This window comes from Hesperophylax consimilis, chromosome 1 (assembly GCF_061612785.1).
Source record: "Hesperophylax consimilis isolate HC1 chromosome 1, BYU_Hcon_1.0, whole genome shotgun sequence".
In the NCBI taxonomy this organism is placed as follows: domain Eukaryota; kingdom Metazoa; phylum Arthropoda; class Insecta; order Trichoptera; family Limnephilidae; genus Hesperophylax; species Hesperophylax consimilis.
Window position 1 is genome coordinate 47341631 of NC_142836.1, and position 72089 is coordinate 47413719.

Sequence of the window (72089 nt, forward strand, 5' to 3'; positions counted from 1 at the left end):
ATTTAATATTATATATTTTTTTGTTTGGAGATTTTTTGTTATTGTTATGTATTTATTACTGCTGTCATTTATTGTTTATTTTTTTAGAAAAGTTGTTATGTATTTATTACTGCTGTCATTTATTGCTTAATTTTTTCGAAAAGTTGTTTTGGTTTTTTTATAACAAATAATTTTTGAAAGAACACCAGTTGCTGTGATTGGACCACCACACTAGCTGCATTATTGGACCGGTATGGACCGGGCAATGGAGGTGGCAATGATTGTTCCGGTTTTAGATGTTCATTGTGTTTCTTATAAATTGTTTTTTTCTTCTGATTGCGCAAAATAACTAAACATGTAAGTATGTTTTGATAACCAATGATTAAGAGGTATTTAAAAAAAATCTGTGTTATTGGGTACTATTTTTGTTTTCTAATATTAATCGATGTTAAAAATTTATTATTATTGTTTATAAAAATCTTAATTGTGTTACAATGAAAGTTTTTAAAAAACGCACAATGATTGGATCCTGCTTCTAAAATGCTTTGGTCTAATCAGAGCAACCCAATTGCAGTGATCCAAAAAAGATGACTGGTTCAAATTAGGCAACCCAATTTTTGCGTATATTTCACTTTGGTCATTTTTCTTTTTAATTTTTTTAAAAGAAAGACAAAAATTACGAATAACCTGACAATATTTAAAAATATCCTACTACTAAGCAAAAAGTGTTGCTTGTGTTGTGATGGAGGACTTGAATTAAACAGCCGAGGAATTGAACACACCAAGCTTGTGTGGAATCGGTCATTTAAATGATCAGTTATAAAATTTAATGACTTATCCTATCTTAGATGAATAAAAGTTGGCTTAAAATAATCAATTAATTTTATTCTACGTACCAAGAATAAGGAGTTATACCTCTACAAAAGTTAGGTAGTCCAATAATCGCAACCTTCCCCTATAGCCCCTATAACAACAAGAAAATTGTATGGCGGAAAAAATATGAAACAACTTCTTGCATGAATTTATTTGTCTTGTGAACAACAAAAAAGACATTCGTAATAGATCGCGGTAACTAAAAAGTAATCACAATCAAAAGATCTTGTAATGCACAGGAAAAATTACCAAGGCCGGCCCTATACGCCTTTAACACTATATTATGTATTTTTAATGAGATCTGTGCATACCGGATGCCAGGTTTGGTGCCCACTGCCCAGGATAAAAATACCGTTTAAAAAGAATTGTCGTTTGTCGTTTGGCTAGAATAATTAATCAAGTCTTAGTGTCCTACATAGTTTTTATAAGCAACGCATTATAGTGGAAAGAAGGCTTAAAAAAATGAATCCTGGTGTAAATAAAAGCGATGCCCCAGCATATATTTTTAAAACAATAAACAGATTTTAATGAAATAACTGACTTAGCACACAACAATAATTTCTTTTTCAAAGACAAGGCACTTGTGTATTTGCAACCCCATTGCAAAACCAGGTTAGCCCAAAGGCATATCGATTTTACTGCCCCTAAAATTTACAACACACTAATTATAACTTTTGATGAATCATTGTTACGTCAAAAAATTCACTGTATTTTTATTTTTTAACTATTCCAATGCTGGAACAAAAAATAAATTATTTTTTGCATAAATTTGTTACTTGTACGTATTTAAAGGAGCCCAAAAATGTTCCGTGCTTGCTGAAACGAACAACAGATGGCATTGCTGTGTCCCTTTGGACAGCGACATGTAAATAATGCATAAACCTTTTTTGACTTTTTCTATTTTTAGGATATAGTTTTCTTCAGAAACTGCCCAAATAATGGAGCTATATTCTAGGATACTGCCAACAACAATATAATAAAAAATATTATAATACCCACCCACAGGCTTCGTCGTTGTGTTTTTTTTTCGTAATATCTTATATTTTATGTTATTATGTACATACCTGTATGAATGAAAAAACAAAATACCAAGTAAAAAAGAAAAGATTATTTAATGGTAAATTATTTACGTCAGGGCCTATGTTATCTTTGGGAAGGGTCTTGAAGAGACTCAAGATATTCAAGACCCGATCTCATGTCGCAAAAAATGCCAACCATGTACAAATGTTGAACGCTGGTTTGATGATGGTCTGAAAAAAAACGCATTCCGATACAGCTCGCATATATTGACAATAACGAAATGGTCAAGAATTAATCTGCCTACATACTTCGGCCTTAGTTTCAACATCACGACCGTATACACTGACAGACAGAGACGTGGTTAATTGGACAACTAGTATTTAGTTTTTTTTTTCATCGAATCAGGGACGGCTCCCGAACGTTTGAAACATAACATTGGAATTTTTCGCTAAGTGGTTTTGCTAGTGGCTAAATTTAATATAATGTTTTTTTGATACACCACACAATAAGCACAAGTCGAATATTTCATTTACAATCCAGTTAAATAGATAATGCGTGGAATGAAGGATGTGTTTTGAATAAAAGGACTGCACGCAAGTAAAAGTTTACATGTAATTTAACTGGATTGTAAATGAAATATTCGACTTGTTTCATTTACAATCCAGTTAAATAGATAATGCGTGGAATGAAGGATGTGTGTTGAATAAAAGGACTGCACGCAAGTGACGGTTTACATGTAATTTAACTGGATTATAAATGAAATATTCGACTTGTTTCATTTACAATCCAGTTAAATAGATATTGCGTAGAATGAAGTATGTGTTTTGAATAAAAGGACTATACGCAAAATAAAGTTTACATGTTATTTGTGAGATATTGATCTAATATTAAATGAAATTTAAAAAATAATATTCCAACAAAATAGTGTACAGGTTGGCATATTGCCAGTAGGTAGTTTTGTATAACGAACCCAAATACCGTAAATAAAATGCTATTACCCCATTATGAGAAGGTATTTAAATAATGTAATCGCAGTGCGATCAAAATAATTATTGTGTCCATTATTGGGAAATTAAAAAGAAAATTAAAGGATTGAAGGTTGTGGAAATTAACGCTATGCAGGTAGGAACAGGCTCGTTGCAGAGAAGTTTTTATCAGAACTATCAAGACATTCTGTGCCTGGTTTATGTCTGTTGATCTTCCTGTACACCCTTTGGCTAAATATTAATTGTTGCAGACCTTTTTCACTTGACAAAACTTATGTTGAAACGGGAGTAAATCGGTTACCTGTTGTGATATTTGGCCTCGACCCATCTGACTGCTAGTCAGTCCTCCGACCCAATAGGCAATCGACGACCTCATATGTAATCATGAAAATTTCAATCTTCGTTTTTCTTTTCAGAAATTAGATTTTCACTTGAACTTTAAGAAATGTTTTCACAATAAAAACAATTTTATTTATAATTTACGTTAACCATATGTTTAAATTATCACTTAATGGTAAACTTATATCCTTTGCTGACGACACTGCAATAATTATCGAAAAAAAGACATGGAACGAAATTACCAATGCAGCCAATCAAGATATGAAGGTTATAAAAAATTGGTTCGATGGCAATTTATTATCACTCAAAACAGAAAAAACATATTGTATTCCTTTCACTCTACAAGAAGATGTGCCTAATAACCTAATTAACATAACAATTCATTCTAAAAATTGTGTAAATGACGGTACATGTAATACAGACTGCGCGAAACTAAATCATAAATCTAATATAAAATATCTTGGTATCTTAATAGATAAAAATGTTAAATGGAAAGACCATATTAATTTCACTGTTGAAAGAATAAGAAAACTTATATATATTTTCTATAATATACGAAATATTTTAAATAAGAAAACTATCAAAATTGTCTACTATGCATTAATTCAGTCCATATTGCAGTACGGGATTATTGGGTGGGGAGGGGCTTTTAAGGCTTCTTTACAGCCCATAATTACAATTCAAAGAATAATCATAAAAATCATCCTTAGGAAACCATATGACTCCCCTACTTTAGAGATATTTCGGGAATTTAATGTACCATCTATCACAGAATTGTATAAGAGAATCGCCTTATATCAAATTTATAAAGAATATTTTATTTATAACATTCACCCCTCAGATAGCATAAGCAATAGATTCAAAACTAATGGCTTAATAGCCATTCCTATGCTTAGAACGACCACGGCTCAGCACCACTATTCGTATTTAGGTGTAAGATGGTACAATACATTATTGTCCAAAAATAAAATTAGGGTAACCGAAACTGTGAATTATGAACAATTCAAAAAGTTAATTAAGTCCCTAAAATTGGATACTGATATATTGTACCCCTAATTTTCTTACACTTACTCAATTTGTAAAAAAATATTTATATATTAATTTGATTGTCTTTAAAAAACTATTTTTCTAATTTGTTTACCTGATATATTGTACCCTTAATTTCCTCACGCTTACTTAATCTGTAAGAAGATATATTATTTTAATTATCTTTAAAAACACACTTTTCTAATTTGTGTACCTATGTTAATATTATGTTTGTATTTATATCAAAAGTTTTTGATTATTATTTAAAAAATCATTAGAACTAATTGTAAATACTCCTCCCATAAACACGAGCTCCTGGAGCTCAACTTATGGAGTAGTAGAATAAAAAAAAAACGAAAAAATTATATATGCATATTGTTATCATTTATAATGTTAAATATTTTACAAGTAATAAATAAAAAATAAAAAAAAATAAAAAAAAATTATTTCATCTCGAAATACAGACATAATATTATTTGATATCCAGATTGAAAAAAAAATACTTAAAAAGAATAAATCTCATACAGGAAGAAGAAAAGCTTAAATCGTTAATAAGTTAATACAAATGAGGCTATAATACCTGAGATAATAGTTTTGTCGGTGATAAATATATCGGAGAGGTTGTACTCGTAAGTTGTAGCACGGTAATTAACCATGTGACGGCTGTTATCATGTGGTGAGGAATGTTGCAGCCAAATATTGTGAAACTTTGCGTTAATTGATCCACATTATTCAGGACCTATTTTTTGTTTTTAATTTATATCATTAATCAATTATTTAACGGTCAATTAATTTTGTTTAGGACCGAAAATAAATAATATTAATGTATTTCGATTAAGTCTAAGTATGTACCTATACGGTATACCATATACCTTTCTTATATGATTTTAACAAATACACATCTTAAAATTTAATTATCGGCTTAAGTGTTTAAGAGGATCATACCATTTAAATATTATTATATTCTCATATTTTTATTTTGGAAATGAAAACTACAATCCCTTCATTAATTCAAATTTTGATGAATTTATTGTATTCAACTACTTAAAAGAATTAAAATTACTTACCAAATTACAATAAACGACATAATGTACTAGTAGCTCTATGTACAGTAGACCTGGCATGCAAAAAAAGATTTTTCTAGTTTTCTATTATTTAATAAATAAAAATCATTTTTCTCTGCAATCATAGGATTTGCTGGTAGGAACTTATCTACTTAATTATAAACCGTATAATCTTCGGATAGGTAGGTACTATGTGTAAGGGGGTCGTGTTTGCCTATACAAGAAAAGAAATGTAAATAATAAGCACCGGCACACATCAGTTCTCAACCTGGGTAATGATTTAAGTAAAACACCGTGAGGTGTTCTGTCCAAACCATCATAAAAGAAAGACGATTCAAATCAAAATTGACATTTTAATTATAAGTATTGTGCTGGTATAGAGAACGTACAAAGGGGGGTAGCTTATAGGTACTTCCTATTTCTTACAGCCAACCTAATTCACAAGAAATAATTATATGTATTTCAATACAACTGGGTTTTAATACACAGATAGAAACTGAGACAATCGGAATTCTTTCAACGATAATTTCAGATTGAAGCATACTGTGCATCATCACGCCATACGATACAGCAAATTGCGTATGCAACTGTTGCAGCAGTGGCCAGTTCAATTGGTAGCCAGCAGAAATTGGCCAGCCTTTAGATGATCAGCATCAGTGGCTAATTCAGTCGGTAGCCAACAGGAATTGGCCAGCCTCTATGTTGTCAGCATCCGTGGTTAATTCAGTCGGTAGCCAGAAAGAATTGGCCAGCCTCTAGGTCAGCGATTCTTAACCTCGGGTCGCGACCCAAATTTGGGTCGCGAGAGGTTTTGGGTTGGGTCGCGGAAATCGCGTATTGATATCCCGATCGATGTCACTAAACTAGTATAGTCACAATTATTACTACTCTCAGAACAAGGACATCTATTGTTCACAATCGCGACATGTTAGTTCTGTTTTAATGGGCGGAAGGGCGCGGGGCGCAAAGCGAGGAGTGCGCGCCATCGCCACCGCTCGGCTCACGCAGTCGGCATCGCTCGGTTCGGCTCGGTCACCACCCGCGCCGCCCGCCGCACCGCGCTGGTCGGTCGGTCTCGTCTCATCTCGGTCAGTTTGCTAGCGAGTTTGTTTACGATTGCACGCTCGTTCTCATACTGTTTTACGTGAATAACGTTTATACTTGACTACAATACACTCTTTGTTGACAACTACAAAGTGCTACAAAATTGTGATAATCAATTGTGGAAGATTAAAAGTGCAACTCGCGATTGCTGTTATCGAAAGAAGGTAAAATATTTTTTTCCAATAAATGACATTGTTAGCCTACAATTCGCCGATGAACGAATAGAATAGTATATTTCTATAATTTGTCGTTTTGTTTCAGTAAGTCTTTCGAATTGTGGACAGTCATGGCGAAACGGATGTTAACATACAAGCAAGAATTTTTAGCCTTAGGATTTATTGAAATAAAAGATCGCTCTGGTGTGCCACGTCCACAATGCGTGGTTTGTACGCAACTTCTTTCAAATGAATCGCTAAAAATAAACAAATTGAAGAGACATCTCGAAAAAGTCCATCCAACGTACGCAAATAAACCGCTTGCTTTTTGGAAAGAAAAAGAAACACAAACAAAGCGCATGAGACTTGATGCACCATCAAGTTCAGCAACAGTTTCGTTAGAAAAAACTACCTACGCTTCTTTCGAAGTAGCTTTAAAAGTAGCTCAATGTAAAAAACCCCATAGTATTGCTGAGCAGTTGATTAAACCAGCTGCAATAGCCATGGCAAGAACTGTCTGTGGAGATGAAATTGCGAAGAAGCTGGAAATGGTGCCAATTTCAAACGATACTGTGAAAAAGAGAATAGATTTAATGTCATCAGATATTTTAGAACAATTAATAACGGATCTCAAAAAAGCCATCAAATTTTCAATTCAAATCGACGAATCAGTTGATATTGAAGATTTCCCACAGCTGTTGGTGTACGTAAGATACAGAACTCCACAAAATTTCAATGAAGAGTTCCTGCTTTGTGAAAAGCTCTCTGAAACTACAACTGGGGCTGATATATTTCTTTTAATAGACAAGTTCTTTGTGGAACACCAATTACTGTGGGACAATTGTCTCGCAGTCTGTACAGATGGAGCACCGGCAATGATAGGGAGTCGCATCGGGTTTTGTGCCAAAGTCAAGGAACGAAATCCAGAGGTTGTTTTAATACACTGCTTTTTACATCGAGAAAACTTGGCTACACGTGATATGCAGCCAGATCTACATCAGGTGTTACAGGACGTAATACAAATTATAAATTTCATAAAGGCACGCGCTATGAACTCTCGGATATTTTGACTGATGTGCGAAGAAATGGGTTCAGAACACCAGAATTTATTATACCATTCGGATATTCGCTGGCTATCCCGCGGAAACATTCTAGCTAGAGTTCTTTCTCTTAAAACAGAAATAGAAATATTTTTGACAGATAAAAGACACGAATGTGCTGATCGCTTCAGTGACAACAAATGGATGGCTAAATTGGCATATTTGGGTGATATTTTCCACCACTTGAATCAGTTGAACACAGAAATGCAAGGTCAAAATCGCACTGTAGTAGACATTTATGAAAAAATTACTGTTTTTAAAAACAAAACAAAACTTTGGCAAAATAAAATTGCTCAATGTCAATTGGCAGCGTTTCCAACATTAAACTTGTTTTTGGAAGATCTTAATCTTAATGGCAACCGTATTTTCGTGGAGACCATGCCTATTTTTTTAGAACATTTGAGAAGACTTGAAAATGAAATGGAAAGATATATTCCACAAAATGTCCATATCGTGAAATACAGTTGGGTAAGAAATCCATTTTAAGTAGATGTAATGGGCGTTGAAAACGATTCAGCTGAATTACAAGAAGAATTGCTCGAAATGCAAGGTGATGCACTTTTAAAAGAGAGATTTGCCAGAACGAGTCTCACAAAATTTTGGGCACAATTATCTGGGAAGCCTGTTCTGAGCAATGAAGCTGAAAAAGCCCTGCTACCTTTCCCAACTACTTATTTATGTGAAGCAGGATTTTCATGCCTTGCTGTTATGAAGAATAAGTACAGGAATAGGTTGGATCCTCAGCATGACATGCGGTGTGCACTTTCTATAAACATAACTCCACGTATACATGATCTTTGTTCAAAAATACAACACCAGGGTAGTCACTGATTATTTTGCTGTAAATTTTTTAACTGTTTTAATGCTGGTCTGATTTTAATACAGAACATTTAAATAAATTTGTTTATTTCTAATTTTACCAATACATCGTATAAATTTTATAGTATAAAATTACATAACCTGTCAATGGAAAAAAAATAAAAAATTAGATTAGGGTCGCGTACTTCAAATATATTCGTACCTTGGGTCGCCAGCCAAAAAGGTTAAGAACCACTGCTCTAGGTTATCAGCATTAATGGCTTATTCAATCGGTAGCCAGGAATAATTGGCCAGCCTCTAGGTTGTGAGCATCAGTGCCTAATTCAGTTGGTAGCCAGGAAGAATTGGCCGGCCTCTAGGTTGTCAGCATCAATGGCTAATTCAGTCGGTAGCCAGGAAGAATTGGCCAGCCTCTAGGTTATAAGCAGCACTGGCTAATTCAGTCTGTCGCCAGCGGGTAGCCAGGATGAATTCATCAGCCTCCAGGTTGTCAGCATCAATGCAGCAGGGATTGGCTAGCCTCTAGGTGATCAGCGGCACTGGCTAATTCAGTCGGTAGCCAGCAAGTATTCGTCAAATTTTAGGTTGTCAGCATCTGTGGCTGGTTCAGTCGTAGGAATTCAGCGCGGCATGGTCATTTGATTATAAGGGCTGGCACACGGAGACGCCCCATTATTGTAATGATGACAGATGCGTCTGGCTCAGCTGATAGAGTACCGGCAGTAAAAAACTCTTTGCACATAGTTGTTATATTTAAAATGATTGTGCCGTGATGGAGAAACAGAAGAAAATACAGATTTTAGTTGACACTCAGAAATTGCAAGAAAAAATCGCGTTGTTACCGGCGTTGTCGCTACTCCTAGTTTTAAAACTTGAATCCGCTAATATTTTGTTTTAATAGGCTATTTATAATATCTTCTACAAGCGTTTGTGTGACGTCAGCTTACAAAAACATGTTTACGTTTTCAAAAGGCAGGTATTGTGGTGCGAATAATATTTCGCCCAGCAACTGGCTTTGTCAATATTTTAATTTCGTTTTAGAAAATAGAGTTATCAAACTGTTTAATTTTCGATCCAGTCTTTTTTCCGCCTGGTAACAGATTGATGCATTTTTCAACAGGTAAATATTATGATTTGGAAAAAGAGGTCATCAAACTTGCAAGTTTGCAACTTTAGCCGCAATCGATATTAAATGCAATAAAATAATTTTTCATGCTCGATACACTACGATTATTTGAAAGCTCACCACGGTCATGACAGCTCTGGTGGGATAAAAAGGTAGTATCCAACACGGCCACCAACGTGAACCATAAATGGAGAACACACATAAATTTAAAGACAGATGAAATCACATAATATAGGAAACTACCAAGACCCTACAATAAAATGGCCTAATAATAATAATAATATTAATATTATTTTTCTTTTGGAATACCAATTTAGTTATCAATTTAAAAGGTAAGAAAATAGTAGTACCGGGCATTTCAATTAAAAGAGAGATTTTTCAAGGAGACTCATTGAGTCCTCTTTGGTGTTGTTTAGCATTGAATCCTCTATCCAAAATGTTAATTGAAAGCAAGTTTGGAATAAAAGTTAAGGGTACAAGGGAGAGTAGTACAATTTCGCATTTATTATTTATGGATGATATAAAATTATTTTAGAATTCTGAACAAAATTTAGAGAAAATGATCGAGGTAGTTAAAAAATTTTCAGATGATATCAAAATGACTTTCGGTTTAGATAAATGTAGAACGATCCATATAGAAAAAGGCAAAATTGTAGATGGGGACGAGAGTATATTTAGAAATTTCCAAATTACTAGTATGAAAAGGGATGAGGTTTATAAGTATTTAGGATACCCACAATCAAATAGATTAGACCATACTAGTATTAAAAATGATATTAGGATTTAATTTCAAACTAGGATCAGGAAAATTTTAAAATGCAATCTATCTGCTAAAAATTTAGTAAAAGCAACAAATACTTGGGAAATACCTCTATTAACGTACTCATTTGGCATAATTAAATGGTCTAATACAGATTAAGACAACTTAGAAAGATTAATTAGAACTACTCTAACAAAGTTTAATTACCATCATCCAAATTCAGCTATAGAACGAATTAATTTACCTAGAAATTTAGGAGGTAGAGGTATAGTCAAAATAACTTCTTTGAAACATAATCAGGTAGAAATACTAAGAACTTTTTTTCCATAGGAAAGCTCATAGCTAAGAAATGCACAAAATAATTTGCAAGGCTGATAGAAATATTACACCTTTAAATTTATACGATGAGAATGACAGCATTTTTATAAATCCCAACCAGGAATTATTAGATTCCTGGTCAAATAAAATTTTACACGCAAAACACTTCAATTATCTCAACCAAACGTATGTTGACAAATTTTCGTCAAACGAATGGTTGAGTATTGGAGAGTTGAGAAATAGAAGGATTTATGTTTGCCATTCAGGATGGAGTCATTAATACTAAAAATTATAGGAAGCATATAATAAAAGATACAAATCAAATTATATCGTACATATTATATCGGGATGTTCTATATTAGCACCGTCCGAGTATACATTTAGGCATAATCAAGATTTAAAAATAATTCACCAAAGTTTGGTAATTAAACATAACTTGATTGACTGCCGTAATATAATACCATATTATGAATACGAACCAAATTCATTTTCAGAAAACAAATTTTATAAAATATATTATGATGAAACTATAGTAAAAAACCGAACGATTACTCATAATAGACCCGATATAGTTTTACATGACAAAATAAAATAAAAACTTATATCATTGATTTCGCTATTCCAAATTGCGGTAATATTAATGAAAAAATAAGAAAATACACAGATTTAGGAAATGAAATAAAAAGAATTTGGCATTCTCAGACTATAAAAATATTACCATTCGTTATTTCGGCTACTGGCATTATACCCAACTCTCTCATTAACAATTTAGGCGTATTAGATCTATCAAAAAATTTATATATAAATATGCAAAAGTCGGTCATTTTGAATACATGTAGGATAACGAAAGATTTTTTATAGGCCCTGTTAAGAGTTCTACCGAGCCGAACCCTCTGATATGAAAATATCTGGAGTCGGTGAATTATTTTCCCATTTTATCTTTGGTGAATTGACGTGTTGTTCTTGTATTGTTTTGTATTTATTTTGCTTATATAATAAATAATATTTGGCTAATTTATATAGCGCCGTTTTAGTGAGAAATCACCTCAAGGGCGCTGAAATGGGCAGTGAAATGCACTTGCATAATATTGATAATTTGTGGAAAAGTGTGTGAAAGGGTTTAGTTTTTCCTATAGGAAAGATTTAACCCGGACATAAAATCGGAAGTGAAAAAATAAGAAAATACACAGATGTCAGAAATGAGATTAAAAGAATTTGGCATTCTCAGACTATAAAAATATTGCCATTTGTTATTTCGGCTACTGGATTATACATAGCTCTCTCATTCAAAATTGAGGCGTATTAGATTTTTCAAGGAATTTATATATAAAAAATGCAAAAATCACTCATTTTAAATACACGTAGGATTACGAAAGATTTTTTAAATATTTATATCGAGGGATCAGTAGGATTTATAGGTCTAGTTGGGAGTTTGAATTTGAGTTGAAACCCTCTGATATAAAAATATCTGGATTCCGTAAATTATTTTCCCATTTGATCTCTGGTGAGTTGACGTGTTGTTCTTGTATTGTTTTGTATTTATTATGCTTATATAGTGTACTTGCATAATGAGGTTTGACTAGAGGATCATTTGTGGAAAAATGTGTGGAAGGGTTTAGTTTTTCGTGTGAAGAAGATTTAACCCGCACTTAAAAAAAATGTTTTGAACATTTCTATAGCTCCGTTTTTGTGATAAATCACCTCACGCGCGCTTACTATGCATCTTGAAATCATTTAACTGTAATGTGGTAAAAACGTTACCATGATCAGTTAGCTGAAAGGAAAGATAGATGGGGGTAGAATTAGTCTGATGATTTGATGAACTTTGGTCCATTGTCAGACACATGTGGACCGGACCACATATCCTTGACTTTTGCAGATACCCCTCACCGTAGAAGAGAAGATTGCGTCCCAGAGAGCCGGACCGTCCACGCTACCCAAAATGAAAAAAAGCAGAAAAAGAAAATAAATAATTAAGACATTTGAAAATTTTTAGTAAAAACGTTATGTGTTAGTAAGTTATATGTGGGGGTGTTATGTGTGAATGTAAGAGTTTGTGTACAAGCGAGATAGGATGCTTACCAGTTGATATAAATAGTGTAAATTCGTCTATCATTTGGATATACCAACACCGCTCCCACATACACATAATTTGTATATTATGCTTTATGAAACACATTCCTGAATTTAAAAAAAGACTTTAGTTTTCAAAATCTGATTTCCGTTAACCAAACAATGTTTTTGGTTCCTTTCAGTATATACACTGTATTTTAACAGATTATTTCAAATACATGTAGTTACCAGTAGCTGTTCAATGAGTTAGAGTATCAAGATTGAAAAATAAGACATTAATGATGTTGTTGAAGTTGAAAATATGTATTTCTTTCTAAATTTCAATTTATTGTATGAAGATTTGTCGGTTTGGTGAAATTTTCCAAACGAGGAATCCTAAAAATCTTAAAACATCAAAATATTAATATTGAAAAAAAAATCAAGTCGAGGACCATTACTGACAAATATCTTTATTAAAATCAGTTGGAATCCCGGCGTGTATATTTAAAATTTATTTGAGTTATTTCAATATTAAAAATAATAATATGTAGGTATTACTATATATATTTGATAGAACTTTTGTGCGGTAGTCACATAAAAAAATGTGATTGGTCTAAAACGTAAAACGACATCTATGTGTTACAGGTCAAACGTTTCTAATTTTGTTTGATGTACGCGAATTACGTTGACTTTCACTTCGTACATGAAATAAACCTATTCAATTAAAAAAGTTTGCAAACACGACCGATAGAAGCCACTTTAATTATGAGATGAAAAAAAGAAATTAAAAGATACATATTTTTCTTTTAACAATGTAGTTAGGACTTGGAAATCGCAATTCTTTTCGAAGTGTTTTTTATATCTACACATTGTAGGTATACATTGAATAAATTTCTATACACTTTTCCAAATACAAAAGAATATTTCGGGGCCTTTCACGGCTTGAAACGACTATGTTCATAACCCCGAGCAACGCCGGGTAAACGTCATCTTTTACTTAAATATTTCAAGTTTTTTCTGACTATTTATTTGTATCTTAGAATTGGGTTCTTCAGTAAGCTCGGAGCCCGGTGGAATGATAACATTTCCAACAATAGTAAATGATGAGTAGGAAGTTAAAGGCTTATTAGTTACAACTCTCACAAAGATACGGAAAAGCGCCGCAGATGAAATTTTTTCCATTCTATCTCCATCGGGTAGGTATATGGTGTGGGCGAACGGAGTAGAATATGATGCATTATATTCACAAATGTATTTTTGATGTCATTCTCAAGTGGGGTAAGCACGTGGTGTGAGTGATGGGAGTGGAATATGATTTATTATATTCACAATGACACACACACAAATATTTTAGTATTGCTTAAAACGGAAAAGAATACTCCACAAATCGATGGTTAAAACATATAAGCTTCCGGCTAGTATCCGAGCGGACAAATGCGTCGGATTCCACCCAGGTGTCGCGACTTGCTAGCTAAGTCCTTCGTCATTGCATAAGCAATATTTTCCACTCACACAAAAATGTAAGATATATATTTTCGAGTCCTGTGTTCTTAGTGTGTGGAACTGTTTTATTTTGAAACCTATCTGGGGCCCCCTTCGATGTTGGGGCCCTATTGAAAATTATGTTATATTATTTTTCGAGTTCTGTGTCCTCAATGTGTACCATTTTCATGATGTAGCATCCCTAAAGATGACACATTATTCCTTAAGGAACTTATTATCTATCGCATCTCGGGGCTTCCTGTATAGAGTTAAAATAAAAAATAAAAAAATAAAAATCGGTTTCTGGCCGGGGCACCGTATCCCGAGGTTGGGACTCGAAGCCGGGAATTCTCGCGCTTTATTAGTAGTTCGGCTCTATATCTCTATATCTAGCACTAAACTCATTTATATCATTTTTTTAAATAACTGATTTGGAGCACTTTGTTTCAGGGGTGGCAGCTGCTCTCTGCCCCATCCCCCGTGGTCCTTCCTGATAACTGCCACCCCCAAGACAAAGTGCATCAAATCAGTTATTCAAAAACAAATATATATTTATGACGAGTTTAGCCCCCTGCCGACGCCCATGGTTGTCGTGTTATACTGAGTTTAGGGAATATTATTTGTCCCTTGGTTTTCGGTCTGGTGATCAGAGATTCTATTATAAGCTCATCTTTGTGGATTTAAATTAATGCATTTTTTTATAGATTCCTTTTGATTGTAAAACTTTAAAATCGTTAAATCAGTCACGAGTTAAATAATCTGAGATATTTTTAAGAATTACGTACAGACGTATGATTTTGTCAATAAAATTCAAATAATGATGGCTTTTTTTAATTCAAAAATAATCACCTACTCGAATATAATGCTTTTAATTTATTCAAATATTGTTTACACAATAAAATGAGATGTTTACAGAGAACACTTGTTAAGTAATTGGGTATGATGTGAACAGGATGGAAAAAGGGTAAAAAAATCCCACAAAAAACAAAAATTGGTACCTATTATTAATTTAGTGATTTTATTACAGACTTGAAAAATTAAAAAAAAATATATGTAATACTGGAATCATTACTGTATCAACAATGTTCCTTGCCATAAGTAAATTTGATTTTATATAGTATTTTTGTATTGGAAGTTTCTCCTCTTAAGATAGCTACATAATATGATTAAGAGGCGACTATGACCATAAATCTAAAAGAAGAATTCAATTAGGGGCAATTAATTTAACATCTTAAAATTCCTATGGGGAAAAGAATTTTATCAAGAAAATATAAAAATCTAGATCAGGTTTCACTCTTAACCAATCGTTTATTCCTAATACAATTAACCATACGCATTACACTTGATTAACTTACGCGAGAAAGTGTACGAAAATCTGCATGGAAAAACGAGCAACTTGATAGAAAAGATTGATTTATTTTGTATGTTTCCATTGTATGAAATAGCTCCATTTACAAAGTGCATGCAGCTGTAGAAGCTGTAACAATGTGTCAATGGTTTCCCTTGCGTTTATATATCGTAACTAAGAATTCTTCTTGCATAAGATTAGCGAACAAGGGAAAAATATTTGTCATATTGAAGCAAATATTGCTGGACTTTCTCAATCACCTCGCATTCTTTTATTTGTTTCTGGGAATCACGTATATGAATGATAACTGATAGGCGATTACTTCATTAGTCGTTAAATTGATCATTTCAGTGGAAAGATACTATGTTTACAAAAGAAATCCTACATATATTATGAAACCGCACAATAGTGCCAACTTTTCGGGCTGGTGGATCTATGGCATCCCTAATTTGAGTATTTTGTGAGACTGACGAAGATGGTGAAGGGAAGGAGATGGGTACGATTGAGGTGTAACCTGACTCTTCTGATCTGGTCACCAAAGACGGATATCTCGGTCGGTGGCCAAGTTGGGTCCAGTTGGGTCCGAGTTGGGTCCCACCCAGGCGTAGTGTGTTCAATTCCTCAGCTGGCTAAGTCCTCCGTCACAACACAAGTAACATTTTCAGCTTACTGTGGTTGTAGTAGGAGATTTTCAAATATTGTCAGGTTATTCGTAACCCGGGAATGTTTGTCTTTCTTTTAAAATAAATAAAAAAATTAATAGAATTGACTATTCTCTCAGTATCTCTCATGTGATTGATAACGAAGATAACCATTTGTAATCAATGGTGTCTTGTTCTTACAAAAAAGGGTGAATGAGCGCTAAAAATATCGTGAGTCTCTCTCCTATGCCAGGTAGAGAATATTTCCAATTTTGATGCCAACTTGCTGGAATTATCCGTATGCAAACTGTGGACTAAAGTGGGACCATCTCGATGCGACAAAAATGTGTCTTCGGGTATTTCTGCCTCACCGAAGAGTTCCGAGAAATTGATGAGCGCCGCTCATGTTTCGGAGATATCTCAGTACAATGGTCAATATTCACGCTCTGTCCGTGTAGATAAATTGATGTTCCCAGGAAAAATTTCATAATGAGCGTTATGGATTCCGCTCAAACCACGTGATTTTTTTTTGAGCTCAAAATTTGAGCCGGTTAAATTTAATTAAATATTTTTAAAGAATAACTTTTATTACTGTTATTTACTTTTATTGTTGGTTTTTGCTGGTATTATTATCGGAAACTTAATGTTTAAACATGAGACACGTGTTTAAATTATTAGATAATAGTATATAGAAATTGAGATATATTGTATTTCCAATAATTAGTAAAGGTAAAAATAATATTGCTATAATTTCTACAGCGAGCGCGTTTCTGATGTTATCTGATAATAAATGAGGCGACCTCGGTATTCTTCTTCAGAACTACAATATGTCCTATGTAGGTACTTACGAAGTTTATGGCACGAGACACAAACTTGATGCAGTTGTTAACTAGCTACCACGCTAGATAAATATCTTACGTATAGTCTGATTCAGTCAGGTTTATCAATTAATAAAAGTTATTTTTATATAACTAGCTGACGTTGCTCGGGGTTATGAATGGTTTATAGTAGAATTATGAGGTTGTGAATTCTAGTGTATCTGAAAACTGGGTGCATTTTTTAATGTGGAAATAATATTATTATGAAGAAACGAAGGAGTTTACCTTTTAAAGTGTTGAATTTTACTATTCCACGATCGTACCATGTGCTCATTTTCTTCCATTCACTTCCAAGCCACACGTTATCCTTATAAGTTTTCCTCGTTCATCTTATACGCCACATTTAACCATACATAAGTTTTTGGTCAATTTGTTTTCAAGTCATATATCCTCGGGCGTCTCCGATTTCTTCAAGCAATTCATATAATAATGTTGGTACCTTCTTTATTGTTTGTCTAATAGATAAGTAATTCCAATAATTAGTACCAGTTTTGAACTTGATAAGTTGTGCATTAACAAAGCTTGATAACTTGGCAGAATTATTTTTCTAAATCTAGAATCTTTGATAACATTCTTTTTTGTTTTTAGAGAACAGCCTCATTAAATGTGTCTCAAAAACTTTTTTCTTTTATGACCTGCCATCTAGAGCCAACAGAGGTTTTAATGCAATTTAGATAAAAACCCACCCACTGAGATATCAATATTGTAAATAAATAAATATTGTAAAATTCAGCGAAATATTATTATTATCATTACTCTTTGATAGTCAAGAGATAGTCGATTTATGTGTTCTTTGTGAGGATAAAAAGACCATAATAATAGATTTTTTTTAAAGAAAGACATACATTATCAGGTTACAAATAACCTCACAATATTTGAAAATCTCCTACTACCACCACAGTAAGCGGAAAATGTTACTTGTGTTGTGATGGAGGACTTATCTAGCCAAGAAATTGAACAGACTACGTCTGGGTGGGACCCAGAAGCGATGTCAACTCAGCCACTGACCGATTATGTAATTAGTTCATCTATTTAAACATTACGCTTGACATCTGTGTCGCCATATTTATGTATAAATAGTAAAATAGCAGCTGTATATATATATTTTGAGTGATACTTTGATATTAAAAGTACCTTCAAATATTTTTTTTAATAATTCTAGTTCCAGCAGTAGAGCCATACATGTGGCAAACGTGTAGTTCAAATTTCGTATTGATCGGTTTAGTATTTCCGTAGAAAAATTAATAAAGCAAGAAAAAAGTTTTTTTTACTAAAAAATCTATTAGCTAATCAGCGATGCCAGCACCACACAGGATGACTTCCGCTTGTAAACAGTTTATTTTCTTCAAGTCTGGCATCTCTTCGGTTCGCTTTGGCTGTTTGGCTGTATAAAGCCAAAAGTCTTCAGGGTATTGCAGCTAGAATAACGTATAAAAGCGAACCGGAAAGCGCTCTCAAATAAACTCTAAAAAATAATACTTATCTTTAGAAATATATAGTTAGTCTTTATAAGTAATCTCTTTTATAAACCCATCAAAGTTTAAAAAAAAGTTTATGTGGGATGAACTCTTAAATTGTTAGAAATTATTGATAATTATTAGTACACGTACATGTAAAGTATCTTCACTTACTATATTGTTTAAATCTGACTAAAGGTCGTTAAAGTGAGATGTTTCCGATTTCACAATTTGATTGATTCACTGGGTTTTTTCCCTTACTTATTTTATTTCCTTTGTCTATAATTGAACTCGGCTTAAACATATCTAGGAGATAAATATAATTTTGTGTTCATTTGGCAAACTAGTTTTGGGATTATTAGTATTTTTACTTTTATTAATTATTTTTTATTAATTGCTCTGAAAGATTTAGTTTTCGGCTTTTATTTTGTTATGTAACTGAGTTGGTTTATTATTATCATTCAGTATATGATTTTTATTTAGGAGATATTTGGAAAAAATTGTGACTATATATTTGTTTCTAAACAATCACATGTGTTGTTTGAATCTCGGTTTATTTAACATACCTACACTTCGTTGCAATCGTCACACTAGAGTTTATAAATGCCGCAATTTTTTAGTAAGGGTATTTTTCTTTTCCTGAGAGTTATGTCTTTTTTATAAATGGTATAATAATATTATTGTATAAGTAAGAGAAAAATTTAAATTTAAAATATAATTCCACAAATTAGACTTGATAACAATAAATAAAGTTAGATGTTGTTATAATTTTTACTGAACGGACTATAGTAAACACATAATCTGTTGTCAACATTAAGGCATCTGAACGAAGGGTTAACATCTTGTGTGTTTGTTTACAAAGCTGAGATATTCTCATCAGTCAATTAAGCATTGATTAGAGTATATAAGTTCTTCTCGCTCAGGGCATGTCACAGACAGTTTCCATTCATCGTCTCTCAGATAACCCAGTGTCGCGAGAGTAACAGTTCTTCGAGGTTTACACAAAGTTTAATTTTTAAAAGTTATATATAGACGACGATGCTTCAAAAAGTGAGTGAACTTAAGTTTATTTTAATATTACTTCACATAACTTTATTATAATTTAAAATTTCCATCGGGTTTCGGGTATAACCATGACCATATTAGGGCAGTTTTTATACCTATATCAAACGAAAATATCTACGGCTGGTTTGAATAATGAGGTTTACATAAAAAATGATTTTATTGAAAAAAATAAACTTCTATCAGGGTAAAATATCTTACGTAAAGTGTGGTCAATCGATCGATCGAGTTTTTACTGACAATGTTGACACACGACTGCAGATTGCTAATGTACAAACAAGTAGTATAAATGAATAAATTAATAACACTTTATGCTCGGAACGATGATAAGTTACCGACTACATCGATAAATCCTTTATCGATCGATTGTGCTAGATAGGTCCTTTCAATCACCTTTATTTGAAGAAATATCACGTTTCATTAGTTTGTTTCAAATATTTTTTTGAAAATGATTTTAAATGAATTACATGTGTTTTTAAAAATAGAATATAAAAAACTGTTTACAGTAGTTTAACATTTATTGCAGGCCTTCGTCCTTTGCTGTTTGTTGGTTGCAACCAAAGCACGTCCCCAATTTGGTGATAATTGGAGTGAATTTGGAAACTTTAGAAGGGGGTTTGGAGGAGGAGGGCTTGGGGGCAGACTGAGAGGGACTTTAGGAGGAGGATTTAATAGGGAATTCAATAGAGGTTTCAGTGGTGGAATCAGCAGAGCCAATTTTGGACCTGTCACTGATTTCGGCGGTGACTTGAACGATGACTTAGGTGCTGATCTTGGAGATGATCTAGGGGATGATTTCGCAAATAAATTTGATGGATTAAATTATGGATTGGAAGGAATTGAAGGGGTGGAAGGAGGATTCGATGGTGGTTTAGAAATTGGTCTGAGAAGAGGATTGAATGGAGGCCTAGGTGCTGGGTTTGGACAAGGTACGAACTTGAGAGGGAAAACCCGACTTGGAAATAACGCAGTCGCAACACAGAGTATCGTGTTTGGACACCAGGCACCAGGATTGGGAGCTGCCACTCCTCAAATATTTGGTGAGATTAAAAAACAACTTTTACATTTATTTTTATAAAACTTATAATATCGGTTGTGTGTGTGTCTCTGCGTAACTCCGGTGCTTTGAACACTGAAACTGGAATTTGAATTATTTTTTTAAATTGAAAAACGGAGAAAACTTTCTGATAATGTAACGTATGTTAACTCTACATACTCAATAATAACAATGCTTGTATTATAATATTTATTTGAAAGAAGACTATCACGGTTCTGGACTGAGAGGCTCATTCCCGCTAATACGATCTCTTATATACGTCTCGTACTCGCTGTCTCGCTCTCATGCTGTCCCCCTTACACACATACACCACACCCCCACACTTAAATCATAATTACATCTTTTTATTTTTACAAATTTATATAAGCCAAATATATTTAATTATTTCCATTATGTATTTAATTTCCAATTTATATGTAATTATGTATGTTCTTGACTCTTCATTCGGTGTAGCATGGGCGTTGTCCTCGAGGGCGTAACCTCCCCTCCCATGGTGTAGGTGACCTGCAAAAATCAGAGGAATTAGGAAACTTGGTCATGTCCACGTCCGAGAGTGGACCCAGGTCCAGCAAATCATCAGACCTGTCACTCTCCCCCCACCTAACCTTCCTCTCTGAAATTTGATCATGGTGGCGTTTCCACACTTGTCCTGTAGACATAATTTTTACTAAATAAACCCTATTCCCCAATCTTTTATAAATTTCTTCTAAAATCCATTTGTTTTTATCACTTCTCAAATCCCTGGTTAAAACTTTAGATCCAACATCAAAGTACTTTTTAATTTTTTTTCCTCTATAATACTTTTTTTGTTTTTGCTGACTCAATAACATCTTATCTTTAATCGTGTTATCAATCCCTTTAAAACCTTGACCTTCAACATTATCTAATATTGGAATGATTGTATTAAAAATTGATCTAATTTTCCTTCCCAAAATTAATTTACTAGGTTCAATCCCCGTAGACATAGAAGGCGTATTCCTAATATCAACCAAAAATGTTAAAAGTTTATCCTCAAAATCAGCAGGCAATTTATTATTTATCATAATTTTTTTTTAAAAATTCTTTACCGTTCTAACCCCATTTTCGGCAAGTCCGTTAGAAGCTGGATGGTTGACAGGAGATGTCAACGATTTAATATTAAAATTATGACAAAATTCCTTAAAAACTGTTGAAGTGAACGCTGTACCATTGTCACTTACTATCTGCTCCGGAATTCCGAAATTAGAAAATAATCTTTTCAAAACTTTTATTGTACAAAACGAATCTACTTTATTTACGATGTGACAGTCTATCCATTTTGTAGTTGCATCAACGATTATCAAAAAATTGTAACCACCAAAAGGTCCCATGAAATCAATATGCAATCTATTCCATATTAATCCACTGATTGGCCACGGCTGTAACTCAACTTTACATGGAGTGGGTAAACACTCCAAGCATCGAACGCACTGCTTCACAGTTGCTTCTACCTCTGAGTTCATACCTAACCAAAAAAAATAATTTCGAGCAAGATTTTTAGATTTAACAATACCTAAATGCGATTGATGTATGAAATTCAATATGATTTCCCTTAATTCCCTCGGAACCACAAATTTATTATTATAAAATAAACACGAGTCATAAGTCGATAATTTATTTCTAAAATACCAGAATTTTAACAAGTCATCCTTTAAAAACTTTTTATCCGGCCAACCATTGATTACGAACCCAGTAATGCTTGCTATGTTTACATCTTTAATCGAAAACTGCTTCATCGTTTCTTTTGAAATTGTCGTTTCCGCCTCAATTATATTTAAAAAATCCGATTCAATCTTATCAACGTTCAGACTACCAATATAATTTAAGAAATATTCGCTACCGTCGACCTCGTCGATACAATTACTTAAATTATTATTACTATTAACCGGCAATCTAGATAAGAAATCCGCTTTGTTCTCACCCGACTTGACATATTCTATATTATAGTCAAATGTTTGTAAAATCAACGCATAGCGCTGTAGCCTATTTGCCGCTAGTATTGGCACTTGTTTTTCAGTGTTCAAAATATGTACCAAAGCTTTATTATCACAAGTTAGAACGAATTTATTACCATATAAATATTGAAAGAATTTTTTTAAGCCAAATATTATTGCACACGCTTCCTTATCTAGAATGGAATACCTCAATTCCGTTTTTGACAATAAACGGCTAGCGAATGCAATCGGTCTTTCCATGCCATTCTCATATACGTGACATATAATAGCAGATATACCTATATCACTCGCGTCTGTAATTAGCTTGATAGGTAATTGTGGGTCAAAATGCACCAAAATATTGTCTGACGTCAGCAGTTTCTTAACTTGCTCAAACGCACTATTGCATTCCTGAGACCATACAAATTTTATCCCTTTTTTCAACAATTGGTATAAAGGAGACAAAATACCTGACACATTCTGTATAAAAGACCTATAGTAGGAAATAACTCCCAGCAAACTTCTAAGTTCCGAAACATTTTTCGGTACACTCATTTGGGTAATAGCATATATTTTATTTTCTAAAGGCATAACTCCTTTCTGCGAAATTCTATAACCTAAATATTCTATCTCTGTTTCTAGAAAAGAACACTTATTTTCATTAATAGTTAATCCGCAATCACTTAACTTGCTAAGTACTGCTTCACAAATAGAAAATAATTCCTCTTTAGAATTCCCAAATAAAAGTAGATCATCTAAAAATACACGAACGTTCCTAAGTCCACCAACTATCGCCGTAATGACTTGCATAAAGATGGCCGGACTCGTGCTTAAGCCAAAAGGCAATACTTTATATGCAAATAAACCTATATGCGTACTAATACATAATTTTTCATAAATTCACACATAATTTTCTAGACTTTTCGTTCAATGAAATTTGTCCAAATGCATTTCGTAAGTCTATCTTAGCAAAATATTTTGCACCATTCAGAGATGAAATTAAATCGTCAATACGAGGTAGTGGGTATTTCAACTTCGCTAACATAGGATTCAATGTTGTTTTGAAATCAGTACAAATCCTAATTGAAGCGTCTTTCTTTTTTACAACAACAATCGGGCTTTCAATATCGCTTATTTCTACCTTTTCAATAATGTCTTCATGCAACATTCTCTGTAACTCTATCTCTACTTTCTCACGTAAACTAAAAGGTAATGGCCTCGGATTTACAAACTTTGGCCTAAAGTCCGAATTAACTTCAATGTTTGCCTCATAATTTTTAAGCCTACCCGATTTTTCTGAAAAAACATGAGCATATTTCTTCTTTAAACTTTCACGAAAAACAAGATGATTATCACAATTAATCTCACTGAATTTTACAGAATTTATTCCACTTAATCCGATACCGAAAACTTGTAAAAAATCTCTACCAACTATTGTAGAATTACCATTTTTAATTATTACGAACTGTATTTTCGCACTTTTACCTAAAAATGACACCTCTAAATTCACTTTACCTAAAACATTTAACTGCGTTCCGTCATACCCTGACAAATGAACATTATACTTTTCTAAATCGTAAGAAACGAAATATCTTAAATACACTTCATATGGTATCGCGTTTATCGCAGCTCCCGTATCTACCAACGCCGGCAATATTATGTTACCAATTAACAAATCTATATATGTGGGTTCCGGCCCCACATTATTATTAACCACGAACACCGAATTCAACCGTTTATTTTTAGTACCTACATAATTTTTATTGTATTTACACAAATTACTAGGATGACCCGATTTGTTACAATGATTACACAAAAATTTTTTCCAGCAATCTCTTTGCAAATGATTTTTTTTTCCACACAAAAAACAAGTTTTTAACGTACCATTAACCGGTGATTTACTCCGCATTGAATTTTTATTCCTGGAAGGACTATCTTTCCTGGATTTATGGAAATACTCGCTTTCCTTATGAACAACATTTAAATTCGGATTTACTTTTTTAAAAGCCACAACATGTTCCCACGTCGCCGCTAGATTAATGCAATCCGTAAAAGAAGTATTGATTGCCTCTACGAATAGCTTGTGTTTCAATTTTTCATTAAAAATCCCAATAACGAATATGTCCTTTAAACATGGTTCCAATCTCAGCTCAAAATTACAAGATAAACTTAACCCTCTCAATCTAGCCGCGTAATCTTTAACGGATTCGCTAGGAAACTGTTTACATTTATAAAATAATTCACGAGACTCAAAAATATTTTTAACTGGTTTGCAATGTGAATCAAATAATTTACATAAATCTTCAAAAGAACAAACAGAAACCTTTTTTGGAAAACATAAATCACATAATAGAGAGAAAGTTTCTTCCGTGAGGCAACTCAGCAAAAATGCTCTTTTGCGTTCTGGTGACAACAACTTATCATCATTTAAAATGAGGGCCTGATCCAATCGTTCCCTGAACAATGACCAGTCTCCCGTTCTGTAACAGAACGTCCCCAAATTCTTACAAATCGCCTCCATTGGGAGAAGAACTGAAACAAGTTGAATAAAATATACGTATCTCAGCCCTTCCAGAGGTTATGCTCCGAGCCCCTGCCCTGAGCCTGTGAATCACCAACGTCTCAGCACCCTTTTCTGGCTCCGTCTCCCTTCAGCTGCGGACACGATCACCTTCCAAGGTCTTCCTTCCCGCTGTAGCGACAGAACCCCGGTCCCGGATTCCGGCCAATTCACCCTTGATGCCGATCTTGATCCTGGATCTTCTGCGTACCCCGTGTAACGGTGTACTCTCGACAAAATGTTGCAATGTCGGCTCCCACACACGTGTAAAATTGCGTTTTTACCGCGCAATTTGCCCGGCCCGATCTGCGTGCTCGCCTCGGCTGCGTGTGAATTCTCCAATTTGATAGCCCTTTATTATTCTTCTTCTTCCTTCAAAATTTAGCGATCCAACGCCCAAAAGCGCCAGACTATACTGTGATCACCAAAAATTCGAATAATCTTCTTAAATCATCTGATTCTCCGTAAACTTTTAATAATTTACGAACTACCGTGCTGCGCCACTGTAACGTATGTTAACTCTACATACTCAATAATAACAATGCTTGTATTATAATATTTATTTGAAAGAAGACTATCACGGTTCTGGACTGAGAGGCTCATTCCCGCTAATACGATCTCTTATATACGTCTCGTACTCGCTGTCTCGCTCTCATGCTGTCCCCCTTACACACATACACCACAGATAATATTGCTAATTTATTTGAAATCTCTTCAAATTATTCGTTTTCCTGCTAAAAACCGGATTGCAGGCCTTTGACGAATGAATCAACAGATTTACCAATAAACTATCAGTAAAACACGAATGTGTTATTGCAAGGTAGAATTCGTGTTCAAAATATTTCTAATATGTTCGCATTTCGTCATTATACGAAATGGACACGTGTTCCAATATATTATGAAAGTTCTAATAGTTTATTAGAAAATGGTCTGCTATATCACCTTTTTAACAGGGTTTTAATAAATCAACAATACTCATTTTTCGACATGTACCTAAATTATTTTATTAATTAATAATTTAACCCATATTTAAAGTTTAAAAAATCTGTCCGTCTTCTTAAAGGCACTGATTCTGACTCAAATACTTAATATATATATATATATATATATATATATATATATATTTATAAATACTTTTAGCTTCACAAATCCTACAATTATATATTTTCCCGTTATTTTTTACGGATCTGAGCTAGTTACATAATATTTTAAATAAATGGTTTTTATTTATTATATTCTCTATTTTATGGTAGAATAACTTGACGAGTAAAACGTCAAATTGTAATATTTAATCATTGAATATTTACGACTATCAATCTTTCCACGTCTTTCGTTTGAAAGTCGATAATATTGTCCTCAATTATTAAATATTATTTTATCGGTTAAAATGTTTGCGATTTGATGTATACATTTTTATGCGAATCCTATAGGATAGATAGATTAAAATCATTTTATTTTTCAGGCACCACCACCCCAATTTTATCCAACAGGATTTCAACTTCTACAGACGAAGACTACGTGAGTTTTAACATTAATTTACACATTGTGTTCACGCCATTCGTCAATTAGATTCCTGTGTAATTCTGTCAGGTGATGAGAGTGAGACGCGAGAGTTTTTATTTGCAGTCCCACAACCAGCCTAAGTACCACTTCCAGTACGCCGTGCGCGACCGCTCCACAGGAGACCAGAAGAGCCACCAGGAGACCAGGGACGGAGACGCGGTGAGAGGATCCTACTCGCTGGTTGAACCAGACGGCACCATCAGGCGTGTGGACTACACGGCCGACGATACTAACGGGTAAACAATACTTATAACTATGGTGCCTTTTTAGTACTTTTAATGTGGATATCCCAACTGCTCCCAACCATCTAGAGTCAATGAGACATTAAGACTGAAGACTGTGGGGCAGAAGGTAGCGGGGAGGGGAACGAGATGTGGAAAAGGAAGGTGGGGACGTTCCTTGCTCAGATCTGGTCATAAAACACGGCTAAAGCCATTTTAACCAACGTTTGAATTCTGAATGGTGGTCTTACACCAGGGAGATACTAAAAGTATCTTCCACTCTAGAACGGGCCGCAAATACACTATATATTATTTTTAATGAATAAATTGGAAATAACATAAATTATTCAATTGCGCACGCCGGGATTTGAACCTGCGACATTTGGGAGGCGGTTGTGGGTACCGCCGCCCAGGGAATCATTCATGGGATAACCAACACCTCTGCTTTGGGTCACCCCAAGTGAATTAATAGGGAAACTAGGGTTCATGGGGTGAGGTTTATTCAGGTCTTGGTGGCGGATGCATCTGCCCATTAGCTGCGTGGCGGGCGGATCGGGAGAAGACGGCCGAAGGAGTACCTTGGACCTCTCCAACCAGACACTCTCGATACATCGCCTATATGCTGGTCACTCCAGGACGACACCTCAAGATTTCCATCTCCTACCTTTTTCTTTTCCTGAACTTCCTCTCTCCCCTTTTCTTAAAAAGAGTTGCAGGGAATTTTTTCCTTGGTTCCCTTGAGCATTAATGTAGTTTATATAAAAAGGTAGGTAGGTTCTAACTGCAATAAAATAATGTTTTTATGCACATCCGCTTCTGAAAATTCAGAGCAATCGAAAAATTTAAAAAAAAAGTTCATATAAAAGACATTTTAATTTTTTTTTTATTTCCAAAGAAACAACAATGGAATATTAAATTCCTTAAAACAACGAAGAAATGAGGTAACGATAATTTACCACTTTGTAGTGCCGAGGTTGGGGCTAATATCAACCGTTTGACTTTCAAGCAAAAAACATTTTTTTCACTTTCCAGGTTCAACGCCGTGGTTACCAGAACTAGGCGAGCTAACATCGTTCCTCCCCAACTTCTGCAGTCCAGCCAGACCAGTCAGTTCAGTCAAATCAGCCTACGCAACCAGCGCCCGAGATTTTAGTTTAGTTTAGTTCACGGCCGTGGCTTTGACATCTCACCATCGAAATATACTCACCGACACAACTCATAGGTATATACCAAAGCCGCTTTGTTTTCACTTTTAAAACAAGCACACGCTGTCTTGTTTATGGTTCTTTGAACTCAAGAACAAACAAAAACCAATGATAATTGCCACGTGAAAGAAGTCGCGAGAATAATTTCACTCCTGTCATTGTTTCATAAATATGTTTTTGATTGCTTCTCTTTTATATCTAAAGATTTTACCTACTACTTAATCTTTTGTTTGACATTAGAAATATATTTTACTTAGAAGCTTCAAAAATATTTCACATTGATAACTTTTCTGATTGCTGAACCCCGTTTTCTTTGTATTATGAGTATTTTTATTGATTGAAAAGTAATAATAAAACAAGTAGTTCTTCTTAGTGAACTATTTTATGGCGTAGTTCATTATGTTAATTAAGTTAATTATGTTTATTTTACCGAGAGATTTTAATAGAGATTCCGAAGAGGTGTCCCAAATAAATATATATCGAATGTGTTTTTTATCCGAGAAACAATTTAGGTTACAAACCAATTATTTAGAACATTGAAATCATTCAAATTGCTGCAAAACATGTGGGAAAAAGAAGATAACATTGTTATTTCTGAATTTGAAATCTAATATCGACTATAATGATAATTAGGTCTCATGGGCCAAGTGGTTAGAGACATAGCCCCGGTAAGACAGAGATCTTGGGTTCGATTCCCAGTTAAGACCGTTACCCTTTTAGCCACTTTAAATCGCTAAAATAACCAAAATATGTGTCCAGCACTCCGAACTTTTAAACATTCATTTTGGCAATTTCCCGCCCTCGTTAAAAGAATCATACATCCTAATTTTAAAATGAAAACAAGGAAACTGATTAAAGTGCTATATAGTTCATGAATTCACCTATATTTTACTGTTTATTTCATATTTTTAGGATTTATTAAAAAAATATTGAAAAATCATAAACTTTATAAGCGTGTTTGAAAAAATTCTAATAAATGTTTTTAAAAAGGTATAGAAGAATGGCATGTACGTGCGATCACTAAAGACGTTTTGCAAAATTTGGAATAAAATGCCGAAAATCTCTAATGCCGTTGATTTCCCGTGTATTGTTCTATTCCATGATTGGTTTAGAATTATTTGTATTATCTTCTTTTTCAATAGTATATTACATTGATGGGTATAACCTTAAAAGTTATTACAAGAAAAATTACTAAAAGTAAAGTTATTTCAATACAAATTGTACTCAAAACGTTTAAAAAATTTACTATCTCGGAAGAAAATATTCCTAATCGATTTGGTATTCGCGTACCTTCAACAGATTAAAATTATATTATTTATTAAATTTAATTGTTAATGTTAAGTAAATGAATTATCAGATGCTATTCCCAGATATTTTAGTCGGTTTATAAAACCGGTGCTTTTTCGAAATTATTATAAATATGTTGAAATCGTACTTCAAACTAACAGAGGCTGAAAAATAATGTGTTTCGGTCAGGGGCGGCTCTTGACTTTTTTCGTACAATGTTTTAATGTAACAATAAAAAATACATTATTTATGTTGTTGTAGCCGAAAATGATATTTTGTACGATTTTTTTTAGTTAGGAGGGTCGAAAAACATTTTTGGTTTCCAATCTCATATTTAAGAATGGATATATACCTACATTCCCATATTATAAACCTGTGGTGTCATTATATTGTAAAGATTTTTCAATGGTTTTAAGTTAACAAAATAAAATATTATGAAATAATAAATATTTAACTTTTTTTTTTGTCTTTATGACTTTTTTTATTGCATTTCCGTATTCGATGTGAACCAATATGTATTAAAAATAATGTATTAAAAATGTAAATTAATTCAAAATGATTATATGTTATGTTTATTAAATTTGAAAAAAAAACTTTAGCAGTCTTGGGTTAGTCCTTTTTTATTATTAAAATTATTGTAATATCAATGTTTCATAGTATAATTTAAAAAAAAAAAATCGGAATACATGTCATAACCATGATGCATATTGTACCTACATAGCTGTACCGCAAGTAAAAATAATGATCACCTATTCAAATAGAAAATATTAAAAGAATTTTTAACATTTTTGAATAAAACTAAAAACTTAACTTATTTATTATATCGCTTCGCCTCCGTTATTCATAACACGGAATAGAAGAACTCTATCATTATTGCTATTTAACTAGTACGAAAATGTTCATTAACAATAGAGTAGTAATTCCTTTGTTTACTTGTCTATTGTTTACAAATCTGAATACTTCGTTTTCATCCAGCCAATGTTAAATACTCTGGTTATTTTCACACCTTCTTGCAGATCCAGGTCAAAACAGATCTCATCAATCAAATTCAGCAGTAAATTAATTACCATAAAGATTGCTTCTAAAACAAATTATAACAATGCTTTAGAACGGTTTATAATAAATAAAGAGTGCGTATTGTTAAGTGTCAATTTTCTGTTGTAAAAACTGATTGATATACATACTAATCTATGATTGTACTGTTTTTCTTTTTGTTTTTAGAACTTTTTATTCGTAATGGCATCACATTGTTATTGATTTAAAATATATATTTGTTCCACTTGTCAAAAATTTATGTTGAAAAATATTGTTTTATTGTTTGTAAGTTTATCTAATAATCTGTAATATTATTTGTTATTACATTGACAAAAAAACATACAAATAATTTTGTAAAGTCAAGTGAACGCAAATAAAGGTGATTTCTATACGACGTTTTCAATTCGCATTATAAATAAATTTACAACATCCGATTAAAGTTTGTTCATTTGGCGATAGATGGCAGGCGTCACAAGATTGGAGGCTCTGCATCATAATATAAAATACCATTATACATAATACGGAAACAGAATCAATTCATACAAATAAACAGCAATGAACAGAACATTTACCAAGCACATGAAATTAACTGTGGGTTATTTGAAATTTGAGTGATTGTAATACTGAAACAATCCGATAATTAAATCTGTCGCCAAAAATCAAACCGAAAAAAAACGAAGATTTTTTTATTACATACAGACATTCAGACATCCATTTAAAAATTCTTATATTTTTTGTATTATGTTCTCTAATAAAATTTAATATTATAAATACTTAATAAATTTTATTGACAATATTATTATTTAAAAGTAGGTATAAAAACCCGTTGTAATAATATTAAAAACAACTTTTCAATAAACAGAAATACAAATTATTGATTGAAGCACTAAAATCAAACTAAAAAACAGTCGGAAATTAGAATATCTCATTACCTCAGCTTTGGTATCTCGCCGTTCCTCCTGGGTTGTGAGTAATATCTCATTACCTTAACTTTGGTGACTCACCGTTCCTCCTGGGTTGTGAGTAATATCTCATTACCTTAACTTTGGTGACTCACCGTTCCTCCTGGGTTGTGACTAATATCTCATTACCTCAACTTTGATGACTCACCGTTCCTTCTGGGTTGTGGCTAATTATGTAATACTTTTTTTCTATCCAACTATCCCTTAACGTGTTCCAATAATCGATTTGTTAATATCGTGTATGACTTTTGACGAGCTAGCTTGTCCTACATGGTTTTCTGTGGATCGGGTAAAACTGATATTTATTTAGTATATTAACTGCTGTAATATCTTTCGATTTCAGAGAAATGCTTATGTATACGCGTAAGTACGTGATTGCCACCAGAAGTTGATATAAAGCATTGTCATCGACCACTAGTCTATCTGAAGAGTGTCAGCTCGATCGGATGTCGGGAAGTTGGTTAATTTCCGCTTCTAAGATTTGCATTCATCCATTCCTAAAAAAAAGTGAAATAATCTTGTCGAATTTTTAAATAATTGTTTTGTGATTTGCACATAGTTGCAGAATATGTTGTTTTTTAGTTGACAATCGTGATTCAATTTCATAAATCTTTAAAGTAAACGAGTTCTTAATGAAATTGCGGTTTGTTGATGGTTTGTACGTGACATCGCTGTAAATCAGATTCGTATTTACTTTAAACACATTCGCTGCTCTGCGGTTTACCATTTACTTACAATTTTTCAATACAAATACATCAATGAAACAATTATTGCGAAATAATCAACATTGAATAATGATTGTAAAACGAACGGCCTTGCAAAGTATGTAACCTCATAGTAGAAGTGTGATGACCATTGAAGCAGATTATAGTAGGTAAGCACATCAATGATAAATTGCATTGTTGCGAAGAATTTTTTTTCGTTCTCCCGAGAAGACACGAGCCACCTCATGGGCTGACACGACATATAATTTACGAGCTACAATGACGACGCAGATTAGTTATTTTTTACCTTGGTCATCCATCGCTCTACATATAAAACATTAGCTTTGCCGGATGGCTCTGCTTGGCGAGCTTTTTACCATTTATCAGGTTAGTTAAGTTTTTAATGTCACAAACCTTATTGTCATCTCTCAATGTAACTTTAAATTTCCAACTGTGCATTCAAACCTTCGGTTGATGCACACCCCTGAGATATTTGCTATTGATTAAAGAGTTCTTATTTTATTTAAAGATGTAGAAATAAATATTGTATCTTGGAAGCATTTCCTCCTTTCTTTTATTTTCTACACTTTGTTACCACATAACCTGAGATAATCGGCGCGCAACGTGCCCTTCACCTTTAATATCTCGTTTCAATGGCCAACAATCAATCAATCAACATATCTCAAATGTAATATTTTTGGATTATTTTGTTAACATTCTATCCTTTTCGTAAGTTGAAATCGTAACAAAATGATAAAAATAAAAATTACTAGGGTAAGGACACTAAGGAAATCTGTAAAAACAATATGTTTATACAATTTAAGTTTTAGGCGGTTAGTTTAGGTTAGGCCAGGTTATGTTAGGTACGTGTAATTAAGGTTGTGTCAGGTTAATAGAATATTTATTTATTTATTTATACTGGGTTTTTGCAGATGTTCTCACTTACGTGAGAACTATCCGGTTACAAAAACTCAATTAAATTACAGGCAAAAATCTAGAAATTACATACATACAGGTAAAAATGAAATTAATTGCAGATTACGTACAACAAAGTAAGGTTAAGATATATGTTAGGTTAAGATACCGAGGTTAGTGTTTACGTCAAGTTAGATAATGTTACACACATATACAATACTGATTAGGTATGGTTAGGTAAGGTTAGGCAAAGTAATGCAATTCAGCGAAATATTGTAAATCCACCTCAAGTGTGCAGTGAAGGTTATGTATGTAGGTATTATACAAAATCTGCCAACAATATATTTTATGGTATATGTTATATTTCGTGTCCGTTCTTGTTTTTTCTAAATCACTGACAAACTCGCCTTTGAGTTAGAGATTACGTTAAACCTTATGCAATCTGTTAAATTTAACTGTAGCGTGGGTTCCATTGGAACTGGTATAGTTTATATTTTCTCGTACTGCATCACGATCAAAAAGTCATGTACTGATTGGAGATATAAATCATCGAGTTGAGTTTCTATGGACCTTATATAAATCATTCTGATGCGAAAATGCCAAATGTTGGTTTATGTGCTTTACTTCATTTTACCATTTCGCGATAACAGTGATCATACTTAATGACGAATCCAAAATAATTGTTGCAATTTTGTAGTTTGACCTTCACTTTTGAGTATATTAAATGCTATAAATGAGCTTGAGGGATTATGGTGCCTTCAAATTTCGTTGTTTTTTTCAAATAAGAATATTATTTTCTGCATACAAACAATTCAATTCTTGAGCCTGAAAGCTAACTTAAAAGGTTTTTTTAAACTTAGAATCATGTAGAATCACCTCCCAAGGTTTGTGCACTTTACCCCCGGACAACTTATATACAGTTATTTGAGTGGAACGTTATAAATATTGTTCATTTTTTATGTAGGGTCTTGTCAGCTCTCGCACCGTAGATTTACTAAGAACCAAGGATCTTCGACATGCTTATATACAGGGTATTAAGAACGGATCTATTTGGAGTAAATAATGTAAGTGATATTTTTGTCAGATGTGTACTTTTTCAACGAAAAAACATTAAGAAAATAGTTAGTATTAGACAGTTAAGATTGGGGTGGTAGGTTGAGTGGATAAGTGACCAGTGAAAGGAAACATCAACAGGTATTATACAGTTAGGATCGGGGTGAAAGGTTGGGTTGGTTTGAAAAACCCCACATAAAATGTCGCTGGGTCCAAAATTTCAAGTACATTTTTCACTCCAAATATTGTCAGTAATCACTGGTTAAAGTAAATCAGATACATCTTTTAACATCATGCTTAGGTATGTATAAATTGTGGTGGGAAAAATCTAGCAATTTTTGCCATGAACGTAAAGATCGTGGCAATAAGATAATTGCATTTGTAATCTAATCCCGGGAATAAATGTTTGAATGTGACGGATGAACCAAAAGAAAAGCGGGCTTGATAACAAATTTAGATCGCGAAAGATAAAGTACATTCAGATTTATTTATTTTTTTATAACATTGATTACATTTTATGCTTTTGACTGTCCAACTAGGAAGAATTTCCGTTTTATATTCAACACATTCATGAAAAATATTTTTTTTGTTATAAAAGCATGTTTTGCTGAATAAAGCAAACACCAATTTAATAAATGTATCACAAACCATTTTTTTAACTCAGAATCGCATTTAAATTGATTGATAAAATAAATAGATCAACAAAATAATATAATTTTTCGACAGCAAGGATCGAAGAGTTGCGGCAGGTTATTCATGACTTGAATATAATAAAATGTAAAATTTATTATTGGAGACAAAACTTATAATTAATTACTTATTCAAATTTTTAAAAAAATAGCTAGAAAAAAAACACGTTTATTATAAGAATAGTGAATCTGAAATCAATGATTGTTCTGGAAAAATATAGAAGTATATAAAACCGGGTCTCATGCGACATTTTTTTCTCAAACGTTGAACAAAATGTTTGCGCAAAGATGAAAAATTGGAGCGTGGCCATACACGTGTCCGCTTGCATACACAATGTTTCAGCTTTCCGAAACCGATGGAAAACATAATCATTTGTTTATGCATTCACGATACACGTACTGAAAACATTTTGTCGCATGAGACTTGGCTTAGTATAAATAGTACCTAATTATCACCCTCGCCCTAACCCGAGAGATAAGGCGATGATAAAAAATGGAGAAAATAACATTGTAGTTTTGTAGCTCCCTCTAATCTAACGTTAATTTATACTAGTACCTACACATTACTTTAAAATATTTAATTGTTTGGATTGCCCCGCTGTGTCCCATCTTTATGGCAGAGATGATAACAGTTGCGAAATAAAGATAAAGAAAATCAGTCCACAATTTACGACGCAAGGTTCTGAAGTGAAAACCGTTCACCTTATTCAGGTAATACAAACATTGCAACAATAATACGTGTGACTATAATTGAGCATTAAATTGGACACGCATTTATTACATGCTTCACGGCTCAATGTGCAAGTGTGTCCGCTGTACGAATAGTGTCCACTGTCTACCGCCGATACCAAACTTACCATATAGCCATTCGCTATTCGCCATACTGCTGTACCAACATACAACCTGGCTCCCGATCTAACGTTATGAAACAATTATAGGCAATAATATGGTAATTTAAGTGTGGGTGAGTTTGTAAAGTCACAACTCAGGACCGAAATGGAAAATTTGGAATATTGACAGTAGTTGGATAATTTGTATGTATTGCGAAATAGCGACACCACTGTAAGTTGGTGTTTGAAGGTGCTGCTGGGATAAGCCTTTTGCAACACACTCGAAGGACCAGTCCCAAAATGACGAACTGCTATTTTATAATATGAGACAATAATTACTGTGCATCCGCTAAACTTGATGGACATAATTTCTCAATATTATTTAATCTGGGCTGGAACGTAACATATGTCTAGATTGGAAAAATAAGAGAAAAAAACTCACCCGTTGCAGTATGGGTCACAAAGTAAGCCAGATTCAAAATGCTTTACCGAAAAGATGAATGTTTAGTAGTAACTGAAATCATAAAATTATATTCCGCGGTCTTCTTTATATCACACACCAACACTTAAAAAATCACCTCAAAGGTGCTGTAAAATACTAAAAAGTTTATAGATTCATTTTAATTACGATCATCTCTTATATTAGGTAACCGAATTTCTAACAAGATTTCTTCATAAATAATTATATTTATTTGGTTATGAGGTACATTTATATGAGAAAGTTTTACACATGTTTTACTATGTCTGTCTCTGTATATTCTGTACCAAAACAGTCTAGTTCACTAATATTTCATTTTAGCTATTGGTACATTTTTCGATAAGTAAATTTTTTTATAGATTGGAAGTAAAAATATTTTATCGATTTAAATCAGGTTGGTATTGGTAACAACAATAAGATTAGAGCATTTATATGCACTTATTAGTTACATAGTTAGTTTATGAAAATACTTTTAATAGTATTTTGTAGGACACATTATACAGTAGGTAGATGATTTAATTTTGGGCGATTAGTGCATTTTTACATTCATGAATTACGTTTAATTAAAATTAAAATTTAAGGTGTGTACTCAGCTTTTATTATGAAATTTAATTACTCGCCGAAGATTATCAGTAGTGATTTATTAAGTACTAGCCATGTACCCGGCGTTTCTAGGGGTAATCTTTAGGAGATAGACATAGACCTGAAGGCCTTTTTAAGATATACAATTTCGTACTAGATTATTTTGATGTATCTAGTAAGATTTAGCCAACGTTAGCAATGTAGTGCTCGAAAATATATTTTTACGACTCGATTATAAAACATCAACTTTTTTCTATTTTTTATAAATATAATATGCATGTATTATATATGTAAACCTCCCGAAAGAAATTTTCTAAATGATTTATTTTATACTACAAAGAAAAAGCAAAATGTTAGTATAATTAAATAAATACTTTATAATTATTAAATATTAGCTTCAAAACATACCAAACAAGCAATTACAAATACAAATGTAACATTTAGGCAAAAAGCTTCCTTTTCGATGGTACTAAACTCTACAAAATTAAAAACTCACAAGAATATAAGAACATTTAAACCTCAAATAAAAGGCTGGATAAATAACATAGGGAGATCAGAAACAGAAAATACACCGACACCAAATAGTGACTGAAACCGGAACTACTACACTGGACTAAAAAGCAACATATTTACAATTATTTTCAAAAAACACCATAATACAATATATTTATAATTCATTCGTACTATTCCAACTACTGTATTTGAATAATTTGTTGATTAAATCCTTAGTAAGGGAGATCCCAGTGAGGATATCAATATATCTATTTGTTATAAAAAAGAAGATAACAAAACATTTTGTACTATATCATATTATTGATTAAATTAATAGAACACATGAAACTTGAAGTTACGAGAAAGAAATTTAATTGTTACTGATTCGGGCAAGAGAAAACAAATATCTCTCCGAGGCAAACGGCTTATACCCAGAGATGTTGATTTTCTTATGTTTCGAATATTTTAAATTAATTGTTAGCCGTTGCCGGGTAGCTTTCAAAAAATATTACAACAACGTGACTTTTTTTCCCAGTTAATTAAAAAACATAAAGTAATATTTTTAACATAAGGCCTGCGGGGGTTACGCAATCCAATACAATCCACAAATAAAAAATCAACTATAAATTTTGTCTAATTATTAAAATAAATAATTAGTTAATAAAAAACGCAAATAAATGTTAAATAAAAAATAAAAATTTGAGAAATGGTTTAATGTGGCTTATTTCTTCTTTCGTATTTAAGGCCCGTTTATAATAGGAATAAGCGGTAAGAATAAGCCGGTGCCGTAATCCGTAATCCGTAATATTTAAGATCGTCGTTTATAATTGAAATAGGAATAGAATAGAATACGTCCATAGAAGTGACTATGCCGCTGTCACTTGTCTATGTCAACTGTCAACCGAGAGTATATTCTTCCTCCATCTTATAAAAGTAATATTGTTTTATATAAATAAATATTGAAACGATGGATTCATCAGATATTGTTGCATGCGGAATGTTTTTGTCAATTCTGGGACTAGCATACGCTGCAATAGGAGACACACAGTTGACGAAAAAAATAAGGAAAAAACGGCGTTGGAGTGTGCGTCCCATTAATCATAAAAGGAAGAAAACAGGACATTTCCATAATTTGTTTAAAGACATGGCGACAGTAGACAACGATCAATTTAAGAAATATACAAGAATGTCGCAGACCAATTTCTATAAATTGTTAGGACTTCTACAACACAAATTAGTAAAGCGAAGCAGACGTGAGCCTTTAAGTCCGGAACATAGACTAGTTATCACATTATTGTAAGTGATAATATCTTTTAATATTTATAATGTTGAGAATTATATTTATTCATTTTGATGTAAAAAATAATGTACTTATATTATTTTAGCCATTTGTCCCAAGGCTGCAGTCTGCAAGTAGTTGCATGGTCCTTTATGATTGGAAAAACCACTGCACATGTAATAATAAAGGAAACTTGCGAGGCAATATGGGATGTTCTTAGTCCCATATATTGCAAACAACCGACAGTCGAAGAATGGAGAGAAAAAGCCAACGAATTTTATAAGCAATGGAATCTCCCTAACTGCTGCGGTGCAATCGATGGTAAACATATTACAATTCAGGCACCTAAAAATTCAGGAACTGCTTTTTTTAATTATAAAAAAACATTCAGCATAGTCCTCTTGGCTGTTTGTGATGCTGACTACATATTCACACTTTTAGACATCGGAGCATATGGCTCGCAAAGTGATGGTGGAGTATTCTCGGAGTCAGCCTTCGGCCGAGGTTTGGACTCCGGTAAAATAAAATTACCAGCAGGTACACCATTACCGAACACAAATATTGATTTTCCGTATTACTTTGTTGGAGACGAGGCTTTTCCTCTAAAACCATACATTTTAAGACCTTTTCCGGGAAGGAATTTAAATCAAGAAAAACGAATCTTTAATTACCGATTATCAAGAGCAAGGAGAACAATAGAAAATTCTTTTGGCATTTTAGCATCTAGGTGGAGAATCTTGAGAAATAGTATCATTGCCGAAGTTGATAATGTAGAAAGGATTACCGCTGCCACAATATGTTTACACAATTTTCTGCGAATCTCTGAAAAAAATGCCGAACAACTAGTGTATTGCCCTTCAAATTTTTGTGACACTGTTAGAGATAATGGTCAAATTTCAGAAGGCTTATTTCGAGAAGAACAAAGTGATAGTGGTTTTCAAAGGATAGGACGGATGGGTGCGAATAATCCATCAAGATCAATGATCGCTCTACGTGACAGCATGGCACATTATCTTTTGCATGAAGGGGCAGTTCCTTGGCAGTGGGCACATATTTCAAGAGGATCCAGACCAGAGTGATATCGAGATTTAGTAAGTTTTTAATGCGTTTACACTCTAGTAAACTGAAGTCTCAATAAATGAAAACTCAATGTATCCTTAATGTAAGACAGATCAGACATCGCCTTTGTAATTATTATTTTTTTTTTAATAATAAATGTTGATTAAAAAAAAATAGCAATTTTTATTGTCTTTTATTTTATTTTATTTTTTTTTCACTTGAAGAAAAATTGTACAGATCGTGTTTAGAAAAAAAATACAATTTATGTAAAATTATATATATATAAATTTCCAATTATTCTGAGTAATACATATTATGCAATATGTATTACTCAGAATATTTGGAAATTACTTGCATAATTTCTATTTTGCACTTTATCAAATTAGTTTTTTCTATATTTTTCATATCAGCATATAGTGAATTGCAAAAGTTTTGCAATGAATTTTCTTCTACACTCAAAGTGTTTTTGTCCGTTACAAATTTTTTGAAAACTTCTACGGCTTCATCCATTTTGGCTTGGACGGATGCTATGTTGGGATTTTGTTCATTTAATGGTGTGGATCTGGAGCGCGGGCGTTTTGTTGCTCTCGGAGTGCAGCCTACAGATTCTATGGTCTCGTCCATTGGTATGACACCAAAACCCTCAAGCGTAACTGAAAATTTAATTAGTATTATTACTATGTTTATAATCGAGACAAATCATTATAGATGGAAGAATCACTCATCAGCTGTATAAAATCATTCTCAATTTTACTTTATACATTCAAACATAAACATAATTGCTACAACCGAAAGTGTCTGATGATAGTATCTATAAAGCCATATTATAAAATTTTTAAATAAAATCACAAACCAGTTTGTTCGTCCAGATTTTCCACATATTCTTTTGATGTTCCATCAAGGAACTGAATGTCATCGTATGTAAGTGATTCATCACAAAAATCTGGAGAATCATTTTCAGTATCATTGTTTGGTAACTCGACGTTACCAAATGTTTTCCGTCGTTTTACATATTCGTATAAAAATGATAAATTTTTCATTAGTGGCCATTCTTTGTGACCTGATGCTCCTGATCCAGATCGTTCAAATTTGCATCGTTCTTTTGCAAATCGACTCCGCAAGGCAATCCATCGCAATCTACATTCAGAACCTAGAAGCAATAATTATAATTGTTTGTACAACTGTATTCCATCCAGATTATTTTATATAAAATTGTATGTGACGTGTATTCAGCGCACTTAAACTAATTGAAACTTATACGTTAAAGTATCAATTGATTCACATTTAAAAAGATAAGGAGCTAGAGAGCCTTCCCTAACAAAATAACCTAACTTTTTATGTGCGCATACAAAACGATAAAAAATGTGTAAATCTCTGATGTTAGTAATAATATATAGAAGTATTAATATTTATCAAACATATTGTATTACACTCACTTGATGCTTTCAATTTGTTACCAATAAATAACCAGGAGTTTTCAACGACATTTCGGTCTTTATAATCTTTTTCTTTCTTGTCATATAAATGACGAAATTGCTCGACCCAAGAAATCAATTCTGCGTCATTTATATCCATTATTTTTATCACTTTCGTCTTCAGCAAATTTATATATAAAATTCGGTAAAATATCTAACTCCGCGTAAATACTTGTTCACAAAATTATTGTTCGATTCGATTGTCAAATACATGAATAAACCTGAATTTAACCACTCTTGTCAAATAGTAGATCCATAGAGTATCGATCGAAAATACATAAATCTCGGTATATATCTCAGCTTTCTGTAATCCGTAACCGCAAAAGTTAAAGTTGGACCATCTTTTCGGTTATGGAAAAAAATAAGAGATTATTGCCATCTATTATAAACGGATACACAGGTTTCCTATCTTCCAACTTCTACGGCCTAGGGCCTTACGGCTTATTCTTACCGCTTATTCCTATTATAAACGGGCCTTAACAGTTGGCATTTTAGCTTTGCTGCGGAAATCAAATTTGCAACTTCCCGACATTTTTTTATGATTTATTTATTCCGTTGTTTTTACATTTGTATTTTACATAGTGTCTTACAAAACTGAGTATAGTTAAACTTTTCAGAGATTTTATGCCTCTTTGTTATATCTAATTACACATTTTGAGATTTGTTAATTATAAACATTTCTGCTTTTCTATGTCTAGTATGGTAATTGTGGTTAATAGGTTTTTTGAATTCTGTGTTCCAGAATTCATCCAGCGTTAATTTGTAATCTACCCTATTACGTAAAGGGAGTACGTTACACAAAGAAAACATTTTTTTATGATCGACTTCTCACAATTGGATTTTTTTTTGCTTGTTATCAATTTTAGGAAACGGAGTTGTATTTGCTATAATATATTTTGCTAACAATATTTTTTATGAAGTAAAATTTTCCTAATACAGGTATTAATCTATTTCATATATTATATTGGTCGAATGCGTAATCTACTTTCTTATACGGAGGCACCTAGGTTTTTTTATGCCAAATACAATGTTTATGAGTAAAATTACAAACACATTTTTCATGAGTTTCTAAATAATACGTGACAATTTAATTAAAATGATTGTCTTTTTGATATGAGAGCTGAAAACGAGGGAAAATGTTTCGATGGACTAGTTTGACTGAACCTGCTATACTTAAAAAACAACATAAAAGTAGGTACCTACATTCGTGAATCAATTTGCATAACATAATATCAGTGATCACGCAGGCTGACCGACATACAGTATTAACCGCAACTCACATAATTTTGAAACAGCCGAGGTTCAATCGAGGCCTTTCATTTCCTGATCACTTTTCCTGCCTTACATTATTTTGTAAACGACCTACGAGGAAAGGTTCTATTACCGATTACCTTAGACATTATACGTTAAAATACTACTTAATCATTTCTGCATATTATGTCAGACCATTTACTCCAATTTGTTACCAGCTCTGCTGTGTGTTCTAAAGGCCTTTTTGATTTCAATGTCTTCAGTCTTTTTAGATTTTCAGTTTCATTTCAGTCAATAAAATATTTAATTTATTTATATATACGAGTATTATATGCCTATACGGGCTTTTACAAATTGTACATAATAATTCGGTGGAACATTAATCAAAAGTAAAGTCAATAAATAATAAGTTATTTGTAATTATTGCTGAGATATGTTATTATAGCCTTCTTGTTACTGTATTCCGTGAAGTTAAACAGATATACAATTTCTGTTGGCAATTGCACGCAATTTATGACTCAGTCCTGATATTATTGTTGCCATTAAAAAGAATTTTCAATCGAATATTTCTAGTTCGTATGTTGAAGGTGATTAGACCAAATGAATCGAGACAGTCTATAATTCCATCAATGAACTCATCACCGAAAGTAAAACAATGTGAACGAATGTTTGTTTGTATGTTTATTTACTGGTTTAGGTGCCTGTCCCTAACAGAATCAAAGAAATGGTTATATTAAGAATACTCGTGGGAGATCCCATGCACTTTTTTATTGTCCGAAAGCGAGGACTTTTTCCTATCAGAAATCTCCAGTCAACCGAGCAACTGAACGATTCTGCTTTGACCATCGATATTTTCATCGTCACTTAGATACAGTTCAGAAACTATCTTTTGAGATATGTCATAAAATATTAAAACTGCCTGATTAAAAAAATTGTGATTTTTCCGTAATATATTAGTGCATAATCGTTTTGTGGAAAAATAAAAATTAAAATATTCAAATAAATATGTTAACTGTCTACGTATATTCTTTCAATTCCGCTAAATGATTCAAATTATGTACGAATGATTTCTATGACTTGCTGTCTGTATTATTTGTGATTTAGTTTAATTTCAAATAGTGTATTATTAAAGATTATATTTTGTAAATTATAAGTATGTAGGTGCTGCTTGGTTAAAGGTCATAAGATTTTTATTATGGCGTATTAATCTTTGTATTTGGAAAGTTCTATTCAGGTGATATTCAAAAGAAACAGTGCTAAAAAACTATCCAACTATTATTAAAAAAAAAATAAACTTTCTTAAGAGTGGTTTCATCTCACGCAAATATTAATAATTTTGTAATAGTAATCGAAATCCGACCTTACATAATTGTGACGACTTTGTTTGATAACCCGCCAATAAAACATTTGTTTTAAATAAATAAATTTACTCTTGCTGCATTGTCAACATATGAAAGTGTGATTTAATAATATGATATGACGATGTAGCAGTACTATTAACCTCGTGAAATTCATTCGTCTTCGAAATTAGAAAATGTTAATGATATTTATTATACTTTCCAAGTAGATATGTGAGATTTATTGCGGAGAGAAGTTAAAGAAAACTTAACATTTAAACACATCTGTTAGTAGTGAAATAAAAATGAAACTTTCGCACTTTAATGCGAGTAATGAGCATTTCTCCCGGTTAGGCAAGTCGAGAGAAATAGTTTCCTCGACTAGACTCGAAAATATAAACAAGAACGGGTTTGTGGCCGAAGTAGATCTAGTGGGAGATTTATTATAAGATCAGCGGTTACAATCAATCCGAGCAAATACTTACTCGTATAGATTAATTCGGCCTAATTAGATAACTTTTTCTATTATGACCAATTGACACGCTTTAATAGCAGTAATAACAAGTGACGCAACGAATTGTAGTTTGGCGATTACGATTATTAATTGTGCGATTATCAATAATTTATAATATATAATATTGTATGAAATCAAAAAAATATTTTTTGTCATTTTTGAAGACTTTTTTTTTCAGAATTGTCTTCAGATCACAAATCTCACTATAACCTAACCTAACCTAACCTAACACAACGAATTCTAAAAATTCAACTAAGTCGTAGATATTTTTGAATGCTGTAGAAATGAAATAACTGAGTCGTATGTGTGGCCAAAACATGTATGATTTTATGAGAAATGTGGAGATCCGCAAAGAGTGCACGGCTGATGTATGCCTAGTGAGTAAGATTAAGAAAAAGACACTTAGATAGTTTGGGGCATGTAGAGCGAATGAGCGAAGAATGGAGTGTAAGGATAATATACGACTGTAAATGTGAATGTTAGCAGAAGTTGGGGTCGCCCTAGGAAAACATGACTCGATCAAGTGAAGCAGATACTTGAGTCGGGCCATGTCAAAAGACAGAATAATAGAAGAGTATGTCTGATACGATGTACTATTGTTAATGTGGCAAGGAGTGTGTGCTAAGACCGAGTTGTTTGGCGGTCCGTCCTCTCTGCCTACCCCTGCCGGGAAACGGCGTGATGTTTAGTTAGTTAATTATATTTTTAAAAGTAAATATATCATAAATCAGATCTAAATTTTGATCGAGTCGGAGCCATAGAACTGAAGATATCAGGGAAAACAGTTCAATCCCAACCGTGCGAAGTGCCTATGAAATTGGTGATTTCATTTTTTTTCGTATTTTTATTACAAATCTTTGAGTGACTCCAAATATCTTGATCTACTTGAAGCAGTAAAACCGGTCATATCAAGGAAAATATATCGACAAACCAAATTATTTACATCAAGTTTATATTTTTGTGTTTTGTTTTAGTAGTAAGTATTCATTTATACGCCTTCAAAGGCTTGCAAAAACAAATAGCTGCAAATTTATTTTTATTTTTATATCTCTTGAAAATTCATTCATACAACAGTTCTTAGTTCTTACATTTATATAAGAACTTTATATATTCTTTTGAAGTACACAGCGCAGAAAGCTAAAGCGAATAGAATATAATTGGATTTGAGTCTGGATATAAAAGGTAGATATAGGATAGTTATGGATGTGAAATCAAAATCCCAAATAATAAACAAACAAAATATATTTGTTCAATACTTCATCAGATAATTTGTATAACTTGTAGTTACGAATGTTACGATTATAAATTGGAGTTATGAATGTTCCGATTAATCGACTAAATCGTACTCATAACATGGTTTAGAACACAACACCGCTCATAGCTTGTTTCTGCACAAAGTGCCGATCAATCTTTTGTAAAAAAAATGTTTAGCCGAGTTTCATGTAGGTATCTAGAATTGTAACCTTCTTTAAGGGCGGCTTGCACCATAAGTTAAATTTGATTTAAATATAATTTTAAACACATTATTTGATTTAAGTCGACTTGGCGTCTTGCACCACAAAATTTAAGTCGTTAAATGCGTTTAAAGAACTGTCAAAGTTAAATACCCAAAAGCGGCCGTTTAACCGAGTTAAACGTGTTTAGCCCCACTCTAAACAGTACTGTCAAAATTTTTTTAGGTTCTTCGATTTCTGATTGTGGTTAAAATCTATCTCATTTTAATTTGTATTCACAATGAACATTTGGGATTTGTATTCTCACGATGATGAAGAAATTATGGAAATTATAAATAAATTATACTTATATATATAAGTAGACCGTTTATAGTCAGAGAAGTAAACACAAGAACAAATTTATTTGAAACACTCAGTGCCAAGAAGTTTCAAAGAAGATTTCGTCTCAGTAAAGAAACGACATCATTATTAGTGCAAGAAATTGAACCTCAGTTAAAATTCAACGCCAATAAAAACATCAGCGAGGTGCTCGTCACTGGAGCTAACACTCCTTATCGAGGAGTACTTTGCAAGGTTGTAAACTTCTAATCATACCTACAGCATTCTTATAATACTTTAAAACAATATAGTATGTAAAAGAAATAAAAAACAAAATTACTCGGATAATTGTTTTATTTTTAATTCCAACAACATAAGCTCTTTTTGTCTTATTTCATCATTATGTCTATTTGCTTTAACTTTTTCTTCATAAAATAAATGAAAACACTATTAAACCACACACACAATCACAAAATATTTTGACACTTCAAGCAAAATGAAACATCGTAGCTGTTTTATTTACGCGTTAATGGCGGTAACCACGCGGTAACTGTTTTACCGACGCGTTAAACACGTTTAACTAAAATTGCCACCGAACTGCGTGGTGCAGGACGCAACTAAACGCATTTAAGTTAAATGTATTTAGGGTCTTAAATACGTTTAGTTAAATACAATTTAAGATAAAATTTGCGATAGTTGGTGCAAGTCGCCCTAAGTATGTAACTTATAAGAATAAACAAAAAACGCTTCCTTCTGTAGAAAGCCACATTTGTTATCTTTAATTTTAAATTATTATTAATCTTATTAGATTGAAGTAAATATTTTGCAAAAATCAAGGATTTTGGAACGTGATGATAACCAATAACCTAATATATACCTACTTTTTTTTATTTTTTTTTATTTTCTTTATATTGGCTTTCACCCATTAAGAGTGATCTTGGCCATACATTACAACATTTTTCTTATTAATAAATACAACAAATAACAGGATAAAATTGACATGATTGACAAAACAACATTAATAAAACAACATAACATAACGTAACATAAATAATCCAAACATAACATAACGTAACATAAATAATCCAAACATAACATAAACAAAACATAAACACAACATAAACATAACATAAACATAACATAAACATAACATAAACATAACATAAACATAACATAAACATAACATAAACATAACATAAACATAACATAAACATAACATAAACATAACATAAACATAACATAACATAAACATAAACATAACATAAACATAACATAAACATAACATAAACATAACATAAACATAACATAAACATAACATAAACATAACATAAACATAACATAAACATAACATAAACATAACATAAACATAACATAAACATAACATAAACATAACATAAACATAACATAAACATAACATAAACATAACATAAACATAACATAAACATAACATAAACATAACATAGACATAACATAGACATAACATAAACATAACATAAACATAACATAAACATAACATTAACATAACATAAACATAACATAAACATAACATAAACATAACATAAACATAACATAAACATAACATAAACATAACATAAACATAACATAAACATAACATAAACTTAACATAAACATAACATAAACATAACATAACATAAACATAACATAAACATAACATAAACATAACATAAACATAACATAAACATAAACATAACATAAACATAACATAAACATAACATAAACATAACATAAACATAACATAAACATAACATAACATAAACATAACATAAACATAACATAAACATAACATAAACATAACATAAACATAACATAAACATAACATAAACATAACATAAACATAACATAAACAAACATAACATAAACATAACATACTTAACATAAACAGTACAGAGCTGGTAAAAGTAGATTATCACAATATTATAAAAATAGGAACCTGTGTACAATATAAGTGGGCGCTTTTCGTTATTTAACCAAAGATTTTTCTAAAATTAGTAGCGTTTTTTTTAAACAGAATTATGAAATTGGCAATCTTATAAACAAACACAGCATAGTGAATATACCTACTTAAAAAAATATGTAAAATCATGGGATATGACAATTAAAATAATTTTCTGTTAATATTATCTTATATGTTGGTACCTACTTTGTCTGGATTCTTCAGACAACTAGTTCCTATTTTGAAAATGACTCTTAAATTCAAAATACTATCAATTGGTATCTACTTTATCGCTTTTCTGAATTATTCACACAACGAGTTCCTATTTTGAACATGACTCTTAAATTTAAAAAAATCCGAGTTATAAAGTTGAATGAACCAGAGCAACAGACAAACATTCGTATTTTTGATGATGTGATTTATGTATACCAAATAAAGGTCGTGCAATAACCAGTGAACTCACCCAAGTCTAGCGAATTTTGTATATAACTATTGCACGTCGGACGATGAATAATGTTGTACTTACCAGTAAATAAATAGTTTTCATAGGAACTCATAATATGTGATATATGTATTGGTAAACCATATAAGGTGTATTAATTAATTATGCTCTAAATTCTGCCTCGAGACAGGCTCCCATAATGAGGCAGATTACGTCCAACTTAAACATACCTACTATTATTGTCTCTTTATTTATGTGTAGTTATACATTTTTCTATTACTGTTCTTAGCTATCTAATGTTACATTGAAGAGTAAGCATGTTTATATTTGTGTTATGTTGTGATGATAAATAAATATATATTTACAGGATATTTCACAATTGATTTGTCGGATTATCTGGCCTGGAATGGATTGAATTTAATTTTTCTAACGGCTTAAAATCACCTGCAATATATATTGGGAAATCGAAACCATGAGTTATTTTTTGTACTGTACATTTATGACATTCTTGAACTTCTTGTTTTCAACTTGGTGTCAAAAGTTTCCGTAATGAAATACCGATAAGTTGCGTAAAGTTGGGCGTTATTACATATGCCACTGCTATATAAGCTAAACTTTCAGAGACATTTATCACAGTTGATAACAAGTTCTATTTCTATCAATACACATTCAAATTACCTCTATCACAATGATTGGAAAGGTGGGTGATTAAAATATCAAACAATTTATTATATTTGTTCGTTAAATTTGGTGCCATTCTTCGATCGGACAACTAATAAAAATTAGGATATAAATTTGTTACTGCAATAAAATAAACATAAATAAATTAACATCTTTGTAAACAGCTTCTGAACCCAGAGATAATTTCAGCAATAAATTTAATTATATTTTTATTATGTTATAAACCAAGTAAAATTCAAATCGAGTGAGAAAAAATCGTGAAAGAAAATGGTAATAATCCGTAAGAGGGAACCGATTTATTATTTAACCGAAAATGCATTTTTTTTCTTCGATTTATAATTTTTTTTTTAAATATGGATTAATAAAACTATACTGCCGTTTTGGACCATTGTGGAAAAATAAAATTGTTCAAATCACACTATAGTAGATTTTCGGTAAATCCTTTTAATGAGTGCAAGTTTGAAAGTGTTTGTGCATACCGATAGTTGTTCAAAATGGTTTGAATTAGTGTGGAACACTTGCCCGCATTCCCCTCTTATCCTGCGAAGTCCTGCGATGCAGTACACCACTATACAAAAAAGAATATCTTTCTTATGATTTGTCAGTGAATGATTTTTGACGATAAATAATAGCGAAACCTTTTTAATTTAATTCGTAATATAACATGTGAGAATATAACAAAAATAATTGTATTTCATAATATCTTCATTCTTATAATTTAATAACAAAGTTATTGTGTTCGACAATATGTTATCCTTTAATGAATGTAAATAATCATTGCCGCAGATGCAATGTGGCATGTTGTGTCTGTTTTACTGGTATTTCAATGGAGCCTACTCAAAAGAGCTAGCAGCATTGATCCCTTTTGCACCGGTGAATGTATTCGAAACACGACGGAAACGAGCGGAACACCCGTTCACAGTTGATTTTGTGAACGGATCGTTTATTCGACCCGTGTTTGTTTTAAGTCAGCTTGCATGTGGTACGAGCTACTGGCATTATCCCTCTTACAAACTCTTCAAGACTTGCATTCTTACATTCACTACCTTAGCCCGCTTCACAACGCTGCCCATCCGGGTCGCAAGTTCCCCTGTCTTTAGACTTAACTGACAGGGGCGCTTTTGTGAGGTGTCACAAAATGGCTTCGCTTATAAACGTATTACACAACAGTGCCGGTAAATTTAAGAAAAAAACACCCCTTAAAAGACTACGTAAACGTTGGTAAAATACCACAACGTTGTACATATTATTAGAAGTGAAATAAAGAAAGGATGTCTATTACATTTTATTGTGATTTGTGTATTCCAGTTCACGTTCTTATTCGCCCTGGTGGCAGCCTGCTCCGCCCAGCACTATGTGCAGGTACAGCACCCGTCCGAGCACGGCCACCACGGGGGCGCGGTATCCTCGCAGAGCATCGTACTGCAGCAGTCTCACGGCTCCGCCCCCGTCCACTACCAGCATCAGCCCCTGCACTACGCCGCCCCCGCCCAGGTTCACTACGCCGCCCCCGCCCAGGTTCACTACGCTGCCCCCGCCTACCATCAGCAGGAGGAGCAATATGTAAGTTATCATTAAACGAGAGAGAGATAAGGACATGTTGCTGCGACAGTATTATCCGGAAATTAACGTGATTTACTCTGTTTATGTTAACCTCAATTTTAAAGAACTGTTACAGTTATCTTTCCGTTATCGATTTGTTTTAAAAAAAAACAGAAAAGTTCTCATGTAAAAATGTTATGTTATCGTTTCTGCAAAAACATTTTAATTTTAAGGTTAGTTTAAGTTTGAAGATTTCGAATGTCTTGGAACGTACCAAAATGATTTATATTCAATAGTTAATTTTTTCGAATAACTCATCATTTACATTACATAACTAATACTTGTACTATTGTAAGTATATTTATTTTTTCAAGACGATATTTTACTGCTAGAATATTTAAAATTATGACAATTTAATAAGATTTTGTCGGCATATTTTCAGTAACTTTTTTTCCAATTATCTCTTTTTTATCTTGATTAGGTCCATCACTAAATTACACAAAAAGATAAGGAACTAGAAAGAAAATGGGTCCAGTCATTCAACCAGAAAAAATCCTCAATAATCTTATATAATTTTACACCTTTTGTTTATATTACAAATAATGAATCTAAAATAAGCATTTGTTATTGAAAATCTATTGGAACTTTTATATTTATTTATTTCCAGGCCCACCCTGCCTACAAGTTCGAATATAGCGTCAATGATCACCACACTGGAGACGTGAAGAGCCAGTCCGAAGAGAGAGATGGTGATGTGGTCAAGGGTCACTACTCTCTGCTGCAGCCTGATGGCCACGTCAGGACCGTCCACTACTCTGCCGACAAGCACAGCGGGTATGCTTACCATTGTACTACTACAGGGAACGAATGACGTAGTTAATAATTTAAAACATATTTTCAATTTGGGGGGCGGGTATGGGTATCGCCGCTCCAGGAACCATTTATTGGATAATCAACACCTCTGTTATAGGTCACTGCAAGTGGTTCGCTACGTTGGTGTCTTAACAGAGGTGCTCGGATTGTCTAGGTCTTGGTGGTAGACGCATCTGTACACTCATTGCGTGGCGGTTGAGACTGGTTGAGGGAGACCTTTCTCGAGCAGGACTCTCTCCATTCATCGCCTTGCACCGCAGTGAGAGGGATGGATTCATATGTCTGTTTCTTGTGGAAACTGGCCCTCAGATTCCTACACAACCCTCATACCTTTTTCCTTCAGTGAACTTCATCTCCTTCCTTACCATAAAAATACATCCTCAAAGATTACATTTACAATTATTTTCCTCTGGGCCTCCTTTATGGAGCTAACGTAAAAATAAATAAATAAAAAACTCGTGTACTTTCTAATATAATTGCTAGCAACAAGGTTACATTTGACTAATGCGAATCATTTTAATTTCAGATTCAACGCTGAGGTGTCCTACTCTGCTCCCCAACATCATCAGGGATATAGTCATCAGTAAATAGGCTTCATTAATCATTATTATTGATAGTGATTTTCTGCTAGGTTATTAGTTTTACGCCATTATATTTATGTTATATCCTAGCCGGGAGTCACCATCGATATCAGCACTTCTCGATTACTTCATATTTATTATTTTATACCCATTTTCATCTTCACATATTCTTTTCTTTCTGTGATAATAATATGAGAAAGATCTATTTTATTTATACTAATAAACAAAATGTCTTTTAAAAATAATGTAATGTTTTTCATTGTAAGATAGAGATCCTTTAGAAAAAATCATAACATTATTTGCAAGCAAGTTTTCCAAAAATCTAACAGTAAGTACCTACCACTTTTAACAGTTTTGTGTAATTTGATACACTGTTTAGAATGTATTTTTATTTACGAATTATTACCTATAAATATTAATATTCTACCTATGAACGTTTTTTTATACTGAATTAAAAGGTTCTACGTGTAGTTAAAAGTCCCAAAACTAAAAGCTAATGGGATTATGATGACCCCGAGGAATTTATATTTATTTTGTTGACGACAGTTTCAAATATTCAAAAAACAATCTTAAAAAACTGAGCAGAGCCTAACTTTGGACATAGACAAATGAAAGTTACTGATTGTAATGATTATAGGGTAACAGCAGTCGATCAGTATACGAAGAATCCGGTGTTGTGAGGCGTGAGGTTGGTGGGGAAGGGAAAGAGATGGGTGAGTGGAAGGTGGGGAAGTAATTGGCTAATCAGACCTGGTCACCAAACGCGGTTGAAGCCACTTCAGGAACGTTTCAATTCTGAATGATGGTCTTACACCAGGGTGATACTGAGAGTATCTGTCACTGTGGAACGTGCCGCAAGTATACTATATTATTTTTAAATGAATAAATTGTGAAATAACACAATCAATCAAATAAAATTTACTGAATTTGGTCGGAATTCGAATCCGCCACCTTCGGCTTGCTAGTCGAGAACCTTACCTCTCGACCACGAAAGCCTTTCCTGTGTGAAAGATAGCATTTTTTGCCTGTGCTTTTTATAATTTTAATAAAAATGCTTCTCGATTTAAGAAAGCTTTTCTGCAATAGGAATTTTGGTCTTCCAATAATGTAATCTAAGTCATGGTTACAATATTTATTTAAAAAAATACATAAAAAACAGATAAAACAACAAAAATAATATATAAAAGTGGAAAATAAATTCAAAAACTTAAAAAACAAATATCACATTTAAAAATAACATGATTAGGAAGGATGTTCATTCAGTGTCATGCTGGAAGTTGTGATGATTATAATAAAGCTCGTGAGCTGTTATTTCAACTAATGAAGGGTAACTTTATTAGTTATTCATCGTTGGTGGTCATTTGAGAGCTTTGGTAGCCTTCGCAGTGTTTGGGTCATCTCGGGTCAGTGTTGGGTCATTAATGGTAGTGGCTGTATTCGTGCTCTTGATGTCCTCCAGTGGTCTCGACTACGGCGTTGAAGCTGAAAATAATAATGAACGCGAATGAACATGCATAGTGGCCTTTGTGGATGAATGGTTACGATGCTCGACTACGAATTCGGAAGTCACTGGCTCGAATCCCTAACAATTTGGGTTATTATTTCAGAATTATTTTATCACAAACATTTATATATGAAGAGTATATTTGTGGCACGTTCCAGAATGGAAAAAGCTTTCAATATCGCCTTGGTGAAAGACAACCTTTCAGAATTAAAACCTTGCATAAAATGGCTTTAACCGTGTTTGATGAACAGATCTGAATAGCCAGGTACTCCCCCACTTTCTTCTTCTCCCTTTTTTCCATTCCCCCTTCCTTCAGCCTCAAAATATATCCCACTTAGCGATGCCACTGTCTTACTGAAGCTAGTGGGACTGTTGTGCACTAGGTTGTTCAGAAAAATAAGTTTAATAATTTACTTAAATGGAGAGGACATAAAGTAATGTATTACTATTACGATGTAGTCGATAGCCCAGTGGATGGGACCTCGGCTGACAGCATAGAATAAGGATTCGTTCAATGGCTGACAGTATATCGGATTTATTTTGAAGCGGTACTGACAACCTGTACGTTTTTTTAAATGATATGCTTAACTTCAAGGTATGTCTTCTATTAATCGGAAAGCATATTCTCATGGAAGACAATTATTCCATGCCCAGACTTTTGGCATGGCATTTAACGCCACAGTTGTAAAATAAAATCAACATTATTATATAGCTACCCATTATGGCCATCAGCCTTGTAGGAGACGGTCCTGGTCTTGCCATCAGGTTGCAGCAGGGAGTATTGGCCTTCCACAGAATCTCCATCGCGGCTCTCCCACTGCTGCTTCTGGTCCTCGGTGTGGGGGTCGGACACGGAGTACTCGAACTTGTACTTGGGGTACGTCTGCAGAAATAAAATATTCAATTAGATTGGATACAGTAAAAGATACAAAAAAGTCAAATTCAGAGGATTAGTTCGTCTACTTACGAATTACGTTTGCGAGAAAATGGAGGGCATAAATTGATAAACAAGTTAGTATAGACAATACGATTAATGATTGACTGAACGCAGTAGTCACTCACAAGAGATAGTAGATGGAAGGGGGGATTGTACTGTTCACAACGTATTTCTGATTAAACCCTAAGATGAGCATTATGTACGTAATAAGCAGAGATGTACTTTATTTCAAATAAATCCATTTCAAATGGAAATGAAAATGCAAAATGGGTATTTTCCATTTTGCATTTTAAATGTTTTTCTCAATGCATTTTCCATTTTAAATGCTTTTTTGCAACATACTTCCTACTAACTTCACTCATCCTTTTTTCATAAGCCCCAAATATCAGTCGGTCCTCAACCTCGCTATGAGAGATAATTTACATTTGTCAAGTTGCTCTCTGGTAGAAACCCTGGCAATTGAGTGATACCATTACAAAAAATACTGATTCAAATACCGAACATGGGGCCATGACGCTGTAATATTAAATGTTATATAGCAGTTTCTATGTTTTTATGTTGGCAACATTTGTCCCGCGCAAATTTTTTGTGGTTCATAATCTGTAGTCGTGGCATTTTTTGATTTACCATCATGTAATATGTTTGTTCTACATTGATGTCCATTATTAAATGACAAAACTGTTTAAAAATTCTATAATTATTTTAATTGTTTGACCTGAGAAACCATTTTGCATTTTCAATGCATTTTGAAAATAGGTATTTTGCATTTTGCATTTGAAATGCTTTTCTAAAAACCATTTTGCATTTTCAAATGGAAAAGTTTTGACCCATTTCTATTTTGCATTTCAAATGGTTTTGGGTATCCATTTTGCACATCTCTGGTAATAAGAAGGCAAAAGTCGAAAGTGGACAAAAGAAAACTGAGATCTGTTTTTGGGCAGAATTTGGGCATACAAAACTCCGTTATAGCTCCACATTGTAACTGTTGTTCAGCAGTTCTTTACTTGTGTAACGGCAGAAAGCAAAATAAGTTATAAATTTTCCAAAATAGAATAATTAGGTGAAACAGATTTTCAAAGGTAACTAAAATGTTAAGGGAGCTAAATTAAACAGTGATCTCAGATAGATGCTGATATTGAACGTAATTATATTCATACACAAAATAATAAACAACCCGTTACCAAAATACTTGAAGGACGTGCAATGAAATCAAACTACTAAAAAAGACAAAGCCATTACGCAAAACAGTTTATTCTAAAGAAAAGTGAAATATTATTGCGGGAAACCATAAAGACTGCACCAATCAATAAATTCAAAATAGATTATGAATATCCTATTACACATTTAAAAATGTAGTAGTAGATAAATTATAAATCGTAATTTGCAAACTTTAATGTACAAATAACTAAAATAAAAATTCGAATGGATTGAATACAGTATAAATAATCTCAATTCGTGAGGTGTGCTTTTTATTATGAATAAAATTTAGAGAAAGTCGCTTATGATTTGATCACCTATGACAGATATTATCAGAAATTAGTATCGACGTAATGTACGACATGCACTTAGATGGAAGAATAAGTAGGAATGTGCCAGAAAAACTGAGCCAAATTGATGAAGGATGTATGAAAGCCCTGTTTCTAGGTGATCCAGAATAGAGAAAGTCGCTTATGATTTGATCACCTATGACAGATATTATCAGAAATTAGTATCGACGTAGTGTACGACATGCACTTAGATGGAAGAATAAGTAGGAATGTGCCAGAAAAACTGAGCCAAATTGATGAAGGATGTATGAAAGCCCTGTTTCTAGGTGATCCAGAATAGAGAAAGTCGCTTATGATTTGATCACCTATGACAGATATTATCAGAAATTAGTATCGACGTAGTGTACGACATGCACTTAGATGGAAGAATAAGTAGGAATGTGCCAGAAAAACTGAGCCAAATTGATGAAGGATGTATGAAAGCCCTGTTTCTAGGTGTTCCAGAATACAAATATTTCTTTCGATTCTGCCTACTGAATTAGCCTAGTAAGACAGTAGGCAGACTTGACGTTAATGATCCTTACGTTTTCCTCTTGGTGGTGTTCATGATGGTGGTAGCCGTGGTCAGGGATGTTCTCCTGGACTATTCTCTGCGAAGAAACTGCCTGGCCGTGGCTTTGGTGACCTCCCAAATCATGATGACTGATGTAATGGGCACTGCAAACTGCCAACAAAGCACTGACGACAAAGATCTAGAACAAAATATAATATTTTTATAAAGATAGATGCATCTGTCTACATTCTTTGGGGATCTGGTAGGGAGACGAACGAAAGATGTTGTGAGGTCCTAACAGCAGCTTTATTGAGGTAGTCAAATCACAGAGTCCAATAGAGTAGCCAGAGTAGTCATAGTTGTTGCTGACGATGAATGAAGATGTCGTCATGAGATGATTTAAGGTAAATTAAAGTGATCGCGTGCTTAGCATGAACATAATTCCTTCTGAGAATGTGAAAACTGCTGATGATTCCGAATGACTGCAATCCTAATTTTTATAATCACCTTCTCTAACATATAAAGGAAAGATCGAAGACCGTGAAAATAGAGGTTAGCTCTTGCATTTGCTTGGTGTAGAATATCACCATCCCATTCGAATTTCACAATGATCGTGAAACACAGTTTTGTTCTGGAAAAATAAGGCCTGATTTGCCAAACTTTTGGATCGCCAAACACATCCACGTCGTGCTTCTGATGTCTTTTATTCTATGGCTATTACCATGACTGATGAATCCAAGGAACTTGATAAGAGCGGATACACCTTTTATCTTACTGCTACAAATACTAGACGTCTGTGATACTCAAATAATTGCACTTAGCCTCGCATGGTGATAACACCACTAATTAGATTAAAATGTTATTTTCTAATGGTTTGAAGACGTTTTCAACATTTTCCATTTTAACTAACATTTTGCTGCTATCCTTTTCTGGAAACTTGTCCGATGTAAGGATCTGATATTATCGTGGAATGAGCTAAAACCACAAATATTACTTCACGACTGACCAAACAATTCTTTGAAACTTACTTTGGAGAACATGGTGGTTGACTTAGTTGTTTCTCTTGGACAATCCTAATGGACACTGTACTGATAAGAATAATGTTCGTCTTTTTATATGGCATTATTTATTTCAACAGTACGGAATACGCAATGACGACACTTTAATTAATTCAACGAAACATCACATGTGGCTAGTCTCGTGAAATATTTGGTGAAAATCGAAAACCAAGCGTTGCGAGTAGGGATTTCCACATCGGATTTACGAATTAATGAATTGACCCTCCCTTTCCTTTAAAACAAAACTAATTGTCGAAATTAACATAGTTAATTACTATGTAACTGATACGGTTTTGTGGCGCAAGAAAAGCAAACTGTTACGTTGAATCGCATTAAATAAATATTTTGTTCATAATTCGGTTAGTTCACGAATGAGCATGATAATTTTAACTCCTAGTTACTTATTGTTCTTCTTTTTTTAGTCCCACAACCTAGCATTAGTGGCAGCCCTTTTGAAATGAATGGGGCACCTATCCCGACCCAATCATTAATCTCCTCCCAGCCCAGAGATGTACTTGGATGTTAGAATACTTTGAAGTAAGTAAGTCGGTTACCCCTTGACGTGATTTTTTCTCAAAAACGGCAGTATCCAGATATTCCAAGTATCCGCTGGCAGTATCGAACTCGGCTCATCCGATTACTAGCCGAGCGTCGCATCCACCAGGCTATAGATCACTTCGACCAATTCATTTAGTTTTTGAAAAGTTGACGTAATGATTTGAAACTAATATCTTAATGATTTATTGGCACTTTGGTGGAGCATGAATCAGCGAAATCTTTGTCTATATTTTAGAATCAAATTGCACTACCACGGAATCACACCTAGGTTGTGTGATATTGTTTGCGGTTATTATTTTAAAAAGTTTTTACGGGAATGCGAATCATTAATTTCCTACATTGTTTTCCAATCTTAATGAAATTATCCGAAATTGCTGATTAGGGTTAATGAGAAACTACCATTCATTATCAACCAGGTGTTATATGTCCAGGTGTTTCTCTACTTTTAATCATGCCTACATCTTTCGCTTGCTTACTTTTTTCAGCCGCACGATGTTCGCTAAATTATTCATTACATTTATTAATTAATTATTTAAATTATACCAATTTGGGAGGTGGGTATGAGTACCGCCCCCCCGGAAACCATTTATTGGATAACCAACACCCTTGTTATAGGTCGCCCTAAGTGGTACCCTACGTTTGTTGACTTAGCAGGGCTGTCTGGGTTCGTGGGGTGACGTTTTTCTAGGTATTGGTGGCGGATGCGTACCCACCAACTGCGTGGCGGGTCGGATCAGGAAAGACTGGTTGAGGGAAACCTTTTAACCTCTCCAGCCAGACTCTCTCTCTACACGTCGCCTTGCACCACAGTGGGAGGGATGGATTCATACGTCCGTCATTCCTGGACGCATTGACCACTAGATTCCAAACCCCTCCATACCTTTTTTCTCCACAGAACTTCCTCTCCTTCGTTTACTTTTAAAGATGACATAGACCCCGAGGGAAATTTATGAGGGTCCTTTTGTGTGAATCTAATGTAAAAAAAGTCATGGTTTGGACTTTCTTCTGAAATTTCATAAAGAGAGCTTGTTGGTAGAGCTGAATTAATCAGTTTAATTGAAATATTAGATTCATAGATGTATGTAGACGATATGAGTAAAATTATTTAATTTTGTGTACGAAACAATATCTGTATAATGTTTTTTGAGAAGGTCGAAAATTTCACACCCAAAAAACCCAAACCCAAAGATGAATTGAGCAAAGTACTGAAAGTGAAAATATTGCCACTTGAATATTATAGTAATGAAAAAATACCGGAATGAATTTATTTTAACTCGTTAGAGAAATAATAAGTTTTATATAACAGACCATTATTGCAGGTTTTCATAATTTTAAATAAATAAATTTGTAAATTAAAATGTATAAAATACGTACAATAATATATTTTAAACAAAATGACTGACATGATTTAAGATTTTCACGGCCAAAAGTATTTTTTTTTATTTGTTTTGGGGTGTTATGCCGTGTTGCTCTAACACAGTGACAGCATTGCAGTGTCCATCATCAGGGCAATAACACATCTGCCCTGATGATGGACACTGCAATGCTGTCCGAAAAGTTGGCTAAAGAAGGAGTTAGCGCAAAACGGCATAACACCCCAAAAAAAAATAACAAAAAAATGACTGACGTTTACTTATACATGTTGGGAAAGCACTTGAGAAATTTTAACCGGTAATTCCTCAGCTTGTTTCGGATGTAAATGGCAATAGCGTTTTGGTTTCCGATTACGTTTTTTGCTTAATTTAAAAAAAAAATTCCAACACATTTTTTTTTTATTTCACTTGTTTAGCCGAGTAATCCGAACCCATTTTTGATAGGAATAATAACATTATTACTTCAGGGCACTAACTAAGAAGCCCTAAAGCTGCCTGCAGATCTTTTAATTTCATCCTATCATATTAGCTGAAGCAACTACGGCAGAAGCTTTGGGTATTATATATTATCCCGCCATAACACAGGGACATCCCTAGCATGGCGGATGAATTATCAAAAATATGTATAAATGTTCAAAAAGTTCTTATAATAAATAAATAAATAAATAAATATTTGACCCTCCTTTCCTTAAGGCGAGACAATACCCGAAAATAAAGTCAGAATCTTAACGATGTAAGTGAAGAAGCAAAGCATAAAAATTGCGGCCCTGTTTATTGGACAGACCCACGGTTGAATTTTCCCTGGAAAATCTCTAAAATAAAGTTGGAATCTTGACGACATAACCGCGTGGCCCGGCGTAATGGACGGATCTAAAGTCGAATTTTCCCTAGCAGGCCTAAAAAATTGAGAATAAACCCCACCTTTCCGTGGGATTTATTTTAATTATATCTGATGAATGTATCACTAAAACCTCAGGTATTTCCAAAGCGATCCCTCGGGAAGTTACGAATTCATTGTCTAGAAAAAAAAGTTATAAAATTTTCAAACAATTTTACAATTTTTTTTTTTAAAGAAAGACAAAGAGTCACGGGTTACGAATAACCTGACAATATTTGAAAATCTCCTACTACCACCACAGTAAGCTGAAAATGTTGCTTGTGTTGTAATGTACAGAAAATAAATAATGATACATAAAATATTTTAATGGTAAGGCACTGTTTTTATTAATCTAAAATATAAATAACTTACATCAGAAGGGATATATCGATGAACTCATAAATGTTGTGTCATTATTTCATCTATAAAGACATTTTTCTTCGCATCGGCCTTCTGAAGATCATCATTCGATATTGAGTCGTTATTTGAAATCAGATTTATTAGAGTTAGAGCCTTCAGAGACAGGAAAATTACAATTAAGATCGCATCGGGGAGTGGTGCCCCTTGTGCTGCATTAAATTTTATAATATGTATAAGGGTGTCCGTGGCGACGTGGTTTTATTTTTTTAATAATTCTATAGTTTTATTCCTAGGTTGATGCCATTTCGCATACATGACCTTCAAAACAAGAGGAAGAAATGGAAAATAGCTGTAGGAATTAAGCGGGTATAATATATTATTCGCTTGGTAGCCACAAACAGTGAAGACGTGTTTTTTTCATTTTCTTTATTTCAACATAAAATCTAAACAGGTAGGTGGTGATTAATATTAAAACGAGATGATGCTAATACACAATTGCATTTTTAAAAATGATGTAGGAATGAGTTATGCTGGAGTAGAGCATCATGCTGGTTGTAGTTGTCAAAGTGCTGCAGCTCCTGATGGTACTGGTCCCCTCCGGTTGTCTCTACCTGGGCCTGGAAACTGATAAAAAACAAATAATTAGAAAATCGTATTTACTTTAACAACACGTGTGTAAGACGTGAAATTAAATATAATAGCAGTTTACCCATTTTCTTTATCGGCGGTGTAGGAGACAGTCCTGGTCTTGCCATCGGACTGCAGCAGGGAATATTGTCCTTCAACCTTATCTCCATCGCGGCTCTCCCACTGCTGCTTCTGGTCCTCGGTCTTCGGGTCTTTCACGGAGTATTCGAACTTGTACTTGGGGTAGGCCTGAGGAAAGTATGTTCATCTTAAGTTTTGCATTGGAATTGACAACATATTTCATTTCATCAATCTTCAGAAGAAAACTGGTATTCAAGGATTCCTAGTATAACAGAGACTCTTAACAAAGTGACAATGATTCTGTTTCACGCAATGCACATTATCGACCACCCGAAAGTCAAGATCAAATACCTCTTTTCATTGATTCAGAGCATTCATGTCTATGTTCGCGATGATTATCTCACCAACAGCACAGACTGTTATATCTCCCAGCCTGCAGGACTAACTCGCCAAGGGAGAGTTGACATAAAAGGCAAGCTGTGTTACTCCTAGTATATTTAGGACGGGTTGTTTCGGAGAATTTGAACAATTCATCAAATTTCAACGTTCATTTTCGGGTTCTGTGAAAGACTTATTCAAGTTCTGTTAATATATCATTTTAGGCTAGTTGCTTTACAAAACTGAAATAAAAACAGAAATTGAAAAAATCTTTCACAGAACTTGAAAATTAACGTTGAAATTTGATGAATTGTTCAAATTTTCCAAAACAACCCGTCCTTAATAACCACTGTTTGTATTCATGTAATTCTCATTTATAAACTTATCAAAAAACGCACTAAAGTTAACAATTTTGTAATGTTTTAAAAATAATAAACTGAGTTGAAAAATAAATAAAGATGATTTTCAACCACTCGAAATTAAAGATTATGAAAATTAAAATACTGAATACTGTGATATTCATGACGGCACATATACTGGTAAATCAAATGACAAGGATACGGTTAATGAAGATCGTTATAATATACACGAAAATAATGCTGCTGGTGATGAATTTAAAACTACAATACTGATGATTCTGATATTAACGACATGGTTGATGGTTAGCTTTTAGATATTGGACTTACGTGTTCTTCTTCATGATGATGTTGATGGTGGTCTTCAAACTGATGATGATGATCAGGAATATTCTCCTGTACTATCTTTTGGTATGAGACGGCTTGTCCCTGGCTGTGGTGTCCATGGTTGTAGATGGCACCAGCGTGACTAACGGCCACCATAGCGCAGAGGATTAAAATCTAACCATAAAAGAACAGTTTTCTTTAATTAGCCATTTTTAGAGACTTCTAATAATGGGCAAGTTCAAAGTTACTAAACCTTGTGATACACCAACTTATACGTTGACATTAACGAATACTTTATATAATTTTTTTTTTTTAAAGAAAGAAAAACATTCCCGAGTTACGAATAACCTGACAATATTTGAAAATCTCCTACTACCACCAAAGTAAGCGGAAAAATGTTGCTTGTATTGTGATGGAGGACTTAGCCGGCCGAGGAATTGAACACACTACGCCTAGGTGAGATCCAAGCGCGATGTCAACTCGGCCACCGACCGATCAAAGTTAGATGTCGGAATGGTATAAAGAATAATTCCAGAAAAAATGAAGGGCAAAGAAATTTGACTTACTTTCTTTTATCGCTTACCTTTGAAAACATGTTAATTGTAGATGCTTCTTCTTGCTTGGCCCAGAAAATACTATGTTCATTACAAGTTTGTCAGCAATTCTTATACTATTTTAATTGGCCAATAATTTTAATTCGAAAACGTTTGCCCACATAACACTATTTTCCCCAATTTCCAGTTTAAAAGAACTGTCTTATCTTTAATTAGAAAATAATATACGTAAGCCACTTCCTACTTACTAATTTTATTTGTATTCTCAGTAATTAATTCCGTAACGAACTGCGTTAAAACATTGCGCAATATTTCACGTATTTAGGCCAACATACTAGATTAATGTTTAATAATTTATCCACTAAACAAGTAATTCGTTTTTACCTATTTGTCCACTAGTCACCGCGCAAATTAGTGAGTGATATAATTGCACACTTTGCATTTACAGGTAACAACGAGTACCTACATACATAATGTTTGCTTTGCCAATAAATTCTATCCATAAATTAATATTCATTGCACATTATTTTGAGGTGTTAAGCGAAATGATTTTCTTATAAAAACTAAATGAAGGAATACAGAAGGCACAGTTCATTGTCAAGCGCAGTTAGAGATACATTCCACCAATTATGTTTTCAAAGGTAAAATAATTTAACAATAAATCACATCAAATTGAACAAAACGCCATTTTGAAATATTCTGTTAGTTTTAGAGAGCTTTCTGTGAAATGAATAATAATAAAATCACTTCAAAAACATAGACAATAAAACAAGAAGATTATATAATATTATTTTGATAAAGAAAAAATGTTTTACAGGTATTTGTAATTTGCGCTATTGCCGCCCTCAGCAATGCCAGCGCCATCGGACACAAGAGTTACCACGGCCATGGCCAGGCTGTGTCTTCCCAGAAGATCGAACAGCAACACAATATTCCAGAACACCACCAGCATTCATTCCACCTAGAGGATCACCACCATGGTCACCACGAGGAAGTCAGTGTAAGTACTTACCACTAACATCTCAAATAAAACAAAAGACTTTAAAAAAATCATGTGCAACTATAGTTCTGCTAATCGATGCTTCAATTAATAGTTTTTAACCATTTTGTTTATTAGGCCTATCCCAAGTACAAATTTGAATACTCAGTGAACGACCCGAAGACCGAGGATCAGAAGCAGCAGTGGGAGAGCCGCGATGGGGACAAGGTGGAGGGACAGTACTCCCTGCTGCAACCTGATGGCAAGACCAGGACTGTATCCTACACCGCTGATAAGCACAATGGGTAATTTTCTACTACTTCATACTTCTAAAAAAAATCTAAAATTATACTGATTTAGTAAATCAACCATATCTTTTTAAGATTCCACTAACGGATGACTGCTCTTAGGGCGGGAATTTTAACTGTTTAATGTGAATATGGCACAAGATTCCAAACTGCTACCAACCTTTAGGAGACAGGCAGGCTATGTAATTCCCAATTGGGGTATGTTGTGAGACTTAAAACTTGTGGGGAGGGAGAGGAGATGGGGAAGAGGAAGGTGAGGAAGTGCCTGGCTATTCAGATCTGGCCTACAAACAGGGCTAAAGAAATTTCAAGCAACGTTTTAATTCTGAATTGTGTTCGATGCTGAGATGCGATACTGAGACTATTTAAGTTTTTTGCTCGAGATTGAGCGGATTTTTACGTTAATCCACTAAATTTCGGGTAGGTTTCCTGACCACCCAAACTGAATCTTTTATTATCTGAGAGTAGTGAAGTCCTCTTTTAACTCCAGCGCTTTGAATTTCATTTGTCTTTAAAATTGTTGTCCGGTCAATCCTGTTAATATGGTAGCGGTGTTGGATATTACCTGTTCACTCCGCCATAAATCGCATGTGCGTTACGAGCTGTCAAATTGGAATAATCAACATTATGCGATGTCTACTGTTCACATAACTACCAGTAGTATTATTACAGCTTCTTATTGGGTTTCAGATCCATTTTCTAATTTATTCAATTTTCTTATCAGATTCCAGGCTCAAGTGGAGACAACAGGAGAAAACTACGGACATCACCAAACTCAGCACTTAGAGGACTTCCACCAATATGAAAACTTACTCCAACACAACAACATCCATCATCATTTCTGAATGCGATTACAATACAACACTCCGTACCTCCACTAAGTCCATCTATCATCACCTTATTTAATTATAGTTTGAATTAAAAAACCTTAATGTGTAAATATAATTTGTTTCATTAATTCACACTATGAAAAAATCAATGTTGATATATGGGTAGTTTTGATTTGATTTGATATTACACAAATGTGTAGAAGATGAACACCAATTGGCTGAATAATTTTTTTTTTGTTTGACTGTGGATCGAACCATCCTACCCAGGAAATGGAGTCGTCAACTCTATCAACATCACCAAATGCCGATTGGGTAGGAACGATATTTATTTCGTAAAGTATGAATTGCTGTATTATCGTCCGATTTCAGAGAAATGCGCACATGTCCGCGTGCTTGTGGCATGTGATTGCCTCCAAATAATTGATATAATTCCTTGTTATCGACAACGAGTCCATCTGCTGAGTTTCAGCTTGATCGGTTGTTGGAAACTTGGTTAATTTCCGCTTCCAAGATTTGTTTTCATTCATTACCGAAAACCAAAGAGAAATTGAAATAGATGTATTTAATAAAAAACATTAGCTTAAATAAAAAAAAAATTTAAATGTGATTTTTAATGCATTCCATTTTTACGGAATTGGGGAAGCGAATGAGATGGGTGAGTAGGTAGGGAAATGACCTATCCGTACATAGAAGCTATTTTCAGCGATATTTCAATATTCTACCTTTTAATGGTAATCTCTCACCAGGACGGTGGGAACTGTAGATGAAATATTTCAATCTACGGGGTGCAAACTATAATATATTATGTTGATTCTGTATATAATAAAAAAAAATATATTAAAAATCGTATTTAAATTGCTTCCGCCGGGAATTGAACCCATTGCCCCTACTTCCAGAGATAATTTGTTTTCGGTTTATAAATGACTTGTATTAAATACACTTGAATGATTGGTACTTTTTGTTGGAGTATTTTGCAAATCATTTTGTCCTTTCCATGTAATGTACAACAAAATTAGTGAATTAATTTACATCTTCGGATCTACCGGATCTGCCCTGATGATGGACACTGCAACGCTGTCCGAAACGTCGGCTAAAGAAGGAGTTAGCGCAACACGGCATAACACCCCAAAAACAAACAACAAAAATAGTGTAGAATAGTTATAAATATCTCCAAGTTCTGAATATTTTCAAGCATTCGTATGGCAGTATACTACACTAGCGCTTCTTAGCGGCGCAAGATGTGCGGCTTGGTTTTCTTTCATATATTTTCGTGGATTTGTTAGTAAATTACAAAAAACCAAAAATAAATAAACAAATATTAAGTAACCTACATACGATCTTCCTGCTTTTTCCTCATACATAAAAAATGTATTTTTGGAAAGTTTCCTTAGAATACGGTTCTTGATAATTTCTCCGTTAAACAGTTATCTGGGGAGAAGGGGCTAGCAGTTATCTGCTTCTTCTTCTCTCTCATCTTCTACATAATATTATGCCTGCCAGCCCTCTACTATATAATATTACGCCTGTCAGCCCCTTCTACATAATATTACGCCTGCCAGCCCTCTACTATATAATATTACGCCTGTCAGCCCCTTCTATATAATATTACGCCTGTCAGCCCCTACTACATAATATTACTCCTGCCAGTCCTCTACTATTTAATATTACGCTTGTCAGCCCTTTCTACATAATATTACTCCTGCCGGCCCTCTACTATATAATATTACGCCTTCCAGCCCCTTCTACATAATATTACTCCTGCCAGCCCTCTACTATATAATATTACGCCTTCCAGCCCCTTCTACATAATATTACTCCTGCCAGCCCTCTACTATATAATATTACGCCTTCCAGCCCCTTCTACATAATATTACTCTTGCCAGCCCTCTACTATATAATATTACGCCTTCCAGCCCCTTCTACATAATATTACTCCTGCTAGCCCTCTACTATATAATATTACGCCTTCCAGCCCCTTCTACATAATATTACTCCTGCCAGCCCTCTACTATATAATATTACCCCTTCCAGCCCCTTCTACATAATATTACTCCTGCCAGCCCTCTACTATATAATATTACGCCTTCCAGCCCCTTCTACATAATATTACTCCTGCCAGCCCTCTACTATATAATATTACGCCTTCCAGCCCCTTCTACATAATATTACTCTTGCCAGCCCTCTACTATATAATATTACTCCTTCCAGCCCCTTCTACATAATATTACTCCTGCCAGCCCTCTACTATATAATATTACGCCTTCCAGCCCCTTCTACATAATATTTCTCTTGCCAGCCCTCTACTATATAATATTACTCCTTCCAGCCCCTTCTACATAATATTACTCCTGCTAGCCCTCTACTATATAATATTACGCCTTCCAGCCCCTTCTACATAATATTACTCCTGCCAGCCCTCTAATATATAATATTACACCTTCCAGCCCCTTCTACATAATATTACGCCTGCCAGCCCCCGACTATATAATATTACGCCTTCCAGCCCCTTCTATATAATATTACGCCTGCCAGCCCCTAATATATAATATTACGCCTTCCGGCCCTCTAATATATAATATTACGCCAGCGAGCCCCATCTACATAATTTTACACCTGCCAGCCCCTTCTACATAATATTATGCCTGCCAGCCCTCTACTATATAATATTACGCCTGTCAGCCCCTTCTACATAATATTACGCCTGCCAGCCCTCTACTATATAATATTACGCCTGTCAGCCCCTTCTACATAATATTACGCCTGCCAGCCCTCTACTATATAATATTACGCCTGTCAGCCCCTTCTACACAATATTACGCCTGCCAGTCCTCTACTATATAATATTACGCCTGTCAGCCCCTACTATGATAGATGTTTGTTAGAAGATTACATAACCAATTTCTCTTAGACATGGGAAAGGGATTGTTGGTACATATTGCAGAATCTGAAAACAGAGTTCTACTGTTCATTCAAGTTTTCCATTGCTGTGCGATATTTCAAATCTCTCCTTAGGCGATTTTACTACCGATATCCAATTATCGGTCAGTCACACCGTAAGTGCACTTGCATAACAAAAAACCGTAGCCAATAACACTGCATTAAATAACATGGAATATTAATCAATTATCATTTCTTGAAACATTTTGTACCTGCAAATACAACACTTTTTGTGAATATTCTATAAATTATTAATTTTTATCTTGTAACAATAAATTATTCTATGATTCTAATTATTATAAACAGTGGACATGGTTTCATTAATTTTGTTTTTAATTTAAAGTCGAACAATTTCGTTCCTTAACATTTTCAGACAAATAAAGAAGCGAAATAAATATATCATAATCATTTTGCGTTTTATAGCACAAAAACAATACAAAGGGGTTAAAGTATATTTTCCAATTCATTTCAATTAAATGAATATGATTATTAACTCTGCGTATTTGAATAAAAAAATATATTTACTTGTTTCAGAATCAAAAGTTCCTTCATCAGGATACAAGGAAGGCATTCTGAACATTACGATATATGTATAGACAAGGAAGCGTAGATGAAAATATATATATATTATATTATCATAATGATTTACATTGTATCCTGGTGGAGGATCCTTGGTTCTGAACACGTAGATTTAAAAAAAAAATCTGATTAAACTGAGATTATTATATATTTGAAGAAGAAGGTAATGCTAATTTTTTTTTTTTTTTGTTTATTGCAGAAACAAACAGTACATAATTACATAGATGACAATAGTTACAAAGTTGTAAAAGTTAGTACAATAATTGGTACAAATGACATGTCGCTGACATATATACATATGAGGTATATTATACATTTTACCGTTAAGTTACATTTTTAAATTAAGTTAATTAGTGTGCTGGGGAAGGAGAGAGATGTGTGTGAGTGTTTGTGTGTATGTACGTGTGCATGTGTGTCTGTGTGTGGTTGTATGTGTTATGTGGGCGAAAGCCAAAAACGTCAGTAGCAAAGTCATCAACAACCAAATAAACCTAAATAAAAGCCCTATACTCAGATTGTTCCCTATTGACAAAGAGCACTCGCATCTCAATCTCCCACCTATCCCTACCTCTTCCACTGTAGCTCAGACCGTCTACTTACCGTGATATCAACACATGTTAATTTATATTTTAGATGTTTAGGTTTAGTATTATACTGTCCTGATGAAGCTACGGTTGTAGCGAAACCCGGTCGACATTAAGTATTTACCTATAAGTGATGTTTACAAAGTTATTGTTTAATTTTAAATTATAATGTCACATCACAAAGTAACCGCTTCAAATGAAGAAAAGACATATTTTCTTCTTAACCAAAAAAAGTAGGTAGGTATCAAAGAAATTACTTGAAAACACTGCCTTCTTCTTTTTTATGGGCCTTCTGGTGTTCTACTTTGGACATTGCACTCATCTCATCAGTTGGCGATCTCTATTTCTCATTCCCAACCAAGGACGCCATCTGATGACAATGTGATTTTACAGTGTTTTGTCTTAGTTCTAGTAATATTTATAAATCCAGATAGTTTTGGCACTCACTGAACCAGTATTATCCCACTCTCACTAAAAACTTGTGATGTTTTGGACATCCACAAAAATAAACGAAACGAACGTGCTCAAAAAAAAAATTTTGTTTAGACAACGACGGGAGATTTATGGACAGACAGGCCTGGAGTAAACACATTCACACGGAACAGGGCGCAGGGACGGACAGTCGGGTTTGGAACTTGAGTGCGTTGACAGCTCCATGAAATCTATACAAATGAGAAGTGTTGTGTGAAATTGCAGTGAATTAGTGGATTCAGATGGTGTTAATAGTATTGTGGAATTTTGAACTAAAGTGAAATATTATTGAACCGGTTTTGTGCGAAGTGAAAGTGGTTGGACTCAGTGAGAAAACAATTAATAATAATGACAATAATAATAATTGGATAATTTGTAGAGCGCCGTTTTGTAAAAACCCACCTCAGGGGCGCCAGGTGTTGTGCAATCGCGATTGTGTTATAAAGTTGTGTTGATTTAAACGTGATTTCGTATACAGTTCGAACTAGATTGCTTGTCTTAAAAACATGAAAATAATAAAAATATTGATTGCGTTTTAAAATAGAGTGAATGTACTTAAAGGCAGGAAGTGTTTAATCGGGCTAAGTTATTGATTTGGCGAGATGGCATTCTATCCACGGAGACCGAAACCCAGAGAATCAAATAGATTATTAACTGTGGGTTCGAATCCTAACAGATTAGGGAGGTACAATTTTATTTACAGGAATATTTAATTACCCTTTTATAAGCGTAGGGAGGAGGTCGAAAATTAAAGTGATTTAGCTATATAGTGTAACCAGGTAAGCTTCACGCTGAGAATGAGAGGTGCCTAACTGGGTGAGTTTTTTATATTATTTATTAAATTCCAGAGGACCCCCTTTAAAAGACGGATACAACTAAGTTTACGACACCTGCCGCCCAAATAATGTTATCATTAAAAGGAATACCCTAGACGGATTGTCAATCAGCTGTGAGTGAGAGACAGGCCAATGACTTTTCATATATAGGCCGAGAGGCGCGGAGTACAGTCAGTCAAAGGGGAAGTTTTGCTAGCGTATGCCGTCCCAAATTGAAAGCGTTCGGATGCAACCAGACGGAACAAAATGAAAACTTTTCTTCTGTTATTTGACTTTTCTAATTTAATACTTTTCATCTATTGTTTGACTTCCTAAGTTACGAATTGGGATGCACAAAAACAAATCTAAAGTCGAAAGAGGGAGATGGTAATCTCCGAAATAAAACTACCAACCGAACAACTTTTCTCAACAGGTATCTTTCGAGAGGTAGGCAGCCTCTTTAAATTAAATGCAAAACATCAAACCAATTATCCGTTTATACCTTACCTGAGAGGATAGGTATTCAGTAGAAGTTACCCATACCTAATACACGAGGATGCTAGTAACCTCATAAAATAAATACTGGAACCAAATATTAAAATACAGACAGTCCTCATCCCAAATTTGGCATATCGAGTAGACCTTACATATATCTCACATGATAATTGGCTGAATGGGTAGGCACACAACCTATCGTTAATAAGCGGACAAAATGTCGACAAGATCGTCGTGTGTTATATATGTATTGACCTAGAAAGGGATGTAAATCCCCGACGACGTGGGAGTTACAATGTTTTCTAGAGGTGGCTCGTAACTTAGGACCTTACGTGTCACACTTTCGCGACTAGATTCGTGATAAAGGGATGTTATAGTTTTCCCCTTCTACACTCAGTAAAGTAGTTTATCCTGGAGGTGTTTGAGATTGGGGCAATTCTGAAATTGGTGATGAGACCTGGTTTTCTTTATTCTGGCGTGAAGGTTGCCGATTTGGAACAAGGGGAGACCCGGCCGGTTGTGATATCCAGACACGCAGATATCGATCGCCTTGCTCAAATTATCATCCATCAGTTTTGTTTGGTAAGAGGAGGAGTCAATCTTAACTTGAAAAAAATTCATTTCCTTTCCTCTCCTTCCCCTCCCAAAATATATACATGGATGGCGCCGACAACTAACACCATAAATTTATCGTATGTATATCACATATATAAAATCTAACACTTTATTATATTCACATTACCCTACGATAGGTAGAATCGAGTAGCTAGGGGGGGGTGAGCAGGCGACTTAGAAGATAAGGTTTATGAAATGGTTTTGAAAAACAGCGGTAATGGATTCAACTCACTCTATCTCAAAAGAACCAAGGGATACCACACAAAACATAAATAACTAGGTTTCTAAACCGAGAAACAAAAACCCAACACAACGTTCGGTGAAGCCTTTTTATACTGAACCGTCACGTGAAATGAGTACGTTCAAGGTCGTACGTCACGTAGGCAAACTAGGATGTACACACTTGAAGGGGTGTGTAATAAAGAAAAGACGGCATGGAGGACCTTCCTACCCCGGATATATATATAACCAAAGCCTTATGGAAAAGTTACCTACGGGACTTAAGGAAAATG

The 72089-nt window shown here is 33.7% G+C and overlaps 4 protein-coding genes and 1 long non-coding RNA gene across 5 annotated transcripts; 3 read left to right on the forward strand and 2 right to left on the reverse strand.

The window, feature by feature from the left end:
- The first annotated feature begins 19565 nt into the window (after positions 1-19565).
- Positions 19566-28111, forward strand: LOC149427018 (uncharacterized). Its single transcript, XM_089633442.1, has 5 exons — positions 19566-19577; positions 20116-20629; positions 26621-26676; positions 26785-26957; positions 27975-28111. The coding sequence occupies exons 1-5, from the start codon at positions 19566-19568 to the stop codon at positions 28093-28095; spliced, it is 876 nt and encodes a 291-aa protein (XP_089489568.1). The 3' UTR covers positions 28096-28111.
- An 11715-nt stretch (positions 28112-39826) lies between these two features.
- LOC149427019 (uncharacterized) lies at positions 39827-41396 on the reverse strand. Its single transcript, XR_016303148.1, has 3 exons — positions 40949-41396; positions 40366-40662; positions 39827-40165 (listed from the first exon to the last, which is right to left on the reverse strand). It is a non-coding gene; the product is annotated as an uncharacterized LOC149427019 (long non-coding RNA).
- Positions 41397-48945: 7549 nt separating this feature from the next.
- On the forward strand, positions 48946-51993 carry LOC149427020 (uncharacterized). Its single transcript, XM_089633557.1, has 4 exons — positions 48946-48957; positions 50247-50501; positions 51148-51314; positions 51880-51993. The coding sequence occupies exons 1-4, from the start codon at positions 48946-48948 to the stop codon at positions 51938-51940; spliced, it is 495 nt and encodes a 164-aa protein (XP_089489683.1). The 3' UTR covers positions 51941-51993.
- Positions 51994-53126: 1133 nt separating this feature from the next.
- On the reverse strand, positions 53127-57455 carry LOC149427021 (cuticle protein 18.6-like). Its single transcript, XM_089633658.1, has 4 exons — positions 57444-57455; positions 56447-56614; positions 54155-54321; positions 53127-53416 (listed from the first exon to the last, which is right to left on the reverse strand). The coding sequence occupies exons 1-4, from the start codon at positions 57453-57455 to the stop codon at positions 53353-53355; spliced, it is 411 nt and encodes a 136-aa protein (XP_089489784.1). The 3' UTR covers positions 53127-53352.
- A 5183-nt stretch (positions 57456-62638) lies between these two features.
- On the forward strand, positions 62639-65037 carry LOC149427022 (uncharacterized). Its single transcript, XM_089633769.1, has 4 exons — positions 62639-62653; positions 63782-63964; positions 64082-64248; positions 64983-65037. Exons 1-4 carry the CDS (start codon positions 62639-62641, stop codon positions 65035-65037), a joined length of 420 nt encoding a protein of 139 aa, XP_089489895.1.
- Positions 65038-72089: the final 7052 nt, after the last annotated feature.

What these genes read in the sequence shown, in the direction of transcription:
- LOC149427018 (XM_089633442.1), top strand. An exon ending in CTTCTACAGACGAAGACTAC is followed by an intron (nt 26,677 to 26,784) that starts GTGAGTTTTAAC and finishes TTTTATTTGCAG; the next exon opens with TCCCACAACCAGCCTAAGTA. An exon ending in ACGGCCGACGATACTAACGG is followed by an intron (nt 26,958 to 27,974) that starts GTAAACAATACT and finishes TTCACTTTCCAG; the next exon opens with GTTCAACGCCGTGGTTACCA.
- LOC149427021 (XM_089633658.1), bottom strand. An exon ending in AACACCACCAAGAGGAAAAC is followed by an intron (nt 54,322 to 56,446) that starts GTAAGGATCATT and finishes TTATTTCTGCAG; the next exon opens with ACGTACCCCAAGTACAAGTT. An exon ending in AAGGCTGATGGCCATAATGG is followed by an intron (nt 53,417 to 54,154) that starts GTAGCTATATAA and finishes TATTATTTTCAG; the next exon opens with CTTCAACGCCGTAGTCGAGA.
- LOC149427022 (XM_089633769.1), top strand. An exon ending in GTCACCACGAGGAAGTCAGT is followed by an intron (nt 63,965 to 64,081) that starts GTAAGTACTTAC and finishes TTTGTTTATTAG; the next exon opens with GCCTATCCCAAGTACAAATT. An exon ending in ACCGCTGATAAGCACAATGG is followed by an intron (nt 64,249 to 64,982) that starts GTAATTTTCTAC and finishes ATCAGATTCCAG; the next exon opens with GCTCAAGTGGAGACAACAGG.
- LOC149427020 (XM_089633557.1), top strand. An exon ending in ATCAGCAGGAGGAGCAATAT is followed by an intron (nt 50,502 to 51,147) that starts GTAAGTTATCAT and finishes ATTTATTTCCAG; the next exon opens with GCCCACCCTGCCTACAAGTT. An exon ending in TCTGCCGACAAGCACAGCGG is followed by an intron (nt 51,315 to 51,879) that starts GTATGCTTACCA and finishes TTTTAATTTCAG; the next exon opens with ATTCAACGCTGAGGTGTCCT.